Source organism: Salmo salar, chromosome ssa10, assembly GCF_905237065.1.
Source record: "Salmo salar chromosome ssa10, Ssal_v3.1, whole genome shotgun sequence".
NCBI lineage: Eukaryota > Metazoa > Chordata > Actinopteri > Salmoniformes > Salmonidae > Salmo > Salmo salar.
In genome coordinates, this window is record NC_059451.1 from 118,459,878 (window position 1) to 118,531,966 (window position 72,089).

General features: G+C 41.8%; 3 protein-coding genes and 1 long non-coding RNA gene across 5 annotated transcripts in view; 2 read left to right on the top strand and 2 right to left on the bottom strand.

The window, feature by feature from the left end:
- The first annotated feature begins 4,626 nt into the window (after window positions 1-4,626).
- On the top strand, window positions 4,627-14,219 carry LOC106561700 (B-cell receptor-associated protein 29). Its single transcript, XM_045688502.1, has 8 exons — window positions 4,627-4,703; window positions 5,702-5,810; window positions 8,817-8,917; window positions 9,663-9,810; window positions 10,175-10,310; window positions 10,633-10,729; window positions 12,872-12,972; window positions 13,569-14,219. The coding sequence occupies exons 2-8, from the start codon at window positions 5,719-5,721 to the stop codon at window positions 13,605-13,607; spliced, it is 714 nt and encodes a 237-aa protein (XP_045544458.1). The 5' UTR covers window positions 4,627-4,703; window positions 5,702-5,718; the 3' UTR covers window positions 13,608-14,219.
- A 3,207-nt stretch (window positions 14,220-17,426) lies between these two features.
- Window positions 17,427-50,548, bottom strand: LOC106561698 (solute carrier organic anion transporter family member 1C1). The gene is made up of 14 exons (XM_014125906.2): window positions 50,385-50,548; window positions 39,404-39,545; window positions 37,742-37,874; window positions 37,223-37,344; window positions 34,916-35,062; window positions 34,673-34,771; window positions 33,970-34,224; window positions 33,067-33,231; window positions 27,696-27,891; window positions 27,273-27,438; window positions 24,818-25,008; window positions 24,549-24,613; window positions 24,350-24,467; window positions 17,427-19,806 (listed from the first exon to the last, which is right to left on the bottom strand). Exons 1-14 carry the CDS (start codon window positions 50,541-50,543, stop codon window positions 19,572-19,574), a joined length of 2,193 nt encoding a protein of 730 aa, XP_013981381.1. The 5' UTR covers window positions 50,544-50,548; the 3' UTR covers window positions 17,427-19,571.
- LOC106561699 (uncharacterized) lies at window positions 24,011-27,952 on the top strand. Its single transcript, XR_001318884.2, has 3 exons — window positions 24,011-24,266; window positions 27,352-27,479; window positions 27,721-27,952. It is a non-coding gene; the product is annotated as an uncharacterized lncRNA (long non-coding RNA).
- Window positions 50,549-60,329: 9,781 nt separating the features above from the next.
- Window positions 60,330-72,089, bottom strand: part of LOC106561697 (cGMP-inhibited 3',5'-cyclic phosphodiesterase A) — a 222,721-nt gene continuing 210,961 nt past the window's right edge. The window contains exons 14-15 of one of the 2 annotated variants that reach the window (XM_014125905.2): window positions 65,777-66,026; window positions 60,330-65,647 (exon numbers count right to left, since the gene is read on the bottom strand). In XM_014125905.2, coding sequence (XP_013981380.2) covers window positions 65,346-65,647; window positions 65,777-66,026 — 552 coding nt within the window. In that variant the 3' untranslated portion in view covers window positions 60,330-65,345. Of the gene's footprint in view, window positions 65,648-65,776; window positions 66,027-70,116; window positions 70,340-72,089 lie in introns of those variants that run through there. The other variant, XM_045688503.1, reaches the window with a different exon arrangement.

Consider the following 72,089-nt stretch of genomic DNA (forward strand, 5'->3'; position numbering starts at 1 on the left):
ACCTCCCTGTCCGGGATTTCTTCTCCTGCTGACTTCAAAAAATGGGTTGGTGATTCTGTCATAGTCCGTGTAAGTAGGTGGCAGGGAAGTCGGGTGCAGGAGAAAACAGAGTGGTTAAAAATTGAATATTTATTTCCAAAACCAACGTAGAAAAATTATCTGGGTAAAACAATAACCTGTCACAGAAACAACACGTACATAACAAACAAACAATCACCGACAGAGAAATGAGGGGAAGCAGAGAGTTAAATACACAACATATAATTACTGGGATATGAAACAGGTGTGTAAAGAGACCAGACAAAACCAATGGAAAATGAAAAACTGATCAATGGTGGCTAGAAGGCCGGTGACGTCGATCGCCGAACACCACCCGAACAAGGAGGGGCATCAACTTCAGTAGAAGTCGTGACAAAGAGAGAGAGAGTGTGAAATGGAGCGAGAGAGACTGAGAGAGAATGTATTTTTTTGTAGATGTCTTTGTTTTTATTATTGAACAAAATATTAAAGTAAAAAAATGAATCCAAAATAAAGTGACATTCACAAAGATATATTATACAACACATTCAGTGACATGCCAGAACTGTCACGCCCTGACCTGAGAGAGCCGCTTTATTTCTCTATGTGGTTAGGTCAGGGTGTGGGGTGGGCATTCTATGGTGTCTATTTCTTTGTGTTGAGCCGAGTATGGTTCCTAATCAGAGGCAGCTGTCTATCGTTGTCTCTGATTAGGAACCATACTTAGGCAGCCTTTCCCCACCTGTAGTTGTGGGATGTTATTTTTGTACTGCTCGTTATTAGCCTGCAAGAAGTTACGGTCGTTTGTCCTTTGTTTATGATTTTGTTGAAGTGTTCCGGTTTATAATAAATAATAAGATGAACTCTCACCACGCTGTGCTTTGGTCCCCTCCTTTCGACAGCCGTAACATGGTCCACAAACGGTTCCCTGATTCTGTCAAAGAAATCTGGTTTTTATTTGACTTTATAGTCTATATCATTTCGTGGTATGTAACTACATTTTTCAGTCCTCCAGTTTGTAATAGAGGGTGAATATGAGGCTATCCAATTGATGACAATACAAATATTTTGCAGCAATTAGAATACAAAACTTTCTCTGACATTGTTTACCTATATTTACGTTTCCCAACAGATGTCGATAATGGTGGCAAGGATGGATCTAAATTCCTAGACACAATGAAACGACAGCACATACAGTACACCGACATGGTGTCACAGGACCACAGCATATGTGTTTAAAAATAAAAATCAATTAAACGTTTATTTAACTAGGCAAGTCAGTTAAGAACAAATGTCTTATTTACAATGACGGCCTACCCCGGCCAAACCCGTACAACGCTGGACCAATGCTGCCGCCCTAACTGACTCCCAATCACTGCCGGATGTGACGCAGCCAGGATGTAATAGGCTTACAGAGATATTACTTGCTGTTTGGGGGTTTTAGGCTGGGTTTCTGTACAGCTCTTTGAGTTAACAGCTGATGTAAAAAGGGCTTTATAAATACATTTGATTTGATCTCCAACAGAGATGTGATACTTCCCTGTGCATTACATCCGTTCTGGCAGGAGTACAGTAATTACTATAAACTGTCTTAAATTGCAGTAGTTTTATGTCTTAGGCTGTAGGAGCAGGTAGGAACATTTTCACAATGGTTCTCCTCAATTTCTTCCTTTAGATTCGTTTCCCTTTTTTTTCCTTATAGATCCTGAACCAGAAGCTAGAGTTTCAATCAACCCTTGATATAAGTTGGTAATAAACTGATTTGGTGTACAGTAGACAGCTTCTTTCACTATTTATTCTATGCTAAATGCCTTTGGTTCATCCAGATTCTGTTAAAGAGATTGAATAAGATGTCTGAGTTGTAAGAATTTAAAGAAATCGGATAATCCAACTCTTTCTTGTAATTGTATTGAATGACAGTAGAGAGCCACCTTAGTACACATGCTCAACAGGACTTAAAGGTGCTGTCATTAAACTCTGAAGTTAAGGTGGGGGAAAGAGGAGTATTTCAATTATTGATGGCAATTTTCTATTTCACTTGACAATGAGGATTAGGATGGATAGCTTTTTTTTGAGAGAGCCTTTTCGATTCATTATCCAGTCTAAAGTTAGACTATAGCATCCTCTGCTGGACAATTTACAAAATGTCTTTGCAACATGTCCCCAGTGGACAATATATAGTACATAGTATAGAGATAGGCCTAATGCATAATGTCATGTATACAGTACATTCAGAATGTATTTTTCCACATTGTGTTGTGTTATTGCCTGAATGTAAAATGGATGAAATTGAGATTTTGTGTCACTGATCTACACACAATATCCCATAATGTCAACAGGGAATTGTGTTTTTAGAAATGTTTACATCTTAATTGAAAATTAAAAGCAGAATTGTTTTCAGTCAATAAGTATTCAATCCCTTTGTTATAGCAAGCCTAAATAAGTTCAGGGGTAAAAATGTGCTTAACAAGTCACAATAAGTTGCAAGGACTCAATAGTGTTTTTAACATGCTTTTTGAATGAATACCTCATCTCTGTACCCCACTCATACAATTATCTGTAAGGTTCCTCAGTCGAGCAGTGAATCTCAGGCACAGATTCAACCACAAAGACCAGGGAGGTTTTCCAATGATTTGCAAAGAAGGGCACTTATTGGTAGAATGGTAAAAAAAAAAGCATGATGAAGTTATTAATTACACTTTAGATGGTGTATCAATACACCGAGTCACTACAAAAATACAAAAATACAGTTGCCGGAGAGTGAGGAAACCGCTCAGGGATTTCACCATGAGGACAATGGTGACTTTAAAACAGCTACAGAGTTTAATGGATGTGATAGGAGAGGATGGATCAACAACATGGTATTTACTCCACAATACTAACATAAACGACAGAGTGAACATAAGGAAGCCTGTACAGAATAAAAATATTCCAAAACATTTATCCTGTATGCAATAAGGCACTAAATTAATACTGCATATACTATGGAAAACAAATACACTTTTAGTCCTGAAAACAAAATGTTATGTTTGAGGCAAATCCAAGTCTTTATATTTTCAAGCATGGTGGTGGTTGCATTATGTTATGGGTATGCTTGTCATCGACAAGGACTAGGGAGTTAAAAAAAATACAAAAAATAAACAGAATAGAGGTAAGCACAGGCAAAATCCTAGATGAAAACTTGGTTCAGTCTGCTTTTTAACAGACATTGGGAGACAAATTCACCTTTCAGAAGGACAAAAACCTAAAACACAAGGCCAAATATACACTGGAGTTGTTTACCAAGACGACATTGAATGTTCCTGAGAGTCGTAGTTACAGTTTTGACTTAAAGACTTGAAAATGGCTGTCTAGCAATGATCAACAACCAACATGACAGAGCTTGTAAACATGTTTAAAGAATAATTGGCAAATATTTTACAAAGCTTTTAGTGATGTGCAAAGCTCTTAGAGAGTATTAAAGTCTCACATTAGTAATCTCTGCCAAAAGTGATTCTAACACTTATTGACTCAATCAAGATATATTATTGTTTTATTTTCCATTCAGAAACATTTTTGAACATTTTTATTCCACTTTGACATTACAACGTATTTTGTGTGGATCGTTGACAAAAAAATTGCATTTAAATCCATTTTAATCCCACTTTGTAACACAACAAAATGTGAAAAAAGTCAAGGGGTGTGAAAACTTTCTGAAGGCACTATACAATTATCATGAACAAATTGATACGGAAGGTAGGAGAAACAATACATTAAAGTAGTTCTACATACTCAAAATACTTTCATTGACCCAGTAATTGGTGATCCCCAAAGATAGTAGAAATCTTTCTGATTGAGAGGGGGTCAAATACTTATTTCCCTCATTAAAATGCAAATCAATTTATAAAAATTTTTGACATGCGTTTTTCTGGATATTAGAGGTTAGAGATCAACCGATTATGATTTTTCAACACTGATACCGATACCGATTGTTGGAGGACCAATAAAAGCCGATACCGATTAATCGGCCAATTTCTATATACATATATTTGTAATTATGACAATTACAACAATACTGAATGAACACGTATTTAAACTTAATATAATCCATCAATAAAATAAATGTAGTCTCAAATTAATAATGAAACATGTTCAGTTTGGTTTAAATAAGGCAAAAACAAAGTGTTGGAGAAAGTAAAAGTGCAATATGTGGTGGTTACATGCCGATTACCGATTGTTATGAAAACTAATTAATCGGCCATTCCGATTAATCGGCCGACCTCTAGTTGAGATGTTAAGTATCTCAGTGTTTAGGTTGAGCCAAGACATCAGCAGCTTTATTTGCAGTGAAATGGTTAATATCTCTCTAATATGGAATATTAGAGAGGCCTAGATCCTAAGTCCACAGACTAAATGGCAATGCCTTGATACTATGAAACACATTCAAGTTGAACCTTATTTATTAGTTATCTTCAATACAATGACAGGGGTTTACTTTCAGCTTAGAATATCGCATGGTCATGGCTTTATTTAAGGGCATAGGGGTCTTGTTCAAGTTCTCAGGTGACGTCAGGGCTTAAGAGGCTGGTCATGAACAGCTGTTGTGCAGGGCGGGGGGAGGGGGGGGTGGGTTGGTGGGGGGTTTCAGAGGAGGGGGTGGGGGTATGTTCTGTCCTGGTCTAGTTCTAATCTACCATATTTGTCGGGTAAGATTCAAACTCTATTTCTGCTTGTTTGGGTGTGTCGACATGGTTCCCATGTACAGTATAGAAAGCAAGATAACGTACTGTTGATTTGACAAATGATCTTTAGGTGATCAACTGTGGCGAAGTTAGAAAATAACTTGAGATATAAATAACTTTGGCTGCACTGTATTTGTAAATGCATGTTAACAGTTAACATGTTAGCCACTCATGCTGTAGAGCATTAGGAATAGTTATAGACTATTTCTGGTGTCTCTATTGTTTTACCAACACCAACGTTTCGGTATACATTGTTATGATATCTCCACAGTGCCCACACTGTTATGTAGCTAAAGAACCGGTAAAGAATTTCTCTTCTGGTCAGATCAGGGAAATTCACTCAGTTGATTAGATTATTAAATGAACTTGTAAAGGTTTGCATTGTTTGCATTCGGTTCAAATTCCATTCATATTTTGAACATGGACTCAGTGATAGAAAATAGGAAAGTCCAAAAAGTAAACACTAAACTAAAATAAAAGTATACTATATTCAGGTAACATGTGTATAATCATATGTTATTAACCCGCTGTAATAACTTGTAATCATCACGCCACTGTTACCTAGTATAGATTGATAAGAAGTGAATAGTCAGTGTATTGTTGGTCTATCGTCCCTCAAAGTCTTTTTCTGTCAGAACCACATGACAGTCTTCCCTGTGGCTCAGTTGGTAGAGCATGGTGTTTGCAACGCCAGCATGGTGTGTGCAACACCAGGGTTGAGGGTTGGATTCCCACGGGGGGCCAGAAAAAAAAAAAAAAAGGATGAAATGTATTCATTCACTACTGTAAGTCGCTCTGGATAAGAGCGTCTGCTAAATGACTAAAATGTAAATGCAAACACAGATTAAAGAGCCTTGTGATGTTTTGTACATAAGAACAAAAACATTTAGCTCAGTTTTGCCTGCTGGATATTGAATTGTGCATTTTATGTATGTATTTACAGTGTTGTTGTTTCTCCACAGTGGACTCCCAGCATAAGATGACTCTCCAGTGGACTGTGGTGGCTATCTTCCTTTATGTGGAGATAGCTGTCATTCTGATCCTTTGTCTGCCTTTTATATCTGCCAAGAGGTACTGTGGGGAATCATATCCTAGCATTTAACCAGGTTGAAGCGTTAAGCCTTCCCTTCTGACATTTGGCCAAAACTGTAACATTTACAGTCCAATCCCAAATTATTGGCACCCTTGATAAAGATAAGCAAAACAAAAAGTCTGTGTCTAATAAATAATACAAATACTGAGCTATGGGACATTAATATTATTTGAAACTAATACAGTTGAAGTCGGAAGTTTACAAATACTTAGGTTGGAGTCATTGAAACTCGTTTTTCAACCACTCCACAAATGTCTTGTTAACAAACTATACTTTTGGCATGTCGGTTAGGACATCTACTTTGTGCATGACACAAGTCATTTTTCCAACAATTGTTTACAGGCAGATTATTTCACTTATAATTCACTGTATCACAATTCCAGTGGGTCAGAAGTTTACATACACTGAGTTGGCTGTGCCTTTAAACAGCTTGTAAAATTCCAGAAAACGATGGCATGGCTTTAGAAGGTTCTGATAGGCTAATTGACATCATTTGAGACAATTGAAGGTGTACCTGTGGATGTATTTCAGGGCCTACCTTCAAACTCAGTGCCTCTTTGCTTGACATTATGGGAAAATCCAAAGAAATCAGCCAAGAACTCAGAAAAAAATGTGTAGACCTCCAAAAGTCTGTTTCATCCTTGGGAGCAATTTCCAAACGCCTGAAGGTACCACGTTCATCTATACAAACGATAGTACACAAGTATAAACACCATGGGTGTCACGACTTCCACCGAAGTCGGTTCCTCTCCTTGTACGGGCGGCGTTCGGCGGTCGACGTCACCGGTCTTCTAGCCATCGCCGCTCCACCTTTCATTTTCCATTTGTTTTGTCTTGTTTTTCCTGCGCACCTGGTTCACATTCCCTCATCAGACTAAATGTATATTACCCTCTGTTTCCCCCATGTCTGTGTGTGGAATTGTTCTTTGTGTAGGTTGTTACGCTACAGGCTGGCTTGCGCTAGGTTTGTTTCAAACCTAGGTTTGTTTGTTTTGTTTAATCCGGTTCATGTTACCGAGGTTGTGCTTTGTGCTGCCTCGCCTGTGCCTTTGGGCCAGGGTGTATATTAAAGTTCTCCTGTTATCACCCATCTCTGCTCTCCTGCGCCTGACTTCCCAGCAACCAGTCACTCACCCCGTTACAATGGGACAAACAATAGTACGCAAGTATAAACACCATGGGACCATGCAGCCGTCATACCGTTAAGGAAAGAGACGCGTTCTGTCTTCAAGAGATGAACGTACTTTGGTGCGAAAAGTGCAAATCAATCCCAGAACAACAGCAAAGGACCTTGTGAAGATGCTGGAGGAAACAGGTACAAAAGTATCTATATCCACAGTAAAATGAGTCCTATATCGACATAACCTGAATGGCCACTCAGCAAGGAAGACGCCACTGCTCCAAAACAGTCATAAAAAAAGCCAGACTACGGTTTGCAACTGCACATGGGGACAAAGATGATACTTTTTGGAGAAATGTCCTCTGGTCTGATGAAACAAAAATAGAACTGTTTGGCCATAATGACCATCGTTATGTTTGTAGGAAAAAGGGGGATGCTTGCAAGCCGAAGAACACCATCCCAACCGTGAAGAGCAGGGGTGGCAGCATCATGTTCTGGGGGTGCTTTGCTGCAGGAGGGACTGGTGCACTTCACAAAATAGATGGCATCATGAGGGAGAAAAATTATGTGGATATATTGAAGCAACATCTCAAGACATCAGTCAGGAAGTTAAAGCTTGGTCGCAAATGGGTCTTCCAAATGGACAATGACTCCACACATACTTCCAAAGTTGTGGCAAAATGGCTTTAGGACAACAAAGTCAAGGTTTTGGAGTGGCCATCACAAAGTCCTGACCTCAATCCTATAGAACACTTGTGGGCAGAACTGAAAAAGCGTGTGCGAACAAGGAGGCCTACAAACCTGACTCAGTTACACCAGCTCTGTCAGGAGGAATGGACCAAAATTCACCCAACTATTTGTGGGAAGCTTGTGGAAGGCTACCTGAAACATTTGACCCAAGTTAAACAATTAAAAGGCAATGCTACCAAATACTAATTGAGTGTATGTAAACTTCTGACCCACAGGGAATGTGATGAAAGAAATAAAAGCTGAAATAAATCATTCTCTCTACTATTATTCTGACATTTCACATTCTTAAAATAAAGTGGTGATCCTAACTGCCCTAAGACAGCGAATTTTTACTAGGATTAAATGTCAGGAATTGTGAAAAACTGAGTTTTGGCTAAGGTGTATATAAACTTCCGACTTCAACTGTATATACAATTCAAATACTGAGCTATAATGTAGCAAACAATTAATAATAATGATATTATTTTATACTAAAAGAATTGATCAGAGAAAGATAATAATGATATTATAATGATATTATTTTATACTAAAAGAATTGATCAGAGAAAGACATTTTCTTAAACAAGTAACAATTTTTTGTCTCAAAAAGTTAGGGGTCAAAATTATTGATACCTCTAAAAATTCTCATAAATAAAGTATTCAAAAGTTTACTATTTGGTCCCATATTCCTAGCACGCAATGACTACATCAAGCTTCTGACTTTACAAACTTGTTGGATGCATTTGATGTTTGTTTTGTTTGTGTTTCAGATTATTTTGTGCCCAATAGAAATGAATGGTAAATAATGTATTGTGTCATTTGGAGTCACTTTTATTGTAAATAGAATATGTTTCTAAACACTTCTATATTAATGTGGATGCTACCATGACTATGGATGGATAATCCTGAATTGGGAATATCGGGAATCGGGAATATTGATGAGTGAGAAAGTTACAGAGCATCAAAGATCATCCCCTCAAGACATGCTAATCTCTCACCAGGTTAGCATTTCTTGGGGGTATGATCTTTGACCCTCTGTAACTTATTTACACAGACATATACAAAGAACCAAGTAACTTGTTGTCTGTAACTACTCATTCTTTAAATTTCTAACTCTTACTTTCGCTTTTTGCAGATGGCGATCACTGTTCAACCTGAGTATATGGAACTGGTTCGCTCCGTATTGGAACAAGGGATTCTTTACCATGATACTCATCCTCATCATTCTTTTCTGTGGTAACTCATCATACTTGCAGTATATTGGTTGGGTCTTTGGTATGGCAACACTGAATCTATTGTAGATAGATAGTCAGAAAGTTTTCCATAATGACACCTTTTATAGGATTGCGGGGTAATTCTCCTTGTTCTATAGTTTCATCTCATAGTCTAGTGACATATTATACACATTACAAGACATACAAAGGCATATACGTGCTTATATCAACAAGTTATAAAGCATTATACCTGGCTTTACACAGTGTTACAATCAGTCCTGTAGTCCAGCGATCCCCAACTGGGGACCAGCTGGGGATTTTATTTGGCCCCAAAAGTGTTATTTTTTATTGTTGGACATAAAAGACCAGAAAACCAGCTCCAAGGGCTTTTCATCACACAAATATTATATCTGTTTGGGCTTCATGGAGTCAATTTGCAGTCTACAAATTGTTTGGAAATATTTCGCGGCCCCCTGACAGCTGAATCTAGTGATAATCCCTGCTGTAATGTGCTATAGTTGCTATACGTCACTGTTACACCTGTTCCCTGTTTCCACCCTAAGATGCTCTGAGAGAGGTGAGGCAGTACTCCAGTGCAGAGCCCGTGGGAAACGGCAAGCTTATTAACTTCAGCCTGTTGTTATACTAGTAATCAGTTCTCTATGCTCCATACACTGTCCCCATGTGAGAACCCTTTGAATAACCTTTTTTTTTAAGAGCGTAGATATAGACACTAATACAACTGTTCCCTGTATCTCCCTCCTAAGATGCTCTGAGAGAGGTGAGGAAGTACTCCAATGCAGAGCCCATGGGAGAAGCCAAGCTGAACCCCAACCTGTTTGACCACCTCCACATGAAGCTGTTCAGATCCCAGAGGAACCTCTACATCTCTGGCTTCTCCCTCTTCCTCTGGCTGTGAGTCCTACTTAATATTATCACTCAGGAAAGTCAGGTTGGTTTATCATAGATGACATGCAACAACTTCCTGGGGTTAGGGTTGTGGTTGAAGCTAGTTAGGGTTGAACTGGGATGTGACCATTAAGTTAGGGTTATGGTTAGGGTTGTGGTTAGGGTTGCAAAAGGTTTTCCAGAAATCCAGGTGGAGAATTCCTGAATTTTCTGCTTATTCCTTCCTGATTCCACAAATCTTCCAAACGGGATTTCTGGAAAACTAGGGACTTTTGGGAAAGTTACCAGAATTTTTTAACCCTAGTTATGGTTGAGGCTAGGGTTACTTCGGGTTAGTGTGTCACTCATTTATCACTTCTTGCCCCTGTAGTGTGATGCGGCGAGTGGTGACTCTGATAAACCAGGTGGCCATCGCTACGGTAACAGGGACCAGCCTGCAAACCCAGGCGGAAAGCGCCAATCAGGCAGCCAAGAAGTACCAGGAGGACAACCTGCTTCTGAAACAGGTGAACACCAGAGTCAGGAAGAGGGCCTGGAAGGGGCACTATCTGACTTTATATGTACAGTAGAGAGTCGATAGTCATCTCTCGTGGAAGACTTAAAACATAAATGTTTAACAAACTTAAGCTAGCCAAGGAGTTGTGAAGGGTATTTTTGTCAGATGATGTCATTGTTGTGTTTCTTGTTTGTGTGCACTTTATTGCACCGTTATGTAACCATGTGATGTACGAAATTGTTTTCCTAACTGACAAATAAACCATTCATTCATGCATGAGAACATTTACCTCACAATAAAATAACTAATATAAGAAAGTGCTGTCTGCTCAGGCTCTGCTGGATGAGGAGAAAAACACAACTGCAGGCAAACGGCTACTGAGGAAGGAGGCAGAGAAGTTGATGGAGGAACTGAAGACTGCAGAGGATGGTGGGTAATCAGGAATTGAATCAAGAATTAAACTGTTTAATGTTTACTTTGCATTTTTTTGATTAACTGAATTTAAATGGAATTGACCACCAAACCTGTCTTCAAATCAAATTTTATTTGTCACATGCTTCATAAACTAACAGTGAAATGTTTACTTACGGGCAGTGGTGGAAAAAGTACCCAAATGTCATACTTGAGTAAAAGGAAAGATACCTTCATAGAAAATGACTTAAGTAAAAGTGAGTCACCCAGTAAAATACTACTTGAGTAAAAGTATTTGGTTTTAAATGTACTGAACTATCAAAAGTAAATTTAATTGCTAAAATATACTTAAGTATCCAAAGTCAAAGTAAAAGTACAAATCATTTCAAATTCCTTATATTAAGCAAACCAGATGGCGCCATTTTCTTGTTTTATTTCTTTAAGGAAAGCCAGGGGCCAAACTCCAACACTCAGACATAATTTACAAAAGAAGCATGTCTGTTTAGTGAGTCCGCCAGATCAGAGGTAGGGGACGACCAGGGATGTTCTCTGTTTAGTGAGTCCTCCAGATCAGAGGCAGTAGGGACGACCAGGGATGTTCTCTGTTTAGTGAGTCCTCCAGATCAGAGGCAGTAGGGACGACCAGGGATGTTCTCTGTTTAGTGAGTCCTCCAGATCAGAGGCAGTAGGGATGACCAGGGATGTTCTCTGTTTAGTGAGTCCTCCAGATCAGAGGCAGTAGGGATGACCAGGGATGTTCTCTGTTTAGTGAGTCCTCCAGATCAGAGGTAGGGGACGACCAGGGATGTTCTCTGTTTAGTGAGTCCTCCAGATCAGAGGCAGTAGGGATGACCAGGGATGTTCTCTGTTTAGTGAGTCCTCCAGATCAGAGGCAGTAGAGATGACCAGAGATATTCTCATGATAAGTGTGTGAATTAGACCCTTTTCCTGTCCTGCTAAGCATTCAAAATGTAACGACTACTTTTGAGTGTCGGGGAAAATGTATGGAGTAAAAAGTAAATTATTTTCTTGTAGTGAAGTAAAAGTAAAAGTTGTCAAAAACATAAATAGTCAAGTAAAGTACAGATACCCCAAAAAACAACTTAAGTAGTACTTTAAAGTATTTTTACTTCAGTACTTTACACCACTGTTTACGGGCCATTCCCAACAATGCAGAGAGAACAATATAGACAAGAGGAATAAATAAACAATGACGATAACTTGGCTATATACACATGGTACCAGTCCTGAGTCGATGTGCAGGGGTATGAGGTAATAACTTGGCTATATACACAAGGTACCAGTCCTGAGTCGATGTGCAGGGGTATGAGGTAATAACTTGGCTATATACACAAGGTACCAGTCCTGAGTCGATGTGCAGGGGTACGAGGTAATTGAGGTAGATATGTACATGTAGGTAGGGGTCACGCATAGGGCTGATGTGGTGACTGTATTACCACCACACCGGTGATCACGAGTCATGAAGGCAGTCGAATTCCACGTGACCATTTAGCCATGGTAATTAGGACTTCTCCAAGCTCTGATGCTATTGATGGTCATTAGTAGCCTACCAAACGTGCTAACTTTATACTATAAAATAATACCACGGAATTCTAAGCAAATCTTGTCTGCTAAATGAACTTGTGTAGCCCACAGCCATATGGCATAGCCAGATCAGGGCCTAACTTAAGGACAACTCAGAGTATGCTTTTCTGTTCTTCTAAAATAGATGACATTTTCTTCATATCATGCTTCTTTAGACCTGCCTAAAATAAATAATGGATTTATTGTGAAGGTGTAGACTATATTACATGGATTTATTGTGAAGGTGTAGGCTACATTACATGGATTTATTAGGACTTTTTAAAAATGTAGATGTTCCAAAGGTCTGCGTCAGTGGCTTGTAGGCTGTGTGTGGAAGCCAGGAGATGCTAAATGTGTTAACGTTAATTAACAGTCAATTACCGTGAGACCGACAGTTATTTGCTTGACAATCGCCGGCTGCCGAAATGTTGTGACCTCCACAGCCCTAGTCTAGCACATCAGAATAATAGCTTAGCTTTTGCATACGTAGGCTGTTGTATCCAATTTCAAAGACAGTTGTTATGTATAAAATCTATATGTCAGTATACGTGAGTGAAGTGTGTGTTGTCTGTGCAGCTGTGCGTAAGTCTAATGCTGAGGTGGAGGCCATGAAGAGGCAGACTAACGGTCTGACAAAGGAGTATGACAGACTGTTGACAAAGCACAACGAACTACAGGTAATATACACACACACACACACACACACACACACACACACACACACACACACACACACACACACAGTCTTATAGAACTAACCTTGTGGGGACACACAATTCAGTCCCATTAAAAATGGGTCCCATTAACCCTAAACCTAACCCTAGCTCCTATCCCTAACCTTAACCTTAGCCCTAACCTTAACCTTAACCCTAACCTTAACCCTAACCTTAAACCTAATTCTAACCTTAAACCTAATTCTAACCCTAACACTATTTCTAACCGTAACGCTAAACCTCCTTGTGGGGACCAATAAAATATCCCCAGTTGGTAAAATGTTCATTCACTATTCTTGTGGGGACTTCTGGTCCACACAAGTATAGTTAAACATGTCCACACACACAAAACACACACGCACACACACACACACACACACACACACACACACACACACACACGTCAATGCATCATGGTAGGCATATTTGTGATTGGTTCTCAATTCATTTGACCCTAATCTACCCCCAATAAATGAATCGCAAATAACTTTTCACCAACATTGATAGGACTGATTTCACCACTTGACTGTCTATTTTTTTTATTACTATTTGAAATTCAGAATCTTCAGGGTGGAGCTGGAGACAAGAAGGATCAATAAGGACAGGATCCAAACGTTGATCCAGATGACTAGTGTCAAAGACAGAAGGTAGCCAGCCACAGCTGTGTGACTTCACATGGAGACCAGCTATTCACTCTTCATTAATCTCTGTCTTATGTATACTGTACTGTGCATGGGAAAAGGTAGAGTTACTCAACACTTGTTATTCAATGTATCCACATGTATTTGTATTGTAACTAAGATAGGGAGCTAAAATTGTGTCATGTTTGAAGAAGGAACAGAGGATTTTGTGTCTGTAAACATGTAGTCTTAAATTCCTTCTCTGGAGCTCATGTAATGTCCGTGGTTAATTGCTTTGCCGTTTTAAATCATAGTATAGTACATTAGTACTTTAAAGTATACTACTTGTATCGTATATACTCAAAGTGCATTATGCTAATATGCAGAGCTTTCAGCTTATGAAATGTAAAATCCCGTTTTACATCTGTACCCAGTGGGCAAAACTGGTGGAAATGATGTCACAGTTTACAACCAGAACTGGTTACGTGGAGGGTATACCCTCAGATCAACTGGGAATGTGTTTTTGCTGAGTACCATGAAGTGGCATGATCCTCTTGTGTTCAGTGATTAAAAGACAAGCATTTGAACAAATCCAACGTTTGAGGCATTATGTACAGTATAAGGAAAGCACAAACTGAAGAGATAATGTAGGTGAGATGTGGGAAGACAGGACAGGTAATGTAGGTGAGATGTGGGAAGACAGGACAGGTAATGTAGGTGAGATGTGGGAAGACAGGACAGGTAATGTAGGAAGACAGGACAGGTAATGTAGGTGAGATGTGGGAAGACAGGACATGTAGGTGAGATGTGGGAAGACAGGACAGATAATGTAGGTGAGATGTGGGAAGACAGGACAGATAATGTAGGTGAGATGTGGGAAGACAGGACAGATATTGTAGATGAGATGTGGGAAGACAGGACAGGTAATGTAGATGAGATGTGGGAAGACAGGACAGGTAATGTAGATGAGATGTGGGAAGACAGGACAGATATTGTAGATGAGATGTGGGAAGACAGGACAGGTAATGTAGATGAGATGTGGGAAGACAGGACAGGTATTGTAGATGAGATGTGAGAAGACAGGACAGGTAATGTAGAAAGACAGGACAGTGGATACTGTACGTTTTGAAAAACAACTGTATTTTCATTGTTAAAATGATTAACACACTAGTGACTTTTTGGTTTATTTGAAACACCAACTTCTCAAATACTCAAATATAGGCAATTGTTTATTAAAAAAACTAAAGGCAATTGCTTATTTTGATATTCAAACACAGGTCTCAGAAAACAATTAATACTTGAAAGTATTTGAATATATGAAAGTTATTTGAAAACCAAAAAAATACATTTATTTGAGGGCTGACAGATATGTTATGAAGAACCAAAAACTACAGCAGTTAGTTGAATTAGATCATTAGTAGATGAATTGGAGAAAAATACATTTAAAGATGCTAAAACATGAACATGTATTGATCTAAATAATGGAAGTAATGTAAACCAAACAGGTATTTAGCTAGATCTAGGCAATTGTTTATAAGGGACATTTACTCATCTCAACATTAGAGTAGAACACTTTTTCATTAAAATACATAAAATACATTTTCATAATGAGTGACATAAGGTAACGCAGTAACACTTGACATCAAGTTCTTATAAACATGTAGTAACTGTGATTATTACAACAATAGCAACATTGTTGATACATAGGATAGGACTTCAGAAATATTGGAGTTATTATACAATAAGGAACAGGAACGATTGCTTTTGTGTACAGTAGTTACAAAACCAACACTCAGCTCATTGCTATGCAATTTAAATGTGATTACCAAAAGTATTATGCATCCTGCTAATGAAATGTTGCTCTAAAAGTAATGACAGTGTAATTACAGTAATTACAGGCTCAATAACAGTTTAATATTACTGAGAATGCTAACAACTGTTAAATTACGGCTATTAAGTGTAAGGGGACTAAATACCCCAAAACAGCCTCCTTGAATCAATGACAGCCATACAGGTGGAAAATCATGTTCATTTGTATTCTAAGTAAACTATCCCTTTAAAGATGGTATAGTGTGTGTTTTGAAACAAGAACATAGACATGGACAAAGTGGTTCAAAGTTGTTTTTTGCTAAGCATCCAACTTTCTGTTTGCAATGTTTACAAATGGCTTTTCATTTCTCTGCAGTATTTTCAGGTGGCATAATATGAATTGCAACTTTCAACCTTTTCAGTGGTATGTTGAAAGAGCCATGCAGTAATTAATTGTCATAACCTATTCATATTTATCTGTACAAAATATCGTTGGTTGGTTTGACTTCGTTATGTACACCTGGGGTATGTTCAGGAGAATGTCCATTTACAGAATGTTCAGATAGAAATGTATTGTGCAGATCAAATATGACTGTCAGATAGATTGGAATAGAATAGGAGATTGTATTTGCTCTATTCGTTCTATTTCTATCTGCAACATGCAGTCCTTGATACAGCCCTGCCATTAGTTGAAGGCAGCCAATCCAATAGTTTCTGTTCCAGATACAACCCTCCCTTTAGTCGAAGGCAGCCAATCCAATAGTTTCTGTCCAGATACAACCCTCCCATTAGTTGAAGGCAGCCAATCCAATAGTTTCTGTCCAGATACAACCCTCCCTTTAGTCGAAGGCAGCCAATCCAATAGTTTCTGTCCAGATACAACCCTCCCTTTAGTTGAAGGCAGCCAATCCAATAATTTTTTGAAAAGTTGCACTTCCAGAAATCTGTATTCAAATATATTTGTTGAAGTATTCATTTTGGAGGGATTTGTATTCAAATAGTCTCCTCCAAAGTAACAATTTATTACCCCCCCCCCTCTAAAAATAGATACTTTCCATGAAGCATGTTAAGAACTACAGTTATCCCAGGTCTGCAATCAGGTAGATTAATAATACAGTGAGGTATTGGTGTGGTTTCTTGCCAACTCCTATGATCGTTGTCGCAAACAGATCTGGGGAAGGCTAGAATCAAGTTAAGGTATGGACTTAAAATGTAACTTTTGTGCGTGAGGTCATTGCATTTTATCTGGTCATTGTCCACCTGAAGTGATCAGTCTATGTACGGAACTAATGTACGGAACTAATGTACGGAACTAATGCATGGAACTAATGTACGGAACTAATGTACGGAACTAATGTACGGAACTAATGCACGGAACTAATGTACGGAACTAATGCATGGAACTAATGCATGGAAGCGGAACTGGAACTGTTCTAAAATTTTTACATTTAATAAATATAAAATACTAGATAATACTGGCACAGTCATGTCGTTCAGATTTTAAACCAAAGCCAAGAAATGAAAAAACATGACCAACCCACAGATCCCATTTCAAATACAAACATAAAAACAACAATTTCTACATAAACCATTAACAAACAAAAAACGACATTCCTTTCTACAAAACAAAACTGGTTCCATTTATGTACAGTGGCTTGTGAAAGTATTCACCCCCCTTGGCATGGTCTTCATGGTGCTGCTTGCTTGGTGGTGCCCCTTGCTTTGTGGTGTTGCAGACTCTGGGGCCTTTCAGAACAGGTGTATATATACTGAGATCATGTGACAGATCATGTGACACTTAAATAAAGTTTACCTGTGTGCAATCTAACTAATTATGTGACTTCTGAAGGTAATTGGTGGCACCAGATCTTATTTAGGGGCTTCATAGCAAAGGGGATGAATACATATGCACCCACCACTTTTCCATTTACATTTTTTTTTTTTAAATAACTTATTTTTTTCATTTCACTTCACCAATTTGGACAATTTTGTGTATGTCCATTACATGACCTCCAAATAAAAATCTATTTAAATTTAAATTAAAGGTTGTAATGCAACAAAATAGGAAACTCGCCAAGGGGGATGAATACTTTTGCAAGGCACTGTAAAACACAAATGTGATTTTTTTAACATTCAAGAAATGTATTTTTGTTCCATACAGTCATGAGTCTACACACCGCATGCAGTCTTCTTTTGCTGCCTAAAAATACAAAATAAAATGGATTAAATCAGATATTTCCCCCCTATGGATCTACACAACCTACTTCAAATTTATAAGTGAAATAAATATTACAAATTCATTTTCCAAATTACTAAGAAATATAAAGTGGGGATGTATTGATTGTGTAAGAGTTAACACTTGGTGCAAGTACCTTCAGCAGCGATTACAGCTGTGAATCATTTTTTATAAGGTTCTACTAACCTTGCAAAACTCTTAGGGTAACATATATCCATTGTTGTTGTAAAAATGGCTCAAGCTCAGTAAATATTTACACTGAACAAAAATATATACGCAACATGTAAAGTGTTGGTCCCATGTTTCATGAGCTGAAATAAAAGATCCCAGAAATGTTCCATATGCACAAAAAGCGTATTCCTCTCAAATGTTGAGCAAAAATTTGTTTACATCCCTGTTAGTGAGCATTTATCCTTTGCCAATATAATCCAGCCACCTGACAGGTGTGGCATAATCAAGAAGCTGATTAAACAGCATGATCATTACACAGACTCTGGGGACAATAAAAGACCACTCTAAAATGTGCAGTTTTGTCACACAACAAGATGCCACAGATGTCTCAAGTTGAGGGAGCGTGCAATTGGCATGCTTTCTGAAGGAATGTCCACCAGAATCTGTTGCCAGAGAGGTGAATGTTAATTTGTCTACCATAAGCCCCCTCCAAAGTTGTTTTAGAGAATTTGGCAGTACGTGCACCCGGCCTCACAACCATAGACCACGTGTATGGCGTCATGTGTGCGAGCGGTTTTCTGATGTCAACATTGTGAACAAAGTTCCCATTGGTGGCAGTGGGGTTATGGTATGGGCAGGCATAAACTATGGACAAACACAATTGCAGTGACAACATCCTGAGGCCCATTGTCGTGCCATTTGTCCGCCGCCATCACCTCATGTTTTAGGTTGATAATGCACGGTCCCATGTTGCAAGGATCTGTACACAATTCCTGGAAGCTGAAAATGGCCCAGTTCTTCTATGGCCTGCATACTCAGACATGTCACCCATTGAGCATGTTTGGGATGCTCTGGTTCCAGCCAATATCCAGAAACTTCGCACAGCCATTGAAGAGGAGTGGGAATGATCAACTCTATGTGAAGGAGATGTGTCGAGCTGCATGAGGCAAATGGTGGTCACACCAGATACTGACTGGTTTTCTGATCCACGCCCCTACTTTTTATTAAAGGTATCTGTGACCAACAGATTCATTTCTGTATTCCCAGTCATGTGAAATCCATAGATTAGGGTGTAATTAATTTATTTCAATTTCCTTATATGAAATTTAACTCAGTAAAATCTTTGAAATAACTTTCTTTCACTTTTTGAAAATGTGGAGTTGAGTAGATTTGAAGGAAAAATATCTAATGTAATCCCTTTTTAGATAAAAAATGTAATGCAGCAAAATGTGAATACTCTGCAAGGGGTGTGTGTACTTTCACTAGGTACTGTATAAACAAAAAACAGCAATTTTTTTCACATCATCTACAGGAGTACAGTACAAATAGACTTTATGCTCTTCTCTCCTCGCTAAATCGCTTGTATTCAGGGTGGAAAAATACATAAAAAGGAGATGTCAGGGCATATATTGGTGTCAGTGGAGCAGGTACACAACGGTATGGAGTACCAGCACAGGGTACTGACACCTTTCACAAAAATATTTGCTGAATATTCACCCAAAAATAATTAACACTGGTACTGTCAAAATGATTACCGTTGTGGTGAACGGTGACAGTGCAAACATGGGCCTCTCAGACTGTTGGCAAACTTGCTAAAGACAGTCTACTCCAACAGAGTTAACACACTTGGGGGAGATCACAACTAGCTTTATGTAGGCAAAAGTCGCTACACCGACACCTGTTTCATTCCGTCTTGGAGTCGATCTATGTTGAGCTATTGAGGACCATCAAAGGCGTGTCTCCCTGTCAGGGTTACAGTCCAGCGCTCTTACAAACTGATCACAGTGTAAAGAGTTGTTGCTCTCCTCTTTCCTGAGAGACTCGGACTCCATCTCTACATTCCCATTGGTCAGTGCCATTTTCTCTTCCTGCTTGACGTGCCTCCCGAGTAGAACGAAGCCCAGTATACACAGGAGGAAAGAGACAGTCCTCAGGCCCATAGTCAGACCCAGGTATACTACCCTAGAACAGAACAGAGGAGAGATTATGGTTAGGGTCAGAGTTAGGATTAGGGATAGGATCAGAGTTAGGATTGGGGGAGGGATAGTTTGAGTAAGGGTTAGGATTAGGGATAGGGTCAGAGCTAGGATTAGGGTTAGGAATGGTGTTAGGGTTAGGGTCAGAGTTAGGGAAAGCCAGTATACACAGCAAGCAAGAGATAACCGCTAGGCTACCTGCCATCTGCTAAGAGTTTTGGGCCTGTAACCGAAAAGTCCCTGGTTCGAATCCCTGAGCCCTCAAGGTGGAAAGATCTGCTGTTCTGCCCTTCAACAAGACAGTTAACCAACAAGAACTGCTCCCCGGGTGCTGATGACGTATTTTAGGCAGCCCCCCCCCCACATCTCTCGGAATCAGAGGGGTGGGTTAAACATGTCGGTTGAATGGATTCAGTTGTACAACTGACTACAGTCGGTATCCCCCTTCCAGTCCTTAGGACCAGAGCCAGACCCAGGTATACTATCCTAGAACAGACCAGAGGAGAGAGTGAATCAGGGCGGCAGCTAGCGTTGGACTAGTAACCGAAAGGTTGCAAGATCGAATCCCCGAGCTGACAAGGTAAAAATCTGTTGTTCTGCCCCCTGAACAAGGCAGTTAACCCATTGTTCCTAGGCCGTCATTGTAAATAAGAATTTGTTCTTAACTGACTTGCCTGGTTAACAAACAAAAATCCTCAGAATAAACTAAAATAGGTTACACTTTTACACGAAGGAAACATTTAACGGGGTTGTAAGTGTTTGAAGTAGACCATTCTAAACTAACACTTTACATTAGTGTACATTAATGTTAACTGTTGCCCTAAAATAGAGCAGAGAGCATGAACACTAAAAACATGGCACAGTAAAACAAGGAAATAAGTATTTACTAAAACCAATGTGGGCTAACCCTATCCAAAGAGATGGAGCTGTACTGTAGAGGTTCACTAGGGGGAATTCCCACCTGAGTTAAGCATCCGACCTTAAATTTAGGCATGAAAATGGCATGCTATTCACCAGCTATTCACTCGGGGTGAAGATGGAATACATGAATGTGTCTACAGAGACACCGTACTCTGACATTGACTTAATTCCCTCATAATTCCACCACCTTTACATGTGAGGAAACTATGAAAAAAGTCTAGCGGACCTACCGAAATTATATGGCATTTTAACTTGAAGGGATGGGCATTCTTGAATGTGTTAATTATCGGCTAACCTGACTTTCTCTGTTTCCTGTCATGTAAAATATTAGTCACTATCAGTATCAACCGTCAGTAAGCCTAATAACCACATATATTCACCCTCCACTTTACTGTTCGTTCCCTTAAGTTGGTATAGCCTACATTATCATTCCATTAAATTCAATTGTTTCATTTACCTTCATTTGGTTCCTCTGTAAACGCCGTCACGGCTGTGTGGTTGTTGCTGACGATCATTAGTAAAAGTTGATCATATATATATAAAAGAAAGACATGTAGGCTAATTAAATTGTTCTGGAGTGGAGAGCACACCAAGCTGTAACGGTTTGAACTGACGCATGGCATAATACTTGGCCCGTGGTTAGTGCAGGCAATAGAACAGGGTATAGCCAACTATTGTACACTAATCTCCCTGTTATAATTCTATGTACACTAATCTTCCAACATTACCATGGGTTGAAGAAATTAATGTGGCAATTTTCTGAATGAATCAAACCGCATTTTTATTTATTTCATGCGTAAAGGCTCTCCAAACCTGTTTATGATTCATAAGTACTTTCCTAACCCTAAAATATCTACAAAATCAGAGTATTTTTTTTTATTGGTTCTGAAATGGAGAAGAAAATGCATATATTTAGATGCCTTTCTTTCATTGATCCAACAAAATCAAACTAAAAGTGTACAGCGTCTTTTAAAGGGATGGCCTTAAGATAAATGGACTGAAAACCGCAAGAAATAATCCGTTGGCCAGCAAGTGTGAGGGTTTTATGTTTTGATCGCTGGAGAAAAATTGTAAAACCAGTCATATGGTATCAAACTGAAGCATATCAACATCCCACTGGGCACACACTGGTTGAATCAACGATGTTTCAGCGTCATTTCAATTCAATTACGTTGAACCAACGTGGAATATATATTGAATTGACGTGTGTGTGCCCAGTGGTATATCATTTTATTTCAAAGTCAAATTTATGAAATGCTGGCTTTATAACTTGCAAGAATGACATTCGGAGAGTCAAGCTATAGACTTCTGTAGCCATGCGTAAAATACAGTATAGTGCCAAACCTACTGAGTTGATTTATGATTTTAATTATATGTATAGACTTTTAACTGAGGAGGAAGTCTGGGTATCAGCGTTTCTGTGGAACCCAGCAGAACGGTATCCCAAAGGCATCCCTTAGTCACATTAAGAGAGATTGGGGATCGTCATGTAATCAAACGTTGGTTATTGCCATAAATGATTATGCATTACTAACACTTGTCATCTTTTCTGTTTTCTTGTACTTTTCAAGTCTTTTGCAGTCGCTCTCTTAGTTAAGAGCCTGAGGGAGGAAGAGAAAGTCAAAATCTCCAACTGAAATGTCATTATCAGTTGTTCAATAGGACGGGTAATGGCAGATAGGAGGGGTTAGAGTGTTATTAGTGCGATTATGAATTCAGTCCGGGGCCTTAAGCCATGGAAGCAGATTACATAATCAAAGCCCATAAGTCTTGGAGGTGTGAACATACAAACTAATTATGAGAATATTAATCATGTTTTCTTTTCTGTTCATTTATAAGTAATTTCAAATTGTGTATAATGTTGAACAGTATGGATTTGGATTCTAGTTTGAAATATATTTATTCATGTTACCATACCAGAAGTTATTGATTACTTTACATGTATAAAGAATGCATATGTTAGGGGTCAAGAGGAACTAGGTGTGTTGAAAGTTACTGAGTGATATGGAAAGTTACTGAGTGAGACAAGTGCAGAAAATGCATATCGCGGAATCAGGAGCATGGGGGGGGGGGGGCAGGTAGCCTAGTGGTTAGAGGGTTGGGCCACTAACCGAAAGGTTGCTAGATCAAATCCACAAGCTGACAAGGTAAAAATCTGTCGTTCTGCCCCTGAACAAGGCTGTTAACCCACTGTTCCCTGGATGGCTGCCATTGTAAATATGAGTTTGCTCTTAACTGACTTGCTGAGATAAATAAAGGTTAAACACTTAAAAAAAATTTAATGAGAGATGTGGAACTCAAGATAAGGTCAACAGATGAAAGAGAAGACACTGCTAGGAGGGTGGCCACAGGGGCAGACCATGTGATTATAGTCCTATTTCCACACCCATGAGGGTCCTAGACTTAGTCAGGGCCATGACAATACCAGTAAGATACTATCTTGGACATGTTAGGAGATGTCTCTGCCTAGTTGTGAGGTATAAAGACGTGTTTATGCGGTCTTTGCAGCTGTATGTCCCAGTGGGTGAATGAATACACTTGGTTAGATGTTTTCCTTTCCTTATTTCAATTTTTACTCCATTTGTTTAGAACCGAGCAACACTATCGGTAGCCACCGTCAGTTATACCCACAAACATTTACAACTGTCACTGACTTTAGTGTTAGTTTCCTTACATTTTGCATCATTCCATTACAGCGTTAGTTTACCTATCTTTCCGCTCTCACGTTCGTGTGGTTGTTCCTGAAGGATCGCTAACAACAGTGGATCATATCCGGCTAACTTATTATAAATTGTGCAATAATTTGGGACATGTAGCCTATTGGAATCACTATGAAACGCAGATCATACGGAGCAGTTTAAATCCGGAGCCTGGCACACGGTTCACATCGACTGGATCATACTGAGCAGTTTAAACCCGGAGCCTGGCACACGGTTCACCACAACTGGACTGTATAACAGTTCCATGATTAATGAGGATGATCAGGGTAGATTTATAGGACTATTGCTCAACCCTTATTGTCCATTTTTGTCAACTTCAAATTTTTCATAGATTAAACTATTCAACACGGCAACTTTCAGGGAGAATCAAACCACTATATTTTTTTTATTCGCCAATATATTTTGTGCGTAAAGGCTGTCCAGACCTGTTTTTTATTTTTTTTATTATTCATATATACTTTGCTATCCTTAAATAATACACAAGATCAGAGTATTTTTACCAATTGGTGCTGACAAGGAGATTAATATGCAAGTATTTACCTGGCTTTCTTTCATGGATCCCTAATATTCTGAACTCTTCTCTCCGTATATTCTAGTAAGTCCGTCGAGGAATTTCTAATTAAAAAAGGTACACCAAATTTAATGGGATGGATTTAGATAAATGTACTAAAAATCATATTGAAATTAAAACTTGACGAGAAAAATCGGTTGGCCAGGAAGCGGGAGGGTTTTCAGCTGTTGAATTACATTTATTCGGCGCGTGCAAGGGAACCACGCCTGCAAAGCCATTACGCACCTGCATAAGGTAAGTCTGAATACCAACTACTGAAAAGTGCATAGTGAAAGGCGTAGTTTCCTACGTCTGAATTGACCCCCGAGGTGTTTTACCTGTAGGCTGTTGTGTTGTAGATTCTGCACGCTCCTCTTCCTCCGCATTTTGTGATTCCCCACTTTAAACAGGTCGTGTCTATGATGGCGCCGAAGTAGATAGGTGCAGGGATGCCAGCTAAAATCAATCAATCAATCAATCAATCAATCATTGACTAACTCAATCAATCAGTCAACCGAGGACATAAGTAATACTCACCCAGGGTCCGGGTGGCCAACGTGTGGACTCCAAGAGCAAGGGATTTAAACTCAGGCTTAATGCACCTATAAGAAGATTATTAGGGAGTTAGGGGAACTCCTTTAAAGGCCAACTAAACTTAATCCAACTGTTGTGATTAACTTGAACTTGAGTGACATCAAAGCATGATTTTTACAAAACTGTTTCCCCAAGTTGAACATGTCAGGATACAACCCATTTTGTATCATTGTTGCATTTCTCCAGTCCATCCACTAGATGGCCTCACTGACCTGATGAGAAGCATGAAGCCTGGCGTTCCACCCAGAGAGATTATGAAGGAAGTGATGACAGACAAGAAGAGGAAGTAGGGGAACATTGTGTCACAGCTGTCTCTGATTGGACAGTGACCCAGGGAGGCAGTCTGGTTACTGGGCTGAGAACCTGCCCCTGTCACCGCCACACACCTGCACTGGTCAAACACCTGGAGGAGAGGACATGGGGAGGGATCACTGAGTAGTAAAACATTGCAATAATATGGGAGTCCGGACTAGCGGTCTAGGGAGTTTGGACTAGCGGTCTAGGGAGTCTGGACTAGCGGTCTAGGGAGTCTGGACTAGCGGTCTAGGGAGTCTGGACTAGCGGTCTAGGGAGTCCGGACTAGCGGTCTAGAGAGTCCGGACTAGCGGTCTAGAGAGTCCGGACTAGCGGTCTAGAGAGTCCGGACTAGCGGTCTAGGGAGTCTGGACTAGCGGTCTGGACTAGCGGTCTAGGGAGTCTGGACTAGCGGTCTAGGGAGTCTGGACTAGCGGTCTGGACTAGCGGTCTGGGAGTCCGGACTAGCGGTCTGGACTAGCGGTCTAGGGAGTCTGGACTAGCGGTCTAGGGAGTCTGGACTAGCGGTCTAGGGAGTCTGGACTAGCGGTCTAGGGAGTCCGGACTAGCGGTCTAGGGAGTCCGGACTAGCGGTCTAGAGAGTCCGGACTAGCGGTCTAGAGAGTCCGGACTAGCGGTCTAGAGAGTCCGGACTAGCGGTCTAGAGAGTCCGGACTAGCGGTCTAGAGAGTCCGGACTAGCGGTCTAGAGAGTCCGGACTAGCGGTCTAGAGAGTCCGGACTAGCGGTCTAGGGAGTCCGGACTAGCGGTCTAGGGAGTCCGGACTAGCGTTCTTGGGAGTCTGGACTAGCGGTCTGGACTAGCGGTCTAGGGAGTCTGGACTAGCGGTCTAGGGAGTCTGGACTAGCGGTCTAGGGAGTCTGGACTAGCGGTCTAGGGAGTCTGGACTAGCGGTCTAGGGAGTCTGGACTAGCGGTCTAGGGAGTCTGGACTAGGGAGTCTGGACTAGCGGTCTAGGGAGTCTGGACTAGCGGTCTAGGGAGTCTGGACTAGCGGTCTAGGGAGTCTGGACTAGCGGTCTGGACTAGCGGTCTAGGGAGTCTGGACTAGTGGTCTAGGGAGTCTGGACTAGCGGTCTAGGGAGTCTGGACTAGCGGTCTAGGGAGTCTGGACTAGGGAGTCTGGACTAGGGAGTCTGGACTAGCGGTCTAGGGAGTCTGGACTAGCGGTCTAGGGAGTCTGGACTAGCGGTCTAGGGAGTCTGGACTAGCGGTCTAGGGAGTCTGGACTAGCGGTCTAGGGAGTCTGGACTAGCGGTCTAGGGAGTCTGGACTAGCGGTCTAGGGAGTCTGGACTAGGGAGTCTGGACTAGCGGTCTAGGGAGTCTGGACTAGCGGTCTAGGGAGTCTGGACTAGCGGTCTAGGGAGTCTGGACTAGCGGTCTAGGGAGTCTGGACTAGCGGTCTGGACTAGCGGTCTAGGGAGTCTGGACTAGTGGTCTAGGGAGTCTGGACTAGCGGTCTAGGGAGTCTGGACTAGCGGTCTAGGGAGTCTGGACTAGGGAGTCTGGACTAGGGAGTCTGGACTAGCGGTCTAGGGAGTCTGGACTAGCGGTCTAGGGAGTCTGGACTAGCGGTCTTGGGAGTCTGGACTAGCGGTCTTGGGAGTCTGGACTAGCGGTCTTGGGAGTCCGGACTAGCGGTCTTGGGAGTCCGGACTAGCGGTCTAGGGAGTCCGGACTAGCGGTCTAGGGAGTCTGGACTAGCGGTCTAGGGAGTCTGGACTAGCGGTCTAGGGAGTCTGGACTAGCGGTCTAGGGAGTCTAGACTAGCGGTCTTGGGAGTCTAGATAGTCTAGGGAGTCACCTCATGACTTCACATACACTGAGTATACCAAACATTAAGAACACCTTCCTAATATTGAGTTGCACCCCCTCCCTTTTGCCCTCAGAACAGACTCAATTCATTGGGGCATTGAATCTACAAGGTGTCGAAAGCGTTCCACAGGGATGCTGTCTCACGTTGACTCCAATGCTTCCCACAGTTGTGTCAAGTTGGCTGGACGTCCTTTGGGTGGTGGACCATTCTTGATACACTCAGGAAACTGTTGAGCGTGAAAAACCCAGAAGCGTTGCAGTTCTTGACACAAACCGGTGGTCTTGTCCATTCACTCTCTGAATGGCACACATGCACAATCCATGACTCAATTGTCTGAAGGCTTAATAGTTCATCTTTAACCTGTCTCCTCCTCTTCATCTACTCTGATTAAAATGGATTTAACAAGTGACATCAGTAAGAAATAATATCTTCCCACTGGATTCACCTGGTCAGTCTATGTCATGGAAAGAGCAGTTCTTAATGTTTTGTATAGTCCGTGTATAGGCCCAAGGGGAACGCTAGGATATCATCTCACTGTGTTTTTGCCTGCTCCGGTAGAGGATTTACAGCCAGCCAAACAGGGGGACACATAAGTGATCCCGTTCTCTCCACAGACAGGGTCCCAGTCACTCCCGGAGCACTGGCAACCGGAGTTACACTCAGAGAACAGAGATGGCTGCTGGTACGACAACCCCTCCACCCTGGACAAACACAAGAGACGGATAAAGAAACAACTGAAAAGGTACAGTATGTATTAGATTCTAGAAAGCTGTGTCAGAACATCACTGATCACTCATTTACGCAGACTGTTTTCTAGGTCAGTTCATAGCGACTCTGTTTTTGAGTGACATGTTTTTCTCTATTCTGAGTGACTAAGAATAGCTACTCGCTCCCAATAGAGTTTAGTTGAATACATAAAAGATGATGGGGGAGGTTTGTATCCAACGTGGAGACTTACCCTGTGTATGACATGGTTATCCCAGCCACCTTGGCATTGTCACAGCCCATGGCGAAGAAGAAGAGGGACAGGAAGTACCCCAGCAGGGAGGTCCCGAAGGCGAACTTAGCAGCTCCCATGACGCCCAGCTTGAACTTCTTCATGACCACACCCCCTGAGAACATCCCCAGAGCCACTGCAGGGATGTTGACCGTGCCTGAAGAGCAGAACAGACGTCAGCCATGCATGCACAGCACATAGAGGGAAGTTGAAAGAACCGTTCTAAATCGTACTACAGCTCCCCTGGAGCAGTTTTGACGGTTAAGTGTCTTTCAAGGGCACAACGTCAGGAGAAGGCATCTACAATACTGATACCATCAACCCTCTGGTTGGCAGCTCATTCCCAAACAGATTTCCCCATGGGATCTCTACAGACGTCATACGAATAACAAGTTTATACTACAGGGAGGGGAAGTGTGGAATTAGGGGTATAGCCAGGCCTGGCCCTTGGCATAAGCGACATAGGAGACCATTTAGGGCTTCGGGGCCCCCGACCCCAAAAATAAATAAATACATTTTTAGGAACTCAGTCAGGGTGTCAACTTACTGTTAAGAGTTAAAGACATTTTTTTTTTAACCAGGTAGGCCAGTTGAGAACAAGTTCTCATTTACAACTGCGACCTGGCCAAGATAAAGCAAAGCAGTGCAACAAAAACAACAACACAGAGTTACACATGGAATAAACAATCGTACACAATAGAAGAAGCTGTATACAGTGTGTGCAAATGAAGTAAGGAGGTAAGGCAATAAATAGGCCAATAGTGGCGAAGTAATTACAATTTAGCAATTAACACTGGAGTGTTATATGTGCATGCTTGATCCGGGGAATGTGGTCGAAGCCTCCGTGTGGATGGTGTGACGCAATTACGAAGAGACCAAATTGAGCTCCGTACTGCATCGCCGTGCGCCTCCCAAATGTTGCAACATTTTACATTTACATTTTAGTCATTTAGCAGACGCTCTTATCCAGAGCGACTTACAGTAGTGAATGCATACATTTCATTTCATGCATTTATTTATTTAAAAAATATATATTGTACTGGCCCCCCATGGGATTCGTACCCACAACCCTGGCGTTGCACACACCATGCTCTACCAACTGAGCCACAGGGACAATGCGGAGGGGTCCGTTTAGCTCTACATTGACATGATTGGTTGACGGTAGAGGGGGGCGGGAGGTCCCGAAAAAGAACACAAACTCACTTCCTTGACAACTTCCTTGACAACAGCTCTGCTCTGCTCCGCGAAGGCGAAAGAAGTATGAATGGTCTGACTTCTGCAGAGGCCGTATCACAGTAAATGCTGCACGGCCAATGCAGACGTCACATTGACCATGCAGCGCCTTTTAGAATACTAAAATACACAAGGTGCATCAGCAGTTATTAGTCTTATGTCAGTCACTGACAGTCACTCAATTAGCCCACGCCAGCTAACATTTTTTAGACTGGTAAGTTAGTCTGGTAAGTTAGTCTAGCCAGCTATCTAAACTTGCAGTAAACATGCCCAGGGTCCCCTGACTTCCAGGTGGTCTCCATTGATTTTGTTAGTGACTCACACTTACTGTTGATATTATGTTAACATGGCATAAATCATGGCAAAATGTGTAGAATTGCAAGAATTTTTGCTTCTCATCACTCATCCTCCACCCTCTCCGTCTCTCTCACCCTCACCGTCTCCATCTCTCACCCTCCGTCTCTCTCACATCTCTCATCCTCCACCCACTCCGTCTCTCTCACCTCTCTCCGTCTCTCTCTCATCGTCCACCCTCTCCGTCTCTCTCTCACCTCTCATCGTCCACCCTCTCTGTCTCCCTCTCACCTTCTCCGTCTCTGTCTCTCTCTCTCTGTCTCTCTCTCTCTCCTCCATTCTCTCTCCCTCCTTCTTTCCCTCTACCTCCTCTCATCTGTCTCTCTCCCTCCTCTCTCTCCCCATCCCCCCTTCACCCTCTCCCCTTCCCTCACTCTCCCACTTCTGTCTCCCTCTTCCCCCTCCATTCTCTCTCTCTCTCTCTCTCTCCTTTCCCTGCCTCCCCCTCCTCTCACCTCTCTCTCTCCTTCCTCTCTCCCATAGACAGGCTGACAGACAGATAGGCAGGCAAACAGACAGACAGGCAGGAAGGCAGACACACACAGTTTTACATTTTAAAGTCAATCTAACTTTTTTTTTACAATATCCTTTTCAGAATTAATTCAATAATTCATAATATGGCTCTTAGTTTCTAGAACTGCAAGACCATTGTGTCCAATGGAGGTCAAAAATTATTTTGGGTCTATTGACTTTAAATTTCATATGCCGGGTTCCCTCCTTCGAACACTCTTAAATAATGCCCTCAAGTTTTTACATTAAGACGTTACGTTCTACAGAGGATGGAAGACAGTGTTTTTGTGTAACTGCAGGGAGAGAATGAAGGACCATGTTGGGGTAAATTAAGACACTTCCTGTTGTCACAGGAAGCTGAACCTCAACACAGGGCATCCCTATAAGGTCACGATTGGTTGTGTGCAAGGACGGGTTAACTAGTGGAAACGCAGTCAACGGGAGTGTCATGGTTATGTGAGGACTGTAGACAATGCTTTTCTATGGAAGAAATGCCTTCTTATCTGAGAGACCAAGTTTTCACTGTGAAGAGTTAATTCATGTGTAATTTTGTTTCTAGCCTCAACCGTTCTGCCGTCACTCAAAAGTACATTAAGTCTAGGTCAGGTGAGGCCTACCTCTTTTTAAATGTTTTTATTCACCTTTATTTAACTAGGCAAGTCAGTTAAGAACAAATTCTTATTTACAATGACGGCCTACCCCGGCCTAACCCGGACGACAATGGGCCAATTGTGCGCCGCCCTATGGGACCCACAATCACGGTCGGATGTGATACAGCCTGGATACAGAACCAGGGACTGTAGTGACGCCTCTTGCACTGAGATGTAGTGCCTTAGACCGCGGCGCCACTTGGGAGCCATGTAGAGGTGTAGGGGCAAATTAATGAATTGTTAAATTGGAGTAAGGCTAGGGTTGAGACTCTAATTTCATGTTCACTCATAGTTCAACTCTAACCGTAACCCTAACTCTAACCCTAACCCTAACTCTAACCCTAACCCTCGCTTCATGTCCACTCATAGTTCAACCCTAACCGTAACCCTAACTCTAACCCTAACCCTCGCTTCATGTCCACTCACAGTTCAACCCTGCTCAACCCTAACCGTAACCTCATTCCTAACCCTAGCTTCATATCAACTTCCAGCTCAATTCTAAGCCTGACCCTAAGCCTCGCTTCATCTCAACATCCTGGCTCAACCCAATTGGTTGTCTCTTATCTTTTCCCATCGACTGCTACTGTATGTATTGACCTAAGCATCAATCTTGTGACACTCATCTTTCCCCATTAGTTGCAATGTATTGACATACTGCAAACGTCAACACTGTGACATATTTTCCCCATTGACTGCAATGTATTGAGAAAAAACATCAGCTACTGTGACATTTTACCTTTTTTTGCAGAAACGTTCCAGGATGACGTTTTCAGGCTCATAATTGCCTGGGCAAAATGTATAGAATTGCAGGAAATTAGCTGTAAAAACGGCAGCATTTTCTCTATGCCCCATGGTAAAGTGTAGAATTGCAGGAAATGAACTCTAAATCAAAACCAAAAAATCTCTCCACCGTTAAGAAGGGGGCCACTAAAATGTTTTGCCAGCATGGTGGTGAGGGGTCCCCCAACAAAATGTTGCTTAGGGCCTCCAAAAGGCTAGAGCCGGCCTTGACTACAGCCATTTTACAGGGAAAGATCTACCACAATCCACTCTTCCTAGCTGTGATGGTGATTATGCCTGCAATGGAATACTAACCTGACAACTCACAATAAATGATTCCATTACTCTGTTGTTCGCTACATACTTTACTCTGAAGTCGTTTGTGGTGACGAGAGGCAAGAGGGGTGTTGTAAAAAACAAATTCATCATCGATTGGATCATCTCTAACCAAGCAGAGTATCAAAGCCAATGACGAACTATCAAACCGGCGCTTTGCCCACGTGTGTTCTGGTTCTGGACCAATCAGACAGCCCCAAAAATGTGTTCGCATTCGTTGAAGGGTCGGGGAGGTACTCAGATCCAGACTCATTGCAGAGAAGAAACTAATGTCCGTGGGAGTGGTGTAGCATTTGGCAGGAGCAAGGAGTCTGGGTAGCCAGGCACGTACAATACAGACATCACAAGACAAAAGGGATCTTTCTCAATGATCATCTTTGTCTCATCGCCACCTCTTCATAAGGATCTTCTCCTCCAATAGGGTTGAGAAGCGGGCAAGGAGATAGGATGTGATGAATCACAGAAATACGAATTGAGAAAGGGCCCAGGTTCTTACAGAGGGGATAGGAACTGTATTGGGAATCACTCACTGGGTTTTACAGGGAGGCAGAGATGCGACTGTATCTAGCGCAATCCTTCTTCCCAGAAGAGATCAAAGGAAGGAATAGCCTCATTCATATCAAAGTCGTTCATCCATATTTCATGTGAAGTGGTCATGAGAGATGAAACTGTCTTTGATGGTTGAAAGGACAGGGGGAATGCTGAATGTATTTCTGGCTGAGCCCCCAACCTCCTCTCCTCTCCCTACTAAATCACTCTTCTCTAATTGAGTACAGAATAAAAGCATATTATTATTATTATTATTATTATTATTTTTATGTGGTCATCAACAGCCCTTTAAATATAATTTCACTTTAATATAATTTTATATCAAGACTGGCTATTTATTAATTACATTATTCAACATTTATTATTTTCTATTAATTTCAAGTCTCTCGCTTTTATCTAGTCCGTCTCCTCATGTCAGTGTTAAATTACAGAGAAGTCAGTGTCTCCTCATGTCAGTGTTAAATTACAGAGAAGTCAGAGTCTGTCTCCTCATGTCAGTGTTAAATTACAGAGAAGTCAGAGTCCGTCTCCTCATGTCAGTGTTAAATTACAGAGAAGTCAGAGTCTGTCTCCTCATGTCAGTGTTAAATTACAGAGAAGTCAGTCTGTCTCCTCATGTCAGTGTTAAATTACAGAGAAGTCAGAGTCTGTCTCCTCATGTCAGTGTTAAATTACAGAGAAGTCAGAGCTATCTTTTGAGGAGCTGTCTGTTTTTTTTGTATGAAAGAACCATACTGCCATGGAAATGTAACATAAAAAAAATGTCTAAAAGACAGAACATGAAACTCTCCAGACAAAACCAGCTAACTGAAATATTTTTTTTTATTGCACCATTACACAATATTAGCAATGTTATTTTTGATGATGTATGATTTTAAAGACACATTAAACACATGATCATAAAACGATGGAGCACTCACCCATTAGGAAGTTGGCTTTCGATGCTGACTGTCCGTAATGTTGCTCAATGTATTTGGGCTTGTAGGTTACCATGCCAATGAGAGAGTTGAATTGAATAATAGTCACGCAGAGGTAGGTTATATAGATTGGACTTCCCAGAAGGCTCTTCAATGTTGGAACAAATTCTGTGAAAAATACAACAACAAACAACAGCGATTATTGTTACTTGTTTCTGTACGTTTTTATTTCTTACTTGTCTCTTTGAATCCAGCCTGTATCACATCCGGCCGTGATTGGGAGTCCCATAGGGCGGCGCACAATTGGCTCAGCGTCGTCCGGGTTTGGCTGTCATTGTAAAAAATAATTTGTTCTTAACTGACTTGCCTAGTTAAATAAAGGTTAAAAAGAATATAATGTACCATTCACATCCATATAAAACTGCATTGAGATACAGATGGAAAGAGAATGAATAATGCTATTGGAGACGACCATAGCTACTTCTTCAGAGGGCTCAGACAGTCCAGAGTGTGCTCTCTGAAGTACACTCTTAGAATTTTTTTTTTTAATCTAGAACCTAGAAGGTTTCTTCAGACGTCCCCATAGGAGAGCCCTTTGAAGAACCCTTTTTGGATTCCAGGTAGAACCCTTACCACTTTTGGGTTCTATACGGAACCCAAAAGGGTTCTACCTGGAACATAAAATGGTTCTTCAGAGGGTTCTCCTATGGGGACAGCCAAAGAAACCTTCAGGAACACGTTTTTATGTTTAAGAGTGTAGTAGATATGGTCCTCTCCAATACGTTACTGTATCCCTAAACTCATTTGACCCTGCCTGAAGTATACACTCATCTATCTGATCATTAGGCCTGTGCTGCATGTTGTTATGGGTCTTCTCAAGAGCTAGGCCAGGGGATATTAAGGTACCTTTAGCCATTTGATGGAAGTTGGCCGGTTCCACTGGTCTAAACGTATCTTCCATGGCTGAAGGAGAGTCCTTGATGAACCGGGTCTGTTCTGAGGTGCAGTTGGCATTAAGTTGCTTATCCACGGGCATGGGCAGCGACTTGGGCAGGAACCAGAAGGGTACGGCAGACATGAGGGTGATAGCCCCGGCTATGAGGTACCCTAGCCACCACGCCCCGACCCAGCGGGCATCGCCTGGGGTGATGGTGATGGTCTCTGGAGAAGAAGGACAGCTGTAGCAGGGTCATATAACCAACAGGGTTGGGCTCAAAGCCATTTAGGATTCAGTTAAAATCAGTGAAGTGAATTGAGAACAACCCAAGGTTTCCCATTCTCTGTCCTGAGTTGGTTATTTGAATTAGCTGTGTAGTGCTAGGGCAAAAACAAAAACGTGCACCCAGGGGGGCAGGACCGAGTTTGGGAAAACCTGCGATAGAGCATAGTCCTTGCAACACCAAAGGTTGTGGGTTCGATTCCCGCTGGGGCTACCCATATATAAAATGTATAGACGCATGACTGTAAGTCGCTCTGGATAAAAGCGTCTGCTATAACAGCACCATGAGTATATAGGAACTGAACTGGATTATGTCATTATGTAATGGCACCACCGTGGAAAGCTGTATATACGACACCAGTAATATGGTAGTTGTCTGAATCGACTCACCCATGTTCACGTATCCTATGTCAACATATATCTTGGCACACAAGGATCCTAGTAAGTAGCCAAAGACAGGACCTATGATTGATATGGTCTGGACACAGCCTGAAACATTCAAACATAGAAAAGACAGGAACTTTATTTAGTTACATGACAGATGACCTATTCTACTTTAAACAAATTATTCTGAAAGTTATAATGAATATACATTTTTTTTTTTGTGAGACAGAAAAAAACATGTTGTCTTACTAATGTAAAGGGCTGCATTCTCAGACCTGGCGTAGTCGTCTATATAGGAGATTCCCAGCGGATGTACAGGAGTCTCTCCTATCCCTCTTAACACATTACCCAGGAACACATAGATCCACATTGACACACTGGACTCTTGCTCACAGCCTGTCATTTAGAAGAAAAAAAAAGTGTTTAAATACAGCATTAGATCCCACAATATCATGGTAGAATTTAATGATTTAATGGATGAAAAACTGCTGGTCACAATTCCCTCCTTACCCGTCCCGTTGGCCTTAAACTATCAATGTTCTAGTATCCTGGACATTAGCCCGTCCGAATTCCCTCCTTACCCGTCCCGTTGGCCTTAACCTATCAATGTTCTAGTATCCTGGACATTAGCCCGTCCGAATTCCCTCCTTACCCGTCCCGTTGGCCTTAACCTATCAATGTTCTAGTATCCTGGACATTAGCCCGTCCGAATTCCCTCCTTACCCGTCCCGTTGGCCTTAACCTATCAATGTTCTAGTATCCTGGACATTAGCCCGTCCGAATTCCCTCCTTACCCCTCCCGTTGGCCTTAACCTATCAATGTTCTAGTATCCTGGACATTAGCCCGTCCGAATTCCCTCCTTACCCGTCCCGTTGGCCTTAACCTATCAATGTTCTAGTATCCTGGACATTAGCCCGTCCGAATTCCCTCCTTACCCGTCCCGTTGGCCTTAACCTATCAATGTTCTAGTATCCTGGACATTAGCCCGTCCGAATTCCCTCCTTACCCGTCCCGTTGGCCTTAACCTATCAATGTTCTAGTATCCTGGACATTAGCCCGTCCGAATTCCCTCCTTACCCGTCCCGTTGGCCTTAACCTATCAATGTTCTAGTATCCTGGACATTAGCCCGTCCGAATTCCCTCCTTACCCGTCCCGTTGGCCTTAACCTATCAATGTTCTAGTATCCTGGACATTAGCCCGTCCGAATTCCCTCCTTACCCGTCCCGTTGGCCTTAACCTATCAATGTTCTAGTATCCTGGACATTAGCCCGTCCGAATTCCCTCCTTACCCGTCCCGTTGGCCTTAACCTATCAATGTTCTAGTATCCTGGACATTAGCCCGTCCGAATTCCCTCCTTACCCATCCCGTTGGCCTTAACCTATCAATGTTCTAGTATCCTGGACATTAGCCCGTCCGAATTCCCTCCTTACCCGTCCCGTTGGCCTTAACCTATCAATGTTCTAGTATCCTGGACATTAGCCCGTCCGAATTCCCTCCTTACCCGTCCCGTTGGCCTTAACCTATCAATGTTCTAGTATCCTGGACATTAGCCCGTCCGAATTCCCTCCTTACCCGTCCCGTTGGCCTTAACCTATCAATGTTCTAGTATCCTGGACATTAGCCCGTCCGAATTCCCTCCTTACCCGTCCCGTTGGCCTTAACCTATCAATGTTCTAGTATCCTGGACATTAGCCCGTCCGAATTCCCTCCTTACCCGTCCCGTTGGCCTTAACCTATCAATGTTCTAGTATCCTGGACATTAGCCCGTCCGAATTCCCTCCTTACCCGTCCCGTTGGCCTTAACCTATCAATGTTCTAGTATCCTGGACATTAGCCCGTCCGAATTCCCTCCTTACCCGTCCCGTTGGCCTTAACCTATCAATGTTCTAGTATCCTGGACATTAGCCCGTCCGAATTCCCTCCTTACCCGTCCCGTTGGCCTTAACCTATCAATGTTCTAGTATCCTGGACATTAGCCCGTCCGAATTCCCTCCTTACCCGTCCCGTTGGCCTTAACCTATCAATGTTCTAGTATCCTGGACATTAGCCCGTCCGAATTCCCTCCTTACCCGTCCCGTTGGCCTTAACCTATCAATGTTCTAGTATCCTGGACATTAGCCCGTCCGAATTCCCTCCTTACCCGTCCCGTTGGCCTTAACCTATCAATGTTCTAGTATCCTGGACATTAGCCCGTCCGAATTCCCTCCTTACCCGTCCCGTTGGCCTTAACCTATCAATGGTCTAGTATCCTGGACATTAGCCCGTCCGAATTCCCTCCTTACCCGTCCCGTTGGCCTTAACCTATCAATGTTCTAGTATCCTGGACATTAGCCCGTCCGAATTCCCTCCTTACCCGTCCCGTTGGCCTTAACCTATCAATGTTAGAAAATATGGAGGGTCTGAGTAGGTATAAGCAGTGTAGTGTTGGAGCTCCCACTATATTGCGTCCATCTTACAGATCTACAAACATTGAAGAGTTAAGGTCAAGAGGAGGTGGTAGGGATTGCATTTGTACTGCATGTCTGTGTATATGGTTTAGTTACCATGTCTTACCTACAGACGGCAGTATAGAGGCCTTGTCACCTGCCTGTGTGGACTCAGCTGAGCTTGCTGGACATGGACCGAAGGTAGTAGTTGAATTCATGGACGCTCGAACTGACGATTGGAACTTATAGCTGTGTACAAAATACCAATGTGACTGTTAAGCAAGGCGATGGATAAAGCATCCATCAGGTGTCATTAGATTTAAACATGTAATTCACAACAAATAAAATAATCTAAGCATTCATAAAAAAGAAAAGCAGTATATTGGCCATGCAATTGCTACCCTTGATTTGTTATCCAACCCACGTAATGACAATGTTACTGTCACGTCTATTCGACTCCCAGCGTCTACGTTACAGTTACTTTGTCAGTGACAATAAATCTTCATGCAACATGTTAGCCAAAACTTAAGATCAAACTACCATCTCACTGTAAAAACAAAACTTAATGTGAGCCACCTACAAACACAGGGAGGTCAATACATTCTCATGTTCTGACAACAGGTTGTGTACTCGTCTTACTACTTACCGTCCTAAAATAAAATGAGGCATGGCGATGAGGAACGTCCCAAACGACATCAGGACACATCCGATCGCTATGATCTTAGGTCGGTGAAGCTTGGCACCAAAATAACTCACAAAGGCTATCACCAATAGGTTACCTATAATACAGGGATGAGGGGAAGGGATGAGGGGAAAGGGTGAGGGGAAAGGGATGAGGAAGGGATGAGGGGAAAGGATGAGGAGAAGGGATGAGGAGAAGGGATGAGGGAAAGGGATGAGGGAAAGGGATGAGGGAAAGGGATGAGGGAAAGGGATGAGGGGAAAGGATGAGGGGAAAGGATGAGGGAAAGGGGTGGGGAAGGTGCTGAGCAAGGGATGAGGAAGGGATGAGGGGAAGGGGTGGGGAAAGGATGAGGGGAAGGGGTGGGGAAAGGATGAGGGGAAGGGGTGGGGAAAGGATGAGGGGAAGGGATGAAGGGATGAGGGGAAGGGATGAGGGGAAGGGGTGGGGGAAGGATGAGGGGAAGGGGTGGGGAAAGGATGAGGGGAATGGGTGGGGAAAGGATGAGGGGAAGGGGTGGGGAAAGGATGAGGGGAAGGGGTGGGGAAAGGATGAGGGGAAGGGGTGGGGAAAGGATGAGGGGAAGGGATGAAGGGATGAGGGGAAGGGATGAGGAAGGGATGAGGGGAAGGGGTGGGGGAAGGGGTGGGGGAAGGGATGAGGGAAAGGGGGGAGGGAAAGGGGATATGGTTGGGCCCATTTAACAGTTACATTTGACAGTTACACTTTCAGAACGACAACACTATTGGTCAAGAGATGTTTACATTGAACCACAGATGTGATTCTGTTTTTATACCAGAGAAAATGTAGAGCGTCCGGATGTTATTCTGATATGACTTTATTATGGTCATTTAGCAGACACTTTTATCCAGAAGTGCTTACGGAATTATAAACATTGACAATGGCACATATAGTGTACCAAAACCTTGAAAGAACACTTGAAAAAGATAAGGAGAGCCTCACACCGTAGGAGCTCAGATGCAATAATTGAATAGCCATCGTTTGGACAGACAAGCTGTCTTCATCATGTTATAATACAACTCTGATGTTGATCAATCACCTATATGCTCTAACACAGTGAGACATAGGATCCAGCATGTCAACATAACATTATGATCTTTGCTTTAACAAGAAGCCCTGCTTTTGATGCAATTGCCTACTGAAACGTACATCGCCATAGAAACCCCAGTGACTGGCACTACAGACCAGGGTCATATGCTGACAATAAGAGCACTAGTATAGCAGCATTCAACACTACTGATGCCTTACAGAACTACAGGGCTAGAATGAACATAGGATAGGTATGGCTCCATTAGCTTTTGAGGTTGTATTACACAACCCACCATAACAAAAAGACACATTCGTTCAAAGGGAAGCTCATGAATTGGCAAATAGTGTGTTGATCCTATGATGACACGCTCGGGAAGACGTAATCTCGGCCCACTCATCCACCTGATGCACCCTAACATTTTAGTGAAACATACAGTATGAATAGCTAAGTAGGTAGAAGAAAAAGAAGAAGAGGAGGAGGAAGAAGAGGAATAAGAAGAAGAAGAAACACGAACACATGGCTAGGTAGAGAAGCAAACGAAACATGTACTGTAGGTATGAAGCTACAGTATTTACCTATTTCAAAGCTCCCGTCGATAACACCTATCAAATAACTTGGGATATCAAATCTCCTCTCCAGCTGGGTTATCGTACTTTTCATGTAACTCCCAGACAAGGCCTTAGAGAAGTAGGCAAAGGACAGGGCAGCCAGGAACATCTAAAGAGAGGGAGAGAAGAAGAGAGAGAAAATATATATTTTACAACAAAATCAGACTAATAAGTCCCGGGCCTAAGAATGCTGAGCACCGAGTCCTCGCTCGTTGTTGCTCTCCGTAGGCAGTCTTCACAAAAACAGGATTAAAAAGAGGTCTTCAATCTCATGAGTCATAATCTCATGACTCTGACATATTCAACCTCGTGGCAATAACTCAGGACAGTTAATTGGAAACAGGTGAGCATCAGCATCAGTCTCCGGACTACATTGTTAGGGATGAAAATAGCCCTGCAGTGATCGGGGGGTTGTCATCAGTGAGATCCTTTCTTCAACAGGCAGAGTTGAATACAAAAAAGACTTCACCTCAGATAGACCAGGACATGACATCTCTATTTCTGTCCATCAGAGAGGAAGCACAAAGACACTCATCTGAGTTATCAGTGGTTTCAGTATATCATATGTCATTCATATTTCTAATCAAATATTTTCAACAGTAGCAACTTGACCTCACATGTACTGGTTCTCTGAACGCTGACGATATGACTGGTGCTGGCCTTACGGTGCAGAGATTATGCTTCTGGAGAAATGTTTCCGGAAAAGTCGTAACTGAGACATCACTTAAAATGATTTCCATGTCATTAACTTATGCTTTCATCAATGTCATTAACATACAGTATGTCGTCATCAACTTATGTTGATTCCTTAGCTTTTTACAATAAGACCTTTCTAATTTTGGCTTGAGACAAATTACATTTCAGCAACAGTCATCCTGGGAACGAGGCCGGTTCATTAATTAATTCATTTATTTATTCAATAATTTACATAGATAATGGAGAAGCTGCTTACAGATCCAGTCAACAGATACCATAAGTCTGAAGGGTCTAAATTGGTTGAATGAAATGTATTCATTTCAAATCCAACACATAGATAATGGAGAAGCTGCTTACAGATCCAGTCAACAGATACCATAAGTCTGAAGGGTCTAAATTGGTTGAATTAAATGTATTCATTTCATATCCAACACATACTACCTATCATTTAAAACCTTTCCTCACACTAGTCCATCTCAGGTCATAGCCTAAATTATAATGATGCAGGTGGATTTTAGAATACAGTCATTACATCACTGAGTAATTAGGCTTGGTGGGTTGGGCAGGAGGGAACTTCTGGAGATTAGAATAGCCCCTTTGTTTCTGTAAAACGTTCAGCACCAAACTGGGTCACAGTTCAGAACAACACGATAGTTCATTATCGCCTCGCCCCATTGTTTTCCATTGAGGCTGTGTTTACACAGAAAGCCCAATTCTGATCTTTTTTTCTCCCCGCTAATTGGTCTTTTGACTAATCAGATCAGCTCTGAAAAATATCTGATGTAGCTTTAAGCTGAATACACTTAGGAGCTACAGCATACAGTGAGGCGAAAAAAGTATTTGGTCCCCTGCTGATTTTGTACGTTTGCCCACTGACAAAGAAATGATCAGTCTATAATTTTAATGGTAGGTTTATTTGAACAGTGAGAGACAGAATAACAACAAAAAAATCCAGAAAAACGCAAGTCAAAAATGTTATAAATTGATTTGCATTTTAATGAGGGAAATAAGTATTTGACCCCCTCTCAAACAGAAAGATTTCTGGCTCCCAGGTGTCTTTTATACAGGTAACGAGCTGAGATTAGGAGCACACTCTTAAAGGGAGTGCTCCTAATCTCAGTTTGTTACCTGTATAAAAGACACCTGTCCACATAAGCAAGCAATCAATCAATCAGATTCCAAACTCTCCACCATGGCCAAGACCAAAGAGCTCTCCAAGGCTGTCAGGGACAAGATTGTAGACCTACACAAGGCTGGAATGGGCTACAAGACCATCGCCAAGCAGCTTGGTGAGAAGGTGACAATAGTTGGTGCGATTATTCGCAAATCGAAGAAACACAAAAAAAACTGTCAATCTCCCTCGGCCTGGGGCTCCATGCAAGATCTCACCTCGTGGAGTTGCAATGATCATGAGAACGGTGAGGAATCAGCCCAGAACTACACGGGAGGAGCTTGTCAATGATCTCAAGGCAGCTGGGACCATAGTCACCAAGAAAACAATTTGTAACACACTACGCCGTGAAGGACTGAAATCCTGCAGCACCCGCAAGGTCCCCCTGCTCAAGAAAGCACATATACATGCCCGTCTGAAGTTTGCCAATGAACATCTGAATGATTCAGAGGACAACTGGGTGAAAGTGTTGTGGTCACATGAGACCAAAATGGAGCTCTTTGGCATCAACTCAACTTGCCGTGTTTGGAGGAGGAGGAATGCTGCCTATGACCCCAAGATCACCATCCCCACCGTCAAACATGGAGGTGGAAACATTATGCTTTGGGGATGTTTTTCTGCTAAGGGGACAGGACAACTTCACCGCATCAAAGGGAAGATGGACGGGGCCATGTACCGTCAAATCTTGGGTGAGAACCTCCTTCCCTCAGCCAGGGCATTGAAAACGGGTCGTGGATGGGTATTCCAGCATGACAATAACCCAAAACACACGGCCAAGGCAACAAAGGAGTGGCTCAAGAAGAAGCACATTAAGTTCCTGGAGTGGCATAGCCGGTCTCCAGACCTTAATCCCATAGAAAATCTGTGGAGGGAGCTGAAGGTTCGAGGTGCCAAACGTCAGCCTCGAAACCTTAATGACTTGGATAAGATCTGCAAAGAGGAGTGGGACAAAATCCCTCCTGAGATGTGTGCAAACCTCCTGGCCAACTACAAGAAATGTCTGTCCTCTGATTGCCAACAAGGGTTTTGCCACCAAGTACTAAGTCATGTTTTGCAAAGGGGTCAAATACTTATTTCCCTCATTAAAATGCAAATCAATTTATAACATTTTTGACTTGCGTTTTTCTGGATTTTTTTGTTGTTATTCTGTCTCTCACTGTTCAAATAAACCTACCATTAAAATGATAGACTAATCATTTCTTTGTCAGTGGGCAAATGTACAAAATCAGCAGGGGATCAAATACTTTTTTCCCTCACTGTAGGGTACTGGGTTCTGCTGTCAAGGTATAGGGGTCCCCATCATTATGTCTCCAAGGCTGTGTTAACAAAGAAAGACCAATTATTATATTTTTAACACTAATTAATTGGGTCTTTTGACCGATCCCTGATATTTTCACCAATCTTTTTCAGAGCTGATCTGATTGGTCAAAATACCAATTAGTGAATAAATGATCAGAATTGGGCTGACTGTGTAAATGCAGTTTTAGGCCAGAACATAGGCCAGACCTGGATTCAAATATGATTGGGAAATCTTGAAAATAATTTAGAGTGTTTGCTTTAGCCTGCCTGGTAGTGCCAGATGGGCAGGATGTTTTCATAAATCTATTCTATTAATTCCAGTGCACCAGGAAAGCTCAATCAAGCCTCAATCGAGTATTTGAAAAGATTCCGAATAGTATTTGAACCTAGGTATGACAGAGGCCATGGGGAGACTTCCTGAGAAAGATTTGACCAAGTATAAAAAGTCCAGATTGCCTGAATCCCACAAACTGAATTCCTAGGAGCTGTGATTTAGCTCATGTCTGTGTCGCAACCCTGTGACTGGCTAGAATACTTGCACATGACCCTACCTTGATCTGGGGTCAGAGTAATAAACCCAGGAACTTAACTTCTAGAACACAGCAGGCCTCAGCATCATAAATTAACATTTCACTTACATAAATCTTGAAATTAATTGTTTGTTCTTTTAATAATATACATTTTTTTTTAAATTCAAATTCCATCATCCTCCAAGAGTTTCTGAATCTCTTTTCTATTCCATGAAATATTGCCATTCTTAATGGAACACCGACTTGACAGTTGTAAGAGTTTAAATGTAAAATACTGAAAATGAGGATAAAAGTACATGCACATTTTCTGCACTTTTATAAAATAAATTAAAAGGATACAATATACACTGAGTGGACAAAACATTAGGAACACCTGCTCTTTCCGTGACACAGACATAGACTGACCAGGTGAATCCAGGTGAAAGCTATCATCCAGGTTAAAGGAGGATTTTTAACGACAATTCTGTTTTCTCCTTAATCCTTAAGTAATATTACAGTTTGTCAAGATATCAAGCTAGAAGCCTCCAGAAGAAGTTACCTCAGCATCCACATTTAACACACATACTGAAATGTAATATACTGAATCCTCAAACAATGTGTGTTTACTCCCTAAGTCTGTCTGCGTAAAGCAATATCTAGAAACAAAAGCAACAGACTGCATTGTGGATTGGCAAACAGCTGTCGACGTGAAGAGAAACCGTGACTACGAGTCTACAAACTCAATCAAAGTACATCCAAAATAAATCCTGTTTGAAAAAGTTGTCAAAAAACAGAAACCAAACTTGCTAATCAGCTTTTTTAAATTTTGCCACGTCGATTGTTGGATCATTCAACGAAATGAGTCCCTTTTTTGTCCCTTTGATATTCTAAGTAGAAATTGTCCAACAATATTGGACTTAAAATCATGTTATATTAAATTGAAGTGCTCTTTAATATATACACCACATGGAAAATTCTATAAATCTGATTTTCTATATGAATTAAGAATTGCTAATGTGCCAAAATTCTACCTTTTAACATGTCCCTCCCCACTGGGCACACCAAGTGGATAATTGGGTAATATTTGGTTGAGATGTTGATCAATGAGATTACAACCTATAATCACCCACTCAAAAAGACAGCCACAAGTTAGTTTTTTATTTTCTTCATGTGTTATCACTATGCTTTCAAACATCTAAAATCACAACCAAATTCCAATAGAAAAACAATGTCAGATTTTTGGTTTCGTTGAATTCTGGGTTGAATTTAAACTATAGCTGTTGTATGCTCACATTTCATTTGCCCCGTTAATAAACCTACCCTTTGGAATTACTCTGATAGCAACAGTGAATCTATTTCGTTTTTAAGTGGAGATCTCTCAATAAGCATTCTCACGACAGTGCATTGGTTATAGACAGTGACAAATATCATAGTTAAGCAGGGCTGGACTTTTATCTGATAGAGGATATAATTTCTGTAACGATCGTCTGGAAGAGGGGACCAAGATGCAGCGTGGTAAGTGGTCATAATGATTTTTAATGAGACACTTCAAAAACAAACAGGGAAAACGAAAGCCAACAGTTCTGCCAGGTGAACACACAAGACAGAAAACAACTACCCACAAAACCCCAAAGGAAAACAGGCTGCCTAAGTATGATTCCTAATCAGAGACAACGATAGACAGCTGTCTCTGATTAGGAACCCTACTCGGCCCATAGACAGTGACAAATATCATAGCTAAGCAGGGCTGGACTTTTGTCTGATAGAGGATATAATTTCAATATATTTTATACAAGGTTTGTTTATGTTATTTTTTTTTTAACATAATGACATAATCTTGTGTTTGAAATTTTAACATCAAAACTACAGTTTACGTTGATTCACTTTTTTTTTTTTTTAAACCAATGTATTTTCCACGTAGATTCCACATCAACATACGTTGACAAATTACGTTGTAACAACGTTAACTCAACCAGTTTTTTTCCCCAGTGGGTCTGTGCACCATCTGTGCACCAAAATCTCTCCAAGTTTTCACCATCATTGTAATGTTTTCACCATCATAAAACAAACTTATTTTGTTGCTTTGACAAAGTAATTTCTCAAGATTATTATTGTGATTAGTGATTCATTTTAAGGTAAAAACTAAGCCGAGCTGGTCGAGTATAGCACGTCAACCTTGTTACCCACAGACCGGCTTTTTTACAATATAATTTTTGGGGGTGAAGCTTGCATTCAATTGCCCCTCCCTGTTGCACACACCAAGCTTCCGTTCCCCCTGTCACAAGGAGATTTAAAAATAAGAAATCATCAACCCTGTTATTTTATTTGGTACTTAATAGGCTCTTACTATAGTCATTTAACCTCTTGAGATGGGAAAACATTTTTTTTATTTTTTAATAAGTTGAATATGTGCTCTTCATGAAAGAAGAAAAAAGTATTTAATTCATGAATTTTTTCCAGTAAATTACAATACCCAAAAGATAATAATTGAATGGAATGACCCTGTAGCTGATGTGGCACTGGTAAGTAGTTAGCTGTGTGTGCAGTGCAGTAGTAGGGTCCATCGCACAAGACCTAGAAGTACTGTAGCCCAAGACGTAGAAACGCCTGGGCTTTTCTGGGTCACTGGTGTTGACGGTGCTACTTGACATACGTAACATATGCCATGTAGCAGAAACTTTTATCCTAAGCAACTTACATTTTTTCGTATGGGTGGCCATGGCGGACATTGGACCCACTACCCTGGCGTTGCTAGCATCAGGCTCTCACAAACGGAGCAACACAGGACCGTGAAGGGTTGTTGTGCAGAAGGTCCCTTGTTTGAGCCCAGATCAGGACAAAGACAGGCCCTAAACTCTGTTACAGTAAGTCACTTGCTGCTGAGGGCTACCTCACTCATTTTACAGATACAGTGCTTGTGTATACACTGTGTAAAGTTAATGTACAGTACAGTCATCATTAGCTGCACTAATCATATACAAAGACAACTACTGTACACACACAGTACACAAGCTAGTGGCAAACAAGAAACTGTTTCACTGTACAGTACACAGACAGACAGACATACATAGAAACAGACTCTCTCTCTCTCTCTCTCTCTCTAAGCAGCCCTGAGTCTGGGTTAGAACATTTATTTTCACACTTTATAATACCCTGCAGGGTCTGGGTCTGGGTGAGGGAGGGAGGGAGGTTGCAATCCAAAGGGCACTAAGGGCTAAGTGTTGAGGGCTCATAGTGAGCATTTCTCCTTTGCTAAAATAATCCATCCACCTGACAGGTGTGGCATTTCAAGAAGCTGATTAAACAGCATAATCATTACACAGGTGCACCTTGTGCTGGGGACAATAAAAGGCCACCCTAAAATGTGCAGTTTTGTGACACAACACAATGCCACAGATGTCTCAATTTGCATGCTGACTGCAGGAATGTCCACCAGAACTGTTGCCAGAGAATTGAATGTTAATTTCTCTACCATAAGCCACCTCCAAAGTTGTTTTAGAGAATTTTGCAGTACGTCCAACCGGCCTCACAACCGCAGACCACGTGTATGACGTGTGGGAGAGCGGTTTGCAACGTTGTGGCGGTGGGGTTATGGTACGGGCAGGCATAAGCTATGGGCAAAGAACACAACTGTATTTTATAGATGGCAATTTGAATGCACAGAGATACCGTAACGACATCCTGAGGCCAATTGTCGTACAATTCATCCACCGCCATTATCTCTTGTTTCAGCATGATAATACACGGCCCCATGTCGCAAGGATGTATATACAATTCCTGGCAGCTCCCATTTCTTCCATGGCCTGCATACTCACCAGGCATGTCACCCATTGACCATGTTTGGCATGCTCTGGATCGACGTGTACGACAGCGTGTTCCAGTTCCCGCAAATCCAGAAACTTCGCACGGCCACTGAAGAGGAGTGGGACAACATTCCACAGGCCATAATCAACAGCCTGATCAACTTGAGGGAGATGTGTCACGCTGCATGAGGCAAATGGTGGCCACACTAGATACTGACTGTTTTTTTGATCCATGCCCCTACCTTTGTTTTAAAGATATCTGTGACCAACAGATGCATATCTGTATTCCCAGTCATGTGAAATACATAGATTAGGGCCTAATACATGTATTTCCTTATATGAACTGCAACTTAGTAAAATCTTTCAAATTGTTGTATGTTGCATTTAGATTTTTGTGCAGTGTAACACCTTGCAAGATCATTATTAGGCTTAGATAATATTCACTACGTTCCACTGCAGTCAAGTTCACTCAAGCTTCTGTTTTGAAATAATCAATTAGGGAAACCAAAGATTAAAGCATAATATACTGTACACACACTGCCTTATAACAATGATAAACAGTACACACACACACACACTGTCTTACAGCATGATCTACACCCACACACACTGTCTTACAGCATGATCTACACCCACACACACTGTCTTACAGCATGATCTACACCCACACACACTGTCTTACAGCATGATCTACACACACACACACACACACACACACACACACACACATCGTCTTACAACATGATATACACACTGTCTTACACTGCCACTAGATTCCTCTAAGTGATGCTTCTAGTTTGTTCCCTTTAAGCCAGTCAGATGCCTTTCAGTCAGATGACGACCCCCCCGCGCACCACACACACACACACACACACACACACACACACACACACACACACACACACACACACACACACACACACACACACACACACACACACACACACACACACACACACACACACACACACAAATAAATAAAACCGCATACAAACATGGTCTCTTTTTAGCTCCAAAATGCAGGTGCTTCAGCCTAGATCAGTGCTTTCTGTGGTGATGGGGCAGCCAGCGGAAAATACGGAGCTTAGGTGTTGGTAATGGTCTCTAGTTGCGCCGTGATTGGCTCAGTGTTCTGTCACTCATGGGGACACTACTTCCCTGCCAAGTCTATGGGTAGAGCTAAAAAATTCTATAGTTACATTAGAAGTGCCCATCCAAGAAGGCTCAAGGTCATTGGCCACAGATAAAATTACGTTAAATCACATACCTACAGTAGCCTTGATTGGACTGATCATGTCAACATCATACTTTCAAATCTTAGCTAGCAGTCATCATCATGAATCAAGTTGACAATCTACTGGAAAATCCTTTTTAATCCTTGTCATATGAAGAGAAATAATGAAGAGAAATTATAGATAAAACGTATCATTGCTCATCGGCCATTGGACATAAACATTACAAAACAAGTTGATCTTCGCAAATTCAAAAATGAATGGTTTGGAAGGAATCAATGGCTAACTGCAAGCATTGGAAAGTAATCATTAGCTTGCTATTGAGTGGAGTGGCTGTGTGGATTAAGGGTCTCTTTTCCTAGTTTAAAATGATAAACATACAACATTGGCCATGCTGTCAATGAAGCATGATTTGTTCCGCGCTCAAAACAACTGTTAACTCGGAACTGTGAAATCTGACTTCAGTGAGTTCAAGACAACTGGGAACTCGGGAAAAACAAGCTTCGAACGGTCATCCAACTCGGGAACTCGGGCCTCTTTCTAGAGCTACGACCCGAAGATCACTGACGTCATTATGATTCAACCTTGTTTTTTTTCCGAGTTCCCAGTTGTCTTGAAAGCAACCATAAATGAGAATGCTAGACTTTGATGACATAATTTGCCCACGAAGACCTGCCGCGCCACCTTCCTGTTCAAGTGAGCACATCACAAGGAGAATCCAAAAATGTCTTATATGGAGCTGCATAAATTATGTAATATGCCAGGGAGATATGTATACTGTAGCTAAGAAAGTAATACTAAGTGTATGTTGTGTAGTAAGCTGTTAGTAGCTCATGTGCCTCACCCTAATCATTTGGTCCCTTTCCCCCCTCATTACTTAGTCTACGTTTTGGACTTGGTGGTGCACATGAAGCCTATAACCTGTTTAAGAGAAATGTAATCATTTAATATTATAAGAGCTTTCATTGTCTGCTTATCTACCCCCTTTATTTATCCTACGGTTCTGATTTGGTGTACAGGGAGGATACTGTAAGAATGGCCCATGTTCTGAATTCTGTCGCTGTACATTTCAAAAGAGCTGAACAAATAGTTATATTGACTACGTCTGTCTTAGCTCGCTCATTAATGTCTTCATCTAAATGACAGATTGCCTCTTATCCACTCGTCGTTCCCTTATGCCATAGTTTGTACATCTCAATTGTCAGTAGAAACCACATTTGTTTAACCAAGTCAGCCATATCAGCCATGTTTTTTTAAGGCAGTAAATGAGGCTGAATGAACTGTTTCGCTGCCAGACAAGGCTCTGCTGATAACCAGGTGTAGCAGTGGTAAGGTGTTGGGACTGGTTGTTGGGACAGCTTCATGTAGGGCCTAACAGTTTGTGGGCACCGTTTGTCACCGTTATAGTGCAATTCATGTATTGTTTAGTGTTGTGTTGTGCTGTGCTGTGTAGTGGCTTTGCTGGCATGCATCCCACATTACACTTTTTTTTTGCCCCACCAAGATTTACATGCTCAAATCACCACTGTGTGGTTACACTCTTAGAAAAAAAGGTGCTACCTAGAACCTGCCATAAAGAGTTATTTGGATGAATGACTGCCCTGATAAGAGAATCCCTTTAGGTTACAGGTAGAACCTTTTCACCAAAAGGTTCCTAATTGGAGTGTTTTCGTGGGTGAAAGGGTTCTATCTGGAAGGGAAATGACAAAAAAGTGTTCTATCTGGAAACTACATTTACATTTAAGTCATTTAGCAGACGCTCTTATCCAGAGCAACTTACAAATTGGTGCATTCACCTTATGATATCCAGTGGAACAACCACTTTACAATAGTACATCTAAATCTTTTAGGGGGGGGGGGGGGGGTAGAAGGATTACTTTGTTCTACATGGAAACTAAACAGTGTTTAATCTGGAAACTAAACAGTGTTTAACCTGGAAACTAAACAGTGTTCTCCTACAGCCGAGGAACCCTTTACAAACCCTTTTTGAAGAGTTTTTATGCGACAGAATAATTTGTCCTAGAACTCTACAGTACAGACAGACACAGAGACAGAGACAGAGACAGAGACAGAGACAGAGACAGAGACAGAGACAGAGACAGAGACAGACAGTGTAGGATCAGTTCTTCCTTTTAGATCTTAAAGAATATGTTTATATGAATAACAGGGACCTGATCCTAGATCAGTACAGGGTTTTAATTTCCCATGAGGTGATCTGAGAAGAGACAAGTACTGTACCTTCAGACTGGAGCAACTGGACCTCTGCATCCCTGAAGATGATGGGGTAGAGGAGATGTCGTCTGGGGTCCACCTCCCTTTAGATGGAACCTCCATCTTTCTAAGGAAGATTATGGTTTCTTCAGGTGAAGGAGTTTCTCTGTTGTAATCTTTCGTCATTGGTTCACTCACACCTGTTGGAAGATATTATTTTCCAAAGAAAGTAAATTACTGGCTACAGGCATCATCTAAAAATATGGAATTATATGGTGCCTTTCTTTTCCATTTGTTTAGATGGAGGCTGGAAAAATGAAATGAGACTCACACTTCATCAGCCAAATGACATTTACAGGGGGTGGACAGACTTTTGGGTCACGGAGGAGAGAGGATGGAGGACGGAGGACAGACTTTTGCCCAAATGAGAAAAGCCTCAAGTTGTAGGCCTATGTCCTTTTTTCTCGCTGCCGGAAACGCCATCTCCAGTCAAGGGTACAGTGGCACAACTTCCACCAAAATGGCGCTGCTTTTGTTTACGAGGTCACTAACATATTACTTTAGCTTTGAAAGGTTGACCAAACCAATCTAATATCAAAGACGGTGGCCACTTTGTGGTATAATTTCTTCGTGATTTTCTGAACAACTTATTTAACAACTGAATCATGTAGCCTACAGAAGAGATGAGGAAACATCATGTGTGTGGAAGCCACAAGCGGTTTCTCACGGTAAACAACGCACCCTTTGTTTTCTTACTGGAGCAAACAGACAGGAAGTACAGATAGCCGCATGCACTAAAAGGGCCTATAGCCTACTGTTTACATCTATTTGAATTCATAACCCCTTCATCTGATTATCCAGTGATTTATCATTGTTTGATAGCCTTTTATAGAATTGCACCAACAGCCTAGTGAAACCAATATGTTCAAAGTTGAATAATTTCTACAACTCTTGAACAGAAATGGGTCAACGAACGTTGTTTTTTTTTGTTTTTTTAATGTCACATTGTGTGAATAAAATGACATTTTCATCACTTGGTTTCATGACTCTCTCTCTCTCTCTCTCTCTCTCTTTCATTGCACACTATGGTATTTCACCCAATAGATATGGGAGTATCAACATTTGGTTTTCTAATTCTTTGTGGGTCGGTGTAATCTGGGGGAAATGTGTCTCTAATGTGGTCATACATTTGGCAGGAGGTTAGGAAGTGCAGCCCAGTTTCCACCTCATTTTGTGGGCAGTGTGCACATAGCCTGTCTTGTCTTGAGAGCCAGGTCTGCCTACGGCGGCCTTTCTCAATAGCAAGGCTATGCTCACTGAGTCTGTACATAGGAAAGCTTTCCTAAGTTTGGGTCAGTCACAGTGGTCAGGTATTCTGCCACTGTGTACTCTCTGTTTAGGGCCAAATAGCATTCTAGTTTGCTCTGTTTTTTTGTTAATTCTTTCCAATGTGTCAAGTAGTTATATTTTTGTTTTCTCATTCTCTCTCTTTCTCTCATTCTCTCTCTCTCCCCCATATCTCTTTCTTTCCTCATCTCTCTCTTCCCATCTCTCTCTCTCTCTCCCCCCATCTCTCTCTCTCTCTCCCCCCATCTCTCTCTCTCTCCCCCCATCTCTCTCTCTCTCCATCTCTCTCTCTCCCCCCATCTCTCTCTCTCTCTCTCTCTCTCTCAGCAACCCAAGTGGCTAATTAATAGTTAATTTATTCAGTAGGTCTGCTAATGGTAAGGTCTCTGATTATAGACAATCTGATAGGTCATATCAAAGCTAATAACATTATAGACTGTTTTCCTAATAACCTTTACAAAACAATACCTAATGGTGAAGCCTACGTGTGATCTTAAACTAATCTATGGATGCAGCAGTACTTTTGTCCAATAATGTCCAATAGGGTACACATTTCTCCTTATGCGCCAGTGTCCGCATTTAATCATTCTAAATATTGAATATGATGTCGTTTTTTTTTCTTCATTATTGTTAGTTGTTAGGCGCTCATAAAGGGCGACAAACAAAACAAAGCAAATTACATTTTCACATGCCACTGTTGACACAGCAATGCTGCACTTCCTACGATGTCTGTGATCTGTATTTCTCAATCAGTGACATTTGACGAGAGCATCATTCTTTTTTTAAGGATCTAAAGATAATTGGTTAACAGTCCACCATGATAAAATATAATATAGCCTAATATGTTATTCGTTTTTTTAATTTAATTTTTTATTATTCACTGGAAATCTGAGACTAAATATGTTGCCATAGCCTAATAAATATATTTAATTGATTCCTACTTACCCAAGTACTTTTTTTCTGAACTGAAGGACCTCGGAGGCTGCAGAGCTTTGACTTGTCGATGTTATATCCACTCTGAAACTTCTTCGCAGCAGAAGCCCTGCCCGAACCCCTGGTTCCAGTTTTCAATTTTCCATATGCTTTCTTGTCCAATCGAAAGATCGCTTTCTTCAATAATCACCTCAATCAATTTCTCAGAATTTTCATTTTTTGGTTGTGGATTTCAGTCCGGCTTTGACAAGCGACCACATACCCGGAGAATTGGAGCAATCTGAGCGTTTGAAGCCTATAGTTCAGTTCATGGAAACCGCTGGCTGAGAATTGAACCGAAACACGTGATGCGCGTCTGTGTAGAACTATAGAAAAGCACACTTAATTCATGCCATTATTTTAGCCGTTAATTAAATCTAGGCTATAGAGCATCACGGCAAACGCAGGGAAAGTATGTTGGGTGTGGTAAATCGGAATAGCCTAAACATCGAAAGAAAAAAAAAGAAGATGTCTTAGCAGATGATGAGAGTGGAACGTGATGATGAGAGTTTGGTGACGTGTTGATCAGCTAAACTCTAAAGTGCTGTGAATGAATCATTCATTTAGCTGCAGGTGATCATGTCTAATTAACAGTTGTTGTTTTTTGCGACATAACAAGCCATAACATATTTTCTTTCTCAGGCTCACATGTTGATGTGAAACATGTTATAATTCAAAACAGTAAAGTATAGTTCTGCCTAATATGTACCATATGAGTTTGTAACAGTTTTACAGCACTTCTACCTGCAGGGATATACAGTGCCAATAACTATTCAAACCCGCACCTGTTAGGCCAACAATATCTTATTGTATGACTGCAGTATTTGACGTTTGTCCACAAACATCGATTTTTTTTAAGGTTAAATTTAGGCAAAAAGTGCCCACCACTGGGATTGAACCAGCGATCCTCTGCGCCAGAGCTCGTGGTTTAGCAAGCCATAGCATGCCGTATGAAGCCGCGAGCCTACTTGATGGGAATAGCGCTCACTGTTGTCCCTAGTGGCCGGTATTAAAGGCATCTCCCGACGTTCTAGGGACCTGGAATAGTTATTTGGGCGGCAGGTAGCTCAGTGGTTAGAGCATTAGGCCAGTAACGAAAGGTTGCTGGATTGAATGCCTGGGCTGACAATCTGTCATTCTGCCCCTGAACAAGGCAGTTAACCCACTGTTCTCTGGTAGGCCGTCATTGTAAATAAGAATTTGTTCTTAACTGACTTGCCTAGTTAAATAAAAAAATATATTGGATCTGGTGTGACCTGGCTGGTTAACCCTCAAATGGTCCAATGCCACATCTTGATAATAAGCATAATTGGAACTAATTGGGCACACTTAATGACCCATTGTAATTCCAATGGTTTTTTAAATTTTGCTTCTATCATGGTGTGAATATTCCACACTGGCAGCATAGCTTAATTTTAATTTTATTTATTTCACCTTAACCAGGTAGGCCAGTTGAGAACAAGTTCTCATTTACAATTGTGACCTGGCCAAGATAAAGCAAAGCAGTGCGACAAAAAACAACAACACAGAGTTACACATGGAATAAACAAACATACAGTCAATAATACAGTAGAAAAAATCTATATACAGTGTGTGCAAATGGCGTAAGGAGGTAAGGCAATAAATAGGCCATAGTAGCGAAGTCATTACAATTTAGCAAATGAACACTGGAGTGATAGATGTGCAGATGATGATGTGCAAGTAGAAATACTGGTGTGCAAAAGAGCAAAAAAAAGTAAATAAAAACAATATGGGGATGAGGTAGGTAGTTGGATGGGCTATTTACAGATGGGCTGTGTACAGCTGCAGCGATCGGTAAGCTGCTCAGATAGCTAATGCTTAAAGTTAGTGAGGGAGATATAAGTCTCCAGCTTCAGCGATTTTTGCAATTCGTTCCAGTCATTGGCAGCAGAGAACTGGAAGGAAAGGCGGCCAATAGGTGTTGGCTTTGGGGATCACCAGTGAGATACACCTGCTGGAGCGCGTGCTACGGGTGGGTGTTGTTATGGTGACCAGTGAGCGGAGATAAGGCGGAGCTTTAACTAGCAAATACTTATAGATGACCTGGAGCCAGTGGGTCTGGCGACGAATATGTAGCGAGGGCCAGCCAACGAGAGCATACAGGTCGCAGTGGTGGGTAGTATATGGGGCTTTGGTGAAGAAACGGATGGCACTGTGATAGACTGCGTTCAGTTTGCTGAGTAGAGTGTTGGAGGCTATTTTGTAAATGACATTGCTGAAGTCGAGGATCGGTAGGATAGTCAGTTTTACGAGGGTATGTTTGGCAGCGTGAGTGAAGGAGGCTTTGTTGCGAAATAGGAAGCCGATTCTAGATTTACTTCTGGATTGGAGATGCTTAATATGAGCCTGGAAGGAGAGTTTGCAGTCTACCCAGATACCTAGGTATTTGTAGTTGTCCACATATTCTAAGTCAGAACTGTCCAGAGAAATTATGCTAGTCGGGCGGGCGTGGGCAGCGATCGGTTGAAAAGCATGCATTTAGTTTTACTAGCGTTTAAGAGCAGCAAATAAATGTGTGACTTTTTTCATCTGTGAATATTATGTTAATTATGTTAATATGCTGATCCAGAGATAGGGAGAGATAGAGAGAGAGAGAGAGACAGGCAGACAGGCAGACAGACAGACAGACAGACAGACAGACAGACAGACAGACAGACAGACAGACAGACAGACAGACAGACAGACAGACAGACAGACAGACAGACAGCATAGGCCAGTACAGTATGAACTGTAGAATGGAAATGGCAGAACAGCACAAACATTAATCTGGGATGGGTCAAAGATAACTGAAGTAAATGACTTTCGCCCTGTATCACTCACTTCTGTCATCATGAAGTGCTTTGTGAGAATAGTCAAGGATCATATCACCTCCACCTTACCTGCCACCCTAGACCCACTTCAATTTGCTTAATGCCCCAATAGATCCACAGACAATGCAATCGTCATCCCACTGCACACTGCCCTATCCCATCTGGACAAGAGGAATACATATGAAAGAATGCTGTTTCATTGACTACAGCTCAGCATTCAAAACCAAAGCTCCAAGCTCATCATTAAGCTTAAGGCCCTGGGTCTCAACCCCACCCTGAGCAATTGGGTCCTGGACCATCTGACAGGCCACCTTCAGGTGGTGAAGGTAGGAAACAACATCTCCACTTCGTTGATGTTCAACACTGGGGCCCCACAAGGGTGCGTGCTCAGCCCCCTCCTGTACTCCCTGTTCACCCATGACTGCGTGGCCATGCACACTTCGAATTTAATCATCAAGTTTGCTGATGACACAACAGTAGTGGGCTTGATTACCAACAACGACGAGACACTTAGAATGTGGTGTCAGGAAAACAACCTCTCACTTAACATCAACAAAACAAAGGAGATGATCGTGGACTTCAGGAAACAACAGAGGGAGCACCCCCCTATCGACGGGACAGCAGTGAAGGTGGAAAGTTTTAAGTTCCTCGGCGTACACACCATGGACAAACTGAAATGGTCCACCCACACACACAGTGTGGTGAAGAGAGCGCAACAGAGCCTCTTCAACATCAGGAGGCTGAAGAAATTTGGCTTGTCACCGAAAACACTCATGAACCTTTACAAACGCACAATTGAGAGCATCCTGTCAGGCTGTATCACCGCCTGGTACGGCAACTGCTCCGCCCTCAACCGCAGGGCTCTCCAGAGGGTGGTGCGGTCTGCACAACGCATCACCGGGGCCAAACTACCTGCCCTCCATGACACCTACAGCACCCAATGTCACAGGAAGGCCAAAAAGAGCATCAAGGACAACAACTGCCCGAGCCACTTCCTGTTCACCCTGCTACCATCCAGGAGACGAGGTCAGTACAGGTGCATCAAATCTGGGACCAAGAGACTGAAAAATAGATTATATCTCAAGGCCATCAGACTGTTAAACAGCCATCATTGACACAGAGAACCTGCTGCCTACATACAGACTCTAAATCATTAGCCACTTTAATTAATTGATCACTAGTCACTTTGATAATGCCACTTTAAAACATTACATATGAATATCAGTGGAGGCTGTTGAGCATGGTGCTTGTAGTCCATAACTCAGTTAGTAGAGCATGGTGCTTGTAGTCCATAACTCAGTTAGTAGAGCATGGTGCTTGTAGTCCATACAGGGGCGAAAATCTGATATCAACTTTGGAGGGGACAATTACATGAAATTTTCTCAAGAGCAATTCCTGAGGGGGACACCAAAAGTAGTGCTGTAACACATAGCCGACATTGTAATATGGTAAATGTATATTGAGGAACTTAAGAAATAAGGTGTTTGCCGTACTCCTAACTACCGGTACCCAAAACTACACAACTAATCACAACAGCAATACCATTGCCTTTAACAAATCTTAGTTCAGTCACCAGTTTAAGTTGAGAGTGGGGGTATCCATGGCATTTTCCAATTATGTTCCTATTTAACAAGTCAAAAAAATTGAGAACCTTTCATAATGTTGCCAAACAAAGACTCAACAAACTTACCTGTGACTCCCTGTCTCTGCCAGTCTGTCCCTGCATATCTGTCCCCAACTCTGCTGTCTGTGTGTCATCTGTTGCCTGCTCTGCCTAATGACATCATTGTGAAACATTTCCATTAGAATTTCATTTCTTTCTTATGAACATTTTATCAACTAGTCTTTGAGATATTAGGCTACTAGGGTTCTTACTATGCGTTTTGGTGTATTGAAAAATACTCTGATGTCCGTCTTTTATTTTTCTGCCATTTTTCTACCTGGCTGGCTGGCTGGCTACACACACAGTGTGTATGTTATTTACAGTAGGAGATGGGCTTCTATCATCTTCAATCATTCTATTTGGGCTTCGATCTAAAAGGTAGCTAGCAAATGTGAAACGGATTAAAATGACAAGAGTTGACAGCTGTATGAGTTCACCATTTACACAACATATGCTGCAACCTTTTGTAATTTTAATAGTTTGTTTCATATTGGCTGGCTTCCAACAATAGCTGAATTTGCAAAGCTAGCAAGCACCAATTCAGTTTCAGTGGTGTTTGCTATAATCTTTGCTACCCGGGTTAAATAAAGGTGAAATAAAATAAATAAATAAAAGTTCCCTTGCGACAATTTAGCTTTCGCAACGAGACCATTAAATATATTTAAGACAAGGGTAGAAGAGAGTGTAGTTCTGTTCAGTTTGGATTTCAGTTTATCGCTAACCTTATCACTGGGACTTTAAAGCACTAACTTACATCATCTGCATGCTGATCTTGGAATAAATTGACGATAGCAAAGATTCCATCTTTGACGACGCCACATAAATGGAATAGGTACTAGCTAGCTTAATAGTTAATATTTGCGCGCTAGCTCTGCATATTCAGCTAGTGTGTGTGCACGATTGACTGGATTAACCTCACGTCAATTATGTGCATTGAGTGCCTTTCAGACAGTAGATACGACCTCTCTGTTACCGAGCAAGCTAAGGAACTGGCAGTGGATCAAACCATTGTGAGGCAAAGGGTGGGGGGGTCGCAATCTTTTGAAACTTAAAAACGCGCTATTAAGTGTCTATAATCAGCACAATTGCTATCATTGCGTATTATTAATATTATTTAAATTACATAGTTATGTTTCAGTGATATATTGGGGGGGACAAATCATATTTTTCCCAGGATGGGGGGGTCGTGTCCCCCCCGTCCCCCCCGGGATTTCCGCCCCTGAGTCCATAACTCAGTTAGTAGAGCATGGTGCTTGTGGTCCATAACTCAGTTAGTAGAGCATGGTGCTTGTGGTCCATAACTCAGTTAGTAGAGCATGGTGCTTGTAGTCCATAACTCAGTTAGTAGAGCATGGTGCATGTAGTCCATAACTCAGTTAGTAGAGCATGGTGCTTGTAGTCCATAACTCAGTTAGTAGAGCATGGTGCTTGTAGTCCATAACTCAGTTAGTAGAGCATGGTGCTTGTAGTCCATAACTCAGTTAGTAGAGCATGGTGCCTGTGGTCCATAACCTAGCTTACAATGCCAGGATAGTGAGTTTCATTCCCAACATTACCAGTATGTAAAATGTATGCACACATGTCTGTAAGTCGCTTTGGATAAATAAATGGCATATATTATTATTGTTAAGCGTTACATTCTCAATAAAAATCTGCCAATCTTCAGATGGCAATGAAGACAAATATATATATATATATACATATACTTATATGCATGTACACTGATCAAACATATAAACACAACATGTAAAGTGTTGGTCCCTTGTTTCATGAACTGAAATAAAAGATCCCAGAAATGGTACATAAGCATATTTCTCGCAAATTAGATTACATCCCTGTTAGTGAGCATTTATCCTTTGCCAAGATTTTTTTTATTTAACTAGGCAAGTCAGTTAAGAACAAATTCTTATTTACAATGACGGCCTACCAGGGAACAGGGGGTTAACTGCCTTATGGAGGGGCATAACCACAGATTTTTACATTGTCAGGTCAGGGATTTTGATCCAGCAACCTTTGGTTTACTGGCCCAACGCTCTAACCACTAAACCCCATAATTATAATCCATCCACCTGACAGGTGTGGCTTATCAAGAAGCTGATTAAACAGCATGATCATTACACAGGTGCACCTTGTACTGGGGACAATTAAAGGCCACTTAAAAATGTTTTGAGGGAGCGTGCAATTGGCATGCTGACTGCAGGAATGTCCACCAGAGCTGTTGACAGAGAATTGGTTGCTAATTTCTATACCATAAGCTGCCTCCAACGTTGTTTTAGAGAATTGCAGTACGTCCAACCGTAGACCCTGTGTATGGCGTCGTGTGGGCAAGCGGTTTGCTGATGTCAACATTGTGAACAGAGTGCCCATGGCGGCAGTGGGGTTATGGTACGGGCAGGCATAAGCTATGGACAACGAACACAATTACATTTTATCGATTGGCAATTTCAATGCACAAAATTACCGCAATGAGATCCTGAGGCCCATTGTGAGGCCCATTTCTTTTACGGTATTGTCACAACATCGACGGAAGGTGGCGCCCCTCCTCGCCCGGGCGGCGCTCGGCGGTCGTCGTCGCCGGCCTACTAGCTGCCACCGATCCTCTGTTTATTTTCAGTTGGTCAGGTCTAGTTTAGGTTTGCACCTGTTTAGTATTAGTTCATTAGTGGGGGGTTATTTAGTCTTTCTGTGTAGGTTTGTTTTTGTGCCATGATTATTTTCGTCAGGTTGTACGTCTGGGGAACAGGTGTTTTTTCCCTCTGCCTGTGGGTTTTGTGGCAGTGTGTTTTGGGCTGCGTCCTTACGCTGTGTTCGGACTGTTTGTGGGTATTTGTTTTACTTTGCCCTGCCCTACCTGTTTTGGCAAGTGTGGATTATTTATTAAAGACGAGTGTTCACAGACTTGTGTCTCCTGTGCCTGACTTCAACCCTCCTGCTTCCTTGAGCGCTCTGACAGGTATCTGTAACCAACAGATGCATATCTGTATTCCCAATCATATAAAAACCATAGATTAGGGTCTAATTTATTTATTTCAATTGACTGATTTCCTTCTATGAACTGTAACTCAGTATAAACGTAGAAATTGTTACATGTTGCGTTTATATTTTTGTTCAGTGTACATTTGAATATTCAAGCTGGAAAAAAATACACAGAGGCCCAAGTACCACAGAAATTAAAGTATTGTAATTCAATGTATTTCACATCACAACATCCACATTGTTCATCGTGTGACAACTTCTACTGATCTCAAAACATATTCACTGTATAGTACACATAATACCAATAGGCACTTCCAGTAATTCTGGCAATATAGTAACTACAGTATAGCGTCTAAATTACAAAATGGTAAAAATAAATAATGTATATCTAAAAGAGTTTTTTGTTTGTTTTAATATTTCTTTACTGTACAGCATATATATTGTACAAAATGGAGCATCAACCAGCAAGGAAATGAACAAGTTTTACTTAACAAATACTGTGTATTTTTTTTATTAAGTGTAAATATTGCTACATGTGTTAAGTGCAAGGTACTGGTGAGAGAAACCATTAGTCATTTAATCATCATCATGTGTCAACTACAGTATATAAAAATACAAGGCTAATTTTATTGTTTAGAGGACAGGAAAGCATGTTTGGTTCTCATTGTAAAAGATAATACATGTTTTTTTTTCTCCAATAATTATGGCAAATAAAGATGAATTTAGACAAAAAAGAGTGCTATTTTACATTGGAACTTTCAAAGATGGGTATTTTGGTATGGGGTAGGAACTAGGAACTAGGCTTGGCTCCCAGGCTTCGCTCAAAAGGTGAGCTGGAAGTCTCTGACAGTCAGACAAACAGGGGGGAGATTGACTGATCAGTGACCACTGTGTCATAGCAAAACAAAATGAGCTGTGTCAAGGTTGCAAAAATGTGACACATTATTCAAAATAATAAACAAAACTCTACAGTTGTACATGTTTAATGTCTCATAGTTTTGTGTGCATCCATCCGATTGGCAGGCCATACTGACAAGAGATCAGAGGTGGACGTTATTACACACACACACATATATATATATATATATATATATATATATATATATATATATACACACACACACACACACACACACACACACACACACACACACACACACACACACACACACACACACACACACACACACGTGTTTAACAATCATTCTGTGTACTATCATGCATCAGAAATTAGAATGTCCAATTAAATGAATAACATGATCATATGGGGCTCCATACCACACCAAATATTATCTCACAAAACATTCCAGGTCTTTTCGAACTTTTGTAAATAAATGGAAAAGACATATCATATTGCAGTTTCACAGGTGGTGGCAACAGCGTTGTTTGATATCACAGAAAAACACTGAGAGAGACTGACCATATGTTATGATGTGTGTGATTTAAGCAATAAGGTCCGAGGGGGTGTGGTATATGGCCAATATACCACGACTAAGGGCTGTTCTCTTGTACGACACAATGCTGAGTGCCTGGATACAGGCCTTAGCCCGTGGTATATTGGCCATATACCACAAACCCCCGAGGTTCCTTATTGCTATTATAAACGTATTTAGAGCAGTACAAATGTATGTTTTGTCATACCCATGGTATACGGTCTGGTATACCACAGCTTTCATCCAATCAGCATTCAGGGCTCAAACCACCCAGTTTATAGAAAGACTTAGACCACATGTAATGCAGAATCATATCATGTAAATGGTAACCTGCTGTTCACACAGTGTCATTCAGAATCATATCATGTAAATGGTAACATGCTGTTCACACAGTGTCATTCAGAATCATATCATGTAAATGGTAACCTGTTGGCCACACAGTGTCATTCAGTTAAATAATAAAGACCATATAGAAAGAACAGATGGTAAAGAGGTCAATGGAACTCGACCAAAACAATGGAAATGCCATGGAAACGTGTGGGGGAAAGATGCCATGCGAGAAAGATCCCGAATCTCCTCATTTCCCCCCCAGCCAAATGATCCTACATTTAGACTGTTGTTTACATGTGTATTCCACACTATGTTGAGGTAAAAATCAGAGTATAATGCTTGTATAGATGTCAACCCCCATACATGTTGATGTCATCGTCATCAATCAACTGCATTACAATTTTAAAAAACGACTTTTGACTACAACCACTGATTTCTGTATGCTAGCTACGCTACCAGCTTACACAAACAGGAGTTAGCATTTAGCAGTCACTTCTTCGAAACCTGAAAAGGGACAACTTTTACATGTTATGAGGTGAAAACAGCCAAATATATCCACATCAGATTTTAGTAACCACATTGTGGGCCCGTTACCAATGCATCATGACTGATTTGACCAATATCCACTTTGATGGATCAGATTTGTTAAATGTCTGCAAGTCCAGCGTCCTTCCATCGCCCACGGTATGCATTCCATTGACCTCTTTACTGCATCTATAGTGAAGCCAAGCGTTGCATACAGTATGGCCCTTTGTCTCTGAGGAACATGAATGGATGAAATGTTTGTGTCTGCCACTAGAAAGTTCACTGAAGTCCTGAACATGGGGTCTTTTTTTCCTGCAGGAAGGCTCTGGATTAAACTCTACATAAACCTGGATTCCAATCCAAAAATACATTTTAAAAAGTCCTTTACAACTTACAACCTATAAAGGCTTTATATAGCATACATAAAGTGTTGCTAACCACTACAACTATGTAGCTTATCCCATATACTGTACTGAGTATGCTATCGATGCAACGCACTAAACAAGTCATCATATCAACAATCAGCTATTTTCACTTGGAAGAATTATTAAAAACCTGATTGAGAAAGATAATGTAAAAGAACGATGTAAAATTTGGGATGAAAGGTGAGGGAACCCAAAATGTACAAGGAGCATAGGCAATTAATTCACCTTACCCAGTTCACCCCTAAAGCATACACAGTGTTTATAGTAGTGTTTGGCAGCAGTACACAGAGAGGAGCCTTGTCATTGATCTGTTGTGTGTAATGTTATTTACGGTGTGTGTTCACATGTTAATAGAAGGGGGGGGGGCTCTGTAGGGGAGGGGCTCGCTCTGGTCAAAAGTAGTGCACTATATAGGGAATAGGGTACCATGGGGTCCTGGCCTAAAGTAGTGCACTATAAAGGGAATAGGGTGCCATTTAGGATGGAGACTGGCTGTCAAAGCTAGGACCATTATGTGCTACTCTGCTCTCTCCCTTAAAACCACCTCACAGTAAATGGTTCCTCCTTGTATGGCTTAGAGATCGTATACTGTGTGTGTGTGTGTGTGTGTGTGTGTGTGTGTGTGTGTGTGTGTGTGTGTGTGTGTGTGTGTGTGTGTGTGTGTGTGTGTGTGTGTGTGTGTGTGTGTGTGTGTGTGTGTGTGTGTGATCCTGTGTTACCATGTACCTGTATGTCATTATTGTAAAAGAGAATGTGTTCTCAATGACTTACCTGGTTAAATAAAAGCAAACTAAAATAACTGTTTGTGTCTATTGGGTTACTGAAACGAGAATCAATAGTCAATAAGTAGTAAAAAACAGTATTTTGTCTCCTGGTGATCTATGTAATCAGTTTATCTGGTAGTAGAGGAAGAATCCTGTCTTTGAGTTAGGTTGAGGAACTATGCCTTATAGTCATAGGACTATATTATCTTAGCAGGCACACAAGCCTGTTTTCTTTAACTGTATTAGAGAAACACTCATAAGACCTACAGTACTAACATCTCTTTTTCTGACTCCTCTCCTGACACCTGTAGTGTGTTCCAACTTCCTCTGAACCAAGCCATTGGTCAAAAAGACCCTGTAGTGTGTTCCAACTTCCTCTGAAACAAGCCATTGGTCAAAAAGACCCTGTAGTGTGTTCCAACTTCCTCTGAACCAAGCCATTGGTCAAAAAGACCCTGTAGTGTGTTCCAACTTCCTCTGAACCAAGCCATTGGTCAAAAAGACCCTGTAGTGTGTTCCAACTTCCTCTGAACCAAGCCATTGGTCTAAAAAGACCCTGTAGTGTGTTCCAACTTCCTCTGAACCAAGCCATTGGTCAAAAAAGACCCTGTAGTGTGTTCCAACTTCCTCTGAACCAAGCCATTGGTCAAAAAAGACCCTGGACTGAAGTCATAGGTTCTGCTCACCTGGAGTACCATGACATGAGAAATGTTACCAGCTGATGGTTCTGTCGATGTCATAGATCCTAGAGGGGCCTTATTAAAAGGGTGGGCTATACCGACCGTTTCAGTTTGTCAGTAAAACAAAAGATGCCTAGAGGGCATGTTTGCTGTCGTGTGCTTACAGAATATAGGTGTGAGATGCATTGTGGAATCAATTAAAGAACATTTAATAAAGATGGAAAATGTAGATTTGTATGAAGCTGTTCAGTCAAATTTTTCCCTTCTCAATCCACATAGTAAAAATAGAACCATATTACTGAGACTTATCAGACCCAGAGAAAATACTTAAAATCCCCCCCTAAACAAAACACATGAGTACAGGTGCATGTGATGTTTAAGTATAATTGCATTTAGAAAATATTTCTTATATATAAATTGGCGGCAGTCTCTGCAGTCCGTTGTTTACACAATGGGTTTGAGGTCTTCATGACTAAGTCTCAATCCGCTCTTGACGGTAGCAAAAAAGAGTCTGAGTATTTCCTGACTTCTTACACCAGTTTGTTACGTCCAGTATATGATCCTGTAAGTTATTGTAATAACGGATAGTTCCTCAAGAGGACGATTGACCGATGTTTCTGAACCTGACTTGTATTCTTTGTTTTTATATATAAAATGTGTAAACCACAAGTAAATATCTCCCACCCTGTGTTACATTTTCATTAGGCACAATGTCCCAAACTTCTACAGTGTTGTGTCTAAGTGAATGTGCTGGCAAAAAAATAATAAAATCAGTCAGCCTGTTTGTCAATAGGATAGAAAAAGTGATTTCATGTTCTGGCTCGGGCTTACGGCTGCCTAGTTTCATTCCCATGAGCCTTTGGTCCTTGCTATCTGGGATCCTTGGGACATCCCTACCCCATTTAAGTTTACATTTAAAATGGTTTAGGTAAGGGGTTAAGGTTAGGTAAGGGTTATGGTTAAGTTTAGGGTTGGGGTTAGGGTTTAGGGTAGCAATATCCCAAGGATCCCGAATAGCACTTGCCATGAGCCTTTGGGGCCCTCACTCTGGCCCCGCCTCTTCTGCAGGTTCAGACTCGTCCTGCGGGGGCGCTGGCCACTCCTCGTCTATTTCCTCCTCTGGCACCTCCCCTTCCTCTTCTGGCTCCTCCCCCTCCACTACATCCTCCCTGCTCCCTGGCTCCTCCTCCTCCTCGTGGATGGATAGGATTGGCTCAGCTACATTGTTTTGCTTGGGGGTTTCCTCTGCGATCACCTTCTTCCACATCTCGTGGTTGTCCATCAGGTGCTGGGTGATCTGACAGAACACTTTCCTCCTCTTTTTGGGAGCTGCTTTGGCTTTCTCTACAGAAGGGTTTGGAGAAAAAATATTTAATTGTTTTTTCATGCATTGATTCTGGCTAAATCTGGCACATTAATAACGTACATTGTCCCTGTCAACTACACCAAGTAAAGTAAAGGAAACATTCTTACGCGATGCCTCTGAGCTAGTAGACCCATCTTCATCCTCTGTCGTCTCCTCCTCTTCATCTTCCTCGTGCTCCTCCTCCTCCTCGGGGTTAGGCTCCACCCAACGTCCGGGCATGAGTGCTGCGGAGTCGTATGAGTTACAGAGCGGTCCTACGATGTGGGTGATGAAGGATTCCTGGAGCTTAGCCAGCTGAGGAGCAGAGCGGTCCATGAAGGGGCTGATGGGAAGGCCCTGGCTGGACTCCTCGTCACCCTGTGGAAGAGGTGATGACACGTTCACTTTTTAGAATCAGAGGACTTTATTGGTTGCTAGGAGGTTTCTTTTGGTGCTACAGTCAAGAGATAAAAAAAACCCAACATTTAACATCTGTAGGCTACATAATGTAGAGGTAGATCAATGGCACGCAGGTTGATACATGATGATTACACACGATAAGGCATTCACTCACTGCTCTAGAATGTAGTGAAATGTGGGTGCTAATAAATGTGTTGTCTCTAATTGGGGATCATATTTAAGTAGTTGTTTTTCCCACCTGGGTTTGTGGGAGATTATATTTTGAGTTAGTGTATGTTGCACCTCTTCGTCACAGTTTGTTATCTTGTTTAGTAGTTTATTTGTATGTCTTGCATAGTTTCACAGTTATAATAAAATGTGGAATGATACACACGCTGCGCCTTGGTCTCCTTCGTATGACAACCGTGACAGAATCTCCCACCACAAAAAGACCAAGCAGCGTGCGTTTATGGGGAAGACGAGTTGGACATGGGAGGAAATTCTGGACGGCAAAGGATCCTGGACATGGGAGGAGATCCAGGCCGGAAGGGATCGCCTCCCATGGGAACAAGTGGAAGCAGCGAGGGAGTCACGGCAACGACGGAAGCCCGAGAGGCAGCTTCACCCAAATCCAGATAGCTGATGTTCTGAAAGAGCTACGAAATCTTGACCCCTACAAATCAGCCGGGCTGGACAATCTGGACCCTCTCTTTCTAAAATTATCCGCCGAAATTGTTGCAACCCCTATTACTAGCCTGTTCAACTTATCTTTCGTATCGTCTGAGATCCCCAAAGATTGGAAAGCTGCCGCGGTCATCCCCCTCTTCAAAGGGGGAGACACGCTAGACCCAAACTGCTACAGACCTATATCTATCCTACCCTGCCTTTCTAATGTCTTCGAAAGCCAAGATAACAAACAGATCACCGACCATTTCAAATCCCACAGTACCTTCTCCGCTATGCAATCTGGTTTCTGAGCTGGTCATGGGTGCACCTCAGCCACGCTCAAGGTCCTAAACGATATCATAACCGCCATCGATAAGAGACAATACTGTGCAGCTGTATTCATCGACCTTGCCAAGGCTTTCGTCTCTATCAATCACCACATTCTTATTGGCAGACTCAAAAGCCTTGGTTTCTCAAATGACTGCCTTGCCTGGTTTACCAATGACTTCTCAGGCAGAGTTCAGTGTGTCAAATCGGAGGGCCTGTTGTCCGGACCTCTGACAGTCTCTATAGGGGTGCCACAGAGGTCAACCTCAGGCCGACTCTTTTCTCTCTATACATCAATGATGTCGCTCTTGCTGCTTGCTGATTCTCAGATCCACCTATATTCAGATTATACCATTCTGTATACTTCTGGCCCTTCTTTGGACACTGTGTTAACTAACCTCCAGGCGAGCTTCAATGCCATACAACTCTCCTTCCGTGGCCTCCAACTGCTCTTAAATGCAAGTAAAACTAAATGCATGCTCTTCAACCGATCGCTGCCCACACCTGCCGCCCGTCCAGTTCTGACTTAGAATATGTGGACAACTACAAATACCTAGGTGTCTGGTTAGACTGTAAACTCTCCTTCCAGACTCACATTAAGCATCTCCAATCCTAAACAAAATCTAGAATCAGCTTCCTATTTCGCAACAAAGCATCCTTCACTCATGCTGCCAAACATACCCTCGTAAAACTGATAATCCTACCGATCCTTGACTTTGGTGATGTCATTTACAAAATAGCCTCCAACACTCTGCTCAGCAATTTGGATGCAGTCTATCACAGTGCCATCCGTTTTGTCACCAAAGCCCCATATACTACCCACCACTGCGACCTGTATGCTCTCGTTGGCTGGCCCTCGCTTCATATTTGTCGCCAAACCCACTGGCTCCAAGCCGTCTATAAGTCTCTGCTAGGTAAAGCCCCGCCTTATCTCAGCTTACTGGTCACCATAGCAGCACCCACCCGTAGCACCTGCTCCAGCAGGTATATTTCACTGGTCACCCCCAAAGCCAATTCTTCGATTGGTCACCTTTCCTTCCAGTTCTCTGCTGCCAATGACTGGAATGAATGGCAAAAATCACTGAAGCTGGAGACTCATATCTCCCTCACTAACTTTAATCACCAGCTGTCAGAGCAGCTCACAGATCACTGCACCTGTACATAGCCCATCTGTAAATAGCCCATCCAACTACCTCATCCCCATACTGTTATTTATTTTATTTACTTTTTCTCCTTTGCACCCCAGTATCTCTACTTGCACACTCATCTTCTGCACATCTATCCCTCCAGTGTTTAATTGCTATATTGTAATTATTTCGCCACTATGGCCTATGTATTGCCTTACCTCCCTTATCCTACCTCATTTGCACACATTGTATATAGTCTTTTTCTTTTGTATTATTGACTGTATGTTTGTTTATTCCATGTGTAACTCTGTGTTGTTGTTTGTGTCGCACTGCTTTGCTTTATCTTGGCCAGGTCGCAGTTGTAAATGAGAACTTGTTCTCAACTGGCCTACCTGGTTAAATAAAGGTGAAATAAAAAAAATTAAAAAACACGAAGCTGCAGCCACTAGCTAGCTTGTCAGTTGACGTTGGAAGTTAGCTCAGTTCTGCCCTCGGAGCAGTGACAGAGTTCTATTGAGTAGCGACCACTTTTTGACCATGGCTGTACAGACATTCTATTCACTCTAATCATGCTAAATGATCTGATAAAATTGTCTGCATATTGAACCATATTGTCACGCCCTGACCTTAGAGATCCTTATTATTCTCTATGTTTGGTTAGGTCAGGAGGTGACTCGGGTGGGAAAGTCTATGTTTTCTATTTCTTTGTTTTTGGCCGAGTGTGGTTCCCAATCAGAGGCAGCTGTCTATCGTTGTCTCTGATTGGGGATCATATATAAGTTGTCATTTTCCTTTTGGTTTTTGTGGGATCTTGTTTTCTGTTCAGTGTCTGACAGAACTGTTCGCTTTTGTTTTTCTGCTGTAGTGTTTCTTGAATAAACGAATCATGAACACTTACCACGCTGCGCTTTGGTCTACTCTTCCTACCACCAACGAGAGCCGTTACACATATGTGGTAGAGACGTAAGGTTTGGACTGTTGTTTTTCTGTAGAAATTCTGTATTTTATTTTATTTTTTAAAACATTGCATGAATTAATAATTGTATGGGTGAACACCCAACATAATAGGCATATCAATCAAATCATTTAAATCTCCAGTTACACAACACACAGGCTCATCCATCTCATCTCTTCCTTAGTGACACACTGGTGACTTTACAGAGCAGTGCATGCCATCTAGGACTAGATTTAAATGGACAACCACACAGGCTCACCCCACACATTGGCGCCAACAGAACACCCCACACATTGGCGCCAACAGAACACCCCACACATTGGCTCCAAGGCCGTGGTCTGTCTGTGTAATCACTGCTGCTCCTCCACCAGTTGCCTAGCACCCCAACAGCATAATCACCATACTGAATCCTATCCATCATTGGGGTCATTGTCATTGAAGGACCAGACTGTTGCCAAGCTTCTGGAGTGCAGACTTTTCTTCTACACTATGAAGGAGGCTTGGCTCAGGCTGGCTTCATACGCTAGTTTAAGAGTGTGTGGCAATGATTTGGACTGGGTTGGGCTGATGGCACCCTTAAGAGTTGCAGTCAGTTTTGGAATCGGTGGCCACTAATAAACTAGTCCTGAACATCTTAAACTAAGAGCACTTTATTTGGTACAAATCATTCCTGAAAGTTGTAGACCTCAGCTGAATCTGATAATGAACGGTGTGGCTGTTGATCAAATTGAGGAGACTAAATGACTTGTTACCTTAGATTGTAAACTGTCATGGTCAAAACATAGATTAAATGATTGTAAAGATGGGGAGAGGTCTGTCCATAGAGATGCTCTGCTTTTTTTGACACAACACAAAGCAAGTCCTGCAGGCACTAGTTTTATCTTATCTTTATTATTGTCCAGTCATGATCAAGTGCTGCAAAGAAATACCTAGTTAATGTTACGTGGAGCGGAGCAGGTGAACCCAAGAGCAGACTCAGACGAGGAGATTGGGATAATGTATTTATTGAAAAGCAGATGAAAGATGTGGTGCAGGGGAGGGGAGGCTTGGGCGGGTTGTAGGATCCAGGTTCTAAGGCTGGAGCGAGGGGAGTTGGGGCTGGGTGAGCAGGTCCAGAGCAGAATGCAAGGAAGCAATGGAGTGGGGGTTCTGGGCAGGGTGGCAGGACTGACGAGACGTGGGACTGGAGACAGGGACCAGAGTCAGAGTGGACGGAACTGTAGCGGAGAGAACAGCGTCAGGCAAGGAAAAATGGGCACAACATGAAAACAGGATCTATATGCATGAGCCAATGGCTAAAATGCAGACTGACAGAGCAGAGGCTACGATCTGGCAGCGTGGAAGTGGCAGGGTCTTGATTATGGAACAGGTTGCAGCTGGTGGGGATCTGCTCTGACTCCAGCACACCTATCTCTCCACACACACACGAGAGATAAAACTGGGGGAGTGGCAGCAGATCAAGGAGACACAGGATGAGCAGTAGAGGGCATGGCAGGAGCAGATGTAACAGTTAAGCTGCAGCTGGCCCAGAACAGAACAACACGTTTTGCTCTTCATTGTAATCAGAGGTATAATATTAATAGTATGCATGCCAGTCTCTCCTGGCTAAGACTTGAGGAGTTGTTTATCTAAGAAACATTAATGTGTTGGAAATTCCATATTGTTTGCATAGTCAACTTACACACAGCACTGACACACACACACTTACCCCACCAGACATGCCACCAGGGGTCTTTTCACAGTCCCCAGGTCCAGAAAGAAAATGTACAGTATTATGTACAGTATTATACAGAGCCATGAGTGCATGGAACCATCTCATATAGAGCAAGTTGTCCCGTGTGGCTCAGTTGGTAGAGCATGGTGTTTGCAACGCCAGGGTTGTGGGTTCGATTCCCACGGGGGACCAGTATAAAATAATAAAATAAATGTAAATTAAAACATTTATGGAATGTATGCATTCACTACTGTAAGTCGCTCTGGATAAGAGCGTCTGCCAAATGACTAAAATGTAAGTGAACAGCAAGCCTGGTTTAAAAAAACTAATAAAGCAACAGCACAACGCCTCTCCCCCATGTGACCTACTTGTTGTGTGTATGTACTGACATGAAAGTGTAACTGATAGATCCATACAAACACACTACATGTTAATGTTTTTACGTGAACCTACACTACCGTTCAAAAGTTTGGGGTCACTTAGTAATGTACTTGTTTTTGAAAGAAAATAAAATTTTTGTCCATTAAAATAACATCAAATTGATCAGAAATGCAGTGTAGACATTGTTAATGTTGTAAATGACTATTGCAGCTGGAAACTGTTGCTTTTTAATGGAATATGTACATAGGCATACAGAGGCCCATTATCAGCAACCATCACTCCTGTGTTCCAATGGCACGTTGTGTTAGCTAATCCAAGTTTATCATTTTAAAAGGCTAATTGATCATTAGAAAACCCTTTTGCAATTATGTTAGCACAGCTAAAAACTGTTGTTCTGCTTAAAGAAACAATAAAACTGTCCGTCTTTAGACTAGTTGAGTATCTGGAGCATCAGCATGTGTGGGTTCAATTACAGGCTCAAAATGTCTATAAACAAAGGACTTTCTTCTGAAACTCGTCATTCTTTTCTTGTTCTGAGAAATGAAGGCTATTCCATGCGAAAAATTTCTAAGAAACTGAAGATCTCGTACAACGCTGTGTACTACTCCCTTCACAGAACAGCGCAAACTGGCTCTAACCAGAAAAGAAAGAGGAGTGGGAAGCCCCGGTGCACAACTGAGCAAGAGGACAAGTACATTAGAGTGTCTAGTTTGAGAAACAGACGCCTCACAAGTCCACAACTGGCAGCTTCATGAAATAGTACCCGCAAAACACCAGTCTCAGCGTCAACAGTGAAGAGGCGACTCATGGATGCTGGGCTTCTAGGCAGAGTTCCTCTGTCCAGTGTCTGTGTTCTTTTGCCCATCTTAGTC

Bases quoted from the DNA above. Each gene is read 5' to 3' on its own strand.
- LOC106561700 (XM_045688502.1), top strand. From the start codon at position 5,719: ATGACTCTCCAGTGGACTGTGGTGGCTATCTTCCTTTATGTGGAGATA. The intron at 8,918-9,662 runs GTAACTCATCAT...CTCCCTCCTAAG, and splicing joins CCTCATCATTCTTTTCTGTG to ATGCTCTGAGAGAGGTGAGG. The intron at 10,311-10,632 runs GTGAACACCAGA...CTGTCTGCTCAG, and splicing joins ACAACCTGCTTCTGAAACAG to GCTCTGCTGGATGAGGAGAA.
- LOC106561698 (XM_014125906.2), bottom strand. From the start codon at position 50,543: ATGACGAAAGATTACAACAGAGAAACTCCTTCACCTGAAGAAACCATA. The intron at 33,232-33,969 runs GTACCTTAATAT...TATTTTTCACAG, and splicing joins CTTCCATCAAATGGCTAAAG to AATTTGTTCCAACATTGAAG. The intron at 24,614-24,817 runs GTCAGTGAGGCC...ATCTTCTTATAG, and splicing joins GGCTTCATGCTTCTCATCAG to GTGCATTAAGCCTGAGTTTA.